At 31.1% G+C, this 72089-nt stretch overlaps 4 protein-coding genes across 9 annotated transcripts in view; 2 read left to right on the forward strand and 2 right to left on the reverse strand.

The window, feature by feature from the left end:
• Positions 1 to 13538: 13538 nt before the first annotated feature.
• LOC107442448 (QRFP-like peptide receptor) lies at positions 13539 to 45986 on the forward strand. 3 transcript variants are annotated; one of them, XM_016056022.3, is made up of 8 exons: positions 13539 to 13689; positions 24483 to 24727; positions 25817 to 25977; positions 30529 to 30739; positions 33752 to 33950; positions 37259 to 37390; positions 42947 to 43144; positions 45695 to 45986. In XM_016056022.3, exons 2-8 carry the CDS (start codon positions 24489 to 24491, stop codon positions 45845 to 45847), a joined length of 1293 nt encoding a protein of 430 aa, XP_015911508.2. In that variant the 5' UTR covers positions 13539 to 13689; positions 24483 to 24488; the 3' UTR covers positions 45848 to 45986. The 3 variants fall into 3 exon arrangements, with proteins under 3 accessions (XP_015911508.2, XP_042909809.1, XP_071035476.1); XM_043053875.2 differs by lacking the exon at positions 37259 to 37390; XM_071179375.1 differs by lacking the exon at positions 24483 to 24727 and having other exon boundaries at positions 13616 to 13689.
• A 3254-nt stretch (positions 45987 to 49240) lies between these two features.
• On the reverse strand, positions 49241 to 61785 carry LOC107442431 (coiled-coil-helix-coiled-coil-helix domain-containing protein 7). Of its 3 annotated transcripts, XM_071179377.1 has the most exons (4): positions 61613 to 61758; positions 56644 to 56800; positions 53314 to 53412; positions 49241 to 49434 (listed from the first exon to the last, which is right to left on the reverse strand). In XM_071179377.1, the coding sequence occupies exons 2-4, from the start codon at positions 56701 to 56703 to the stop codon at positions 49327 to 49329; spliced, it is 267 nt and encodes an 88-aa protein (XP_071035478.1). In that variant the 5' UTR covers positions 56704 to 56800; positions 61613 to 61758; the 3' UTR covers positions 49241 to 49326. The 3 variants fall into 3 exon arrangements, with proteins under 3 accessions (XP_071035478.1, XP_015911486.1, XP_042909808.1); XM_016056000.2 differs by lacking the exon at positions 56644 to 56800 and having other exon boundaries at positions 61613 to 61785; XM_043053874.2 differs by lacking the exons at positions 56644 to 56800; positions 61613 to 61758 and adding an exon at positions 60844 to 61128.
• A 112-nt stretch (positions 61786 to 61897) lies between these two features.
• Positions 61898 to 67056, forward strand: LOC107442444 (uncharacterized protein KIAA1143 homolog). The gene is made up of 3 exons (XM_016056016.3): positions 61898 to 62163; positions 65313 to 65430; positions 66779 to 67056. Exons 1-3 carry the CDS (start codon positions 62056 to 62058, stop codon positions 66955 to 66957), a joined length of 405 nt encoding a protein of 134 aa, XP_015911502.1. The 5' UTR covers positions 61898 to 62055; the 3' UTR covers positions 66958 to 67056.
• A 3288-nt stretch (positions 67057 to 70344) lies between these two features.
• The window catches only part of LOC107442443 (derlin 1), a 15147-nt gene continuing 13402 nt past the window's right edge, over positions 70345 to 72089 (reverse strand). For both annotated transcript variants that reach the window (XM_016056015.2, XM_071179376.1), the window contains one exon: positions 70345 to 70775. In XM_016056015.2, coding sequence (XP_015911501.1) covers positions 70661 to 70775 — 115 coding nt within the window. In that variant the 3' untranslated portion in view covers positions 70345 to 70660. The remainder of the gene's footprint in view (positions 70776 to 72089) is intronic.

Raw genomic sequence — 72089 nt, forward strand, 5'->3', positions numbered from 1 at the left:
TTACAGAAAATTAGTTTTACAAAGCAAAGGAAATTCAACGAACAGTTCTGTTAATCAACTCTAAAAAATTTGGACTCAAAATTAAAGTACAATATGCAAAGTTTAAGTGAGGTAAAATTTTTTATTGGAGGCAAATTTATTCATTTAAATGGAAGTGTAAATTCAATTCTCAGTTAACTGGCAATAATTCTAAGTTTACTTTTAATAAAAGCTTGACAATAATTTAAAAACTTATTTTACGTTAAAAGAAAAGTATTAAGTATTAAAACAATTTTCGAAGTATATTAATAGAAAAATAATATACGTGGTAGCGTAAAGAATAAGAGTTTGAGAAATGCTAAAATTTAATTAAATAGTNTGTTTATCACTAAGAAATGTAGCGTTCTTTAAATATATTTCCGACTTATTGTCCTTTGCGTATAGTGATTGCTAGATGTTACCGTCCTACTTTAATATTTTCAGAGTGAACGTGAAATTTTAGCCTTTAACCTTACTTGAGTGAATTTAAGTGCATTTCTCTTAAGCTACATTGATATTTTGACATAAGAGGAGAAATAAATGTATTTTAATTTGTAGACCTAGTCAAATAATCAGAAGTAAGTTGTATAGGGTTAAGATAGTGACATGACTTCTTCAATCTCCAAAGCATAGCATATAAAAGATTTAAAGAAAATTAGTTTTAGAAAGCAAAGGAAATTCAATGAACAGTTCTGTTAATCAACTCTAAAAAATTTTGATTCAAAATTAAAATACAACTTGTAAAGTTTATTTTAAGCAAAATTTTTGAAAAAATATTGAAGGCAAATTTATTCATTTAAAAGAAAGTGTGTTAATTCATAGTTAAACCAAGTTACTTAAATTACCAAGAAAAGAAACTTATAGTTCATAATCTCATATCAAATTTTATTTTTCGGAATTGTGCGGGTAACATTCTGGAACTTGAAAATTTCAGAAAGTAAAGAAATAGGGAAGACCATGGTTAGTCAAAAACCGCTTTATTTACAGGTTAATTATTCCGGTGAGTCTTGTGATTGATCTCTTTTAATTCAGCTTATAAGATTCATCGGAAAATATATTTTAATTGCTAAGATGGTTCCTTGAGAGGTGTGTAAAGCATAAGTATGCGTCGGAAGTAGTACTTTAGTACATAAAATTCCTGCACTCTTCGAACTACAATCGGACTTCTATTTAACGAATTTTTATTTTGCGAATTTCTCTATTTTGCGATTTTTTTTGAGTATTGATTATTGATTGAACCAAGATTATTTTGAAAATTTCTTCATGAAATAATTTCCAAATTATCGAAGTGAATTTTTTATATAACTAACTCTTTTTTGAGATCCCCTTTCCCTGTTTCCCAAAATATTTCCAAACATTTCAAACTTTTTAATGCATTTCATTGATAATTCGTTCACTAAACTTTTAGAGAAAGCAGTAAAATCCTTTTTTCCATTTCAAACGAGAAACTCAGACAAAATTAACGGATTTTATCAGTTGCAATTAAACTTAAGAACGCATGTGGCAATGTATGTTTAAAATTACTTTTATATTAAATGCAGCTATAATTTATTTAGATAAATTTAGCTTTTTTTTTAGTTGAAAGTGTAGCACTGGATAACGATCTATTCTTTCTTTCCACGCAGATTTCTTTTATGGTTAAGATTTATAAATAGTTGGTACTAGTTTACAAGATAGCGGTGTATCAATTGCTATTTTTAATTATGTCTAGGGTTAATGAATTTAAAACCTGTTTTGTGTTTAAGTATCTTAAAAGTTGATTTTCTATTTAACGAATTTTCCATACAACGAACTTATTATCGGGATTTAGCGACTTCGTTAAATCGAGGTCAGACAGTATTTGGTCCATTGACGCTGGTAGTCTCATTCAATCCATCATAAGAAATTGTACAGAAACAGTGCGTCACTTGTTTAGGCAGGGACCGATAAAGGCAAATTCAAGCCACTCCAGATTTTCCGGGCCCTTTACAGAATGTTTAAAATTAAATTAATGAAAAAGAATCTATTGAGCTGCATGATTCAAAAGAAACATATTAAGAAATTTTGAAAGCTAACAGCTGAAGATTATTTTTCCAACATAAAATTTGCGTATCTATACTTTAAAGTAAAATACAAGACAATAAAACAATTTTATGCCAAAAAAAAAAATAGTTTGGTGACCACAAACAATTGAAATCAGTGATTTTTGCTAAAAGTCACTGATTAGCTGAATTATTTTTATTGTAAGCTGTAATTATTTTTTATTTAATACTTAAACCAACACAAAGCCTGCCTACCTAACATTAGACTTTTTAAAAAAATTTGAGGCTTCTCAGAAATTGTGTGCCCTAGGTCCATGCCTATCGGGCCAAGGCGATGATTAGGCCCTGTATTTAAAAATATTGTATGATTCTTTTTAAATATTGTCTTATTCTACCAAATATGTGAGTTACGTGAGCTTTCTTTAGATGAAGATAATTTGCAAATAGCATCCTGATGTTATTATGCATACGGAAACGGATTTTCGTAAATTCACCATAAAATGTCGCTCAACATGTTCAACTGTTACGATCACCAAATATTGCTACGATAATGTCTTTTATTACGAACTTATTTTACGATTCTCATCTTCATCACATATATCTGATACGATAGTCTCCTTTTAAGCATGATTCGTAATAATTTTTCTAACTTTTTCAAGCAATTAAATGTTACGTCCAAACATATTTCAATTCTGGAGTTAATTAAATCATTGACACGTTTCAATTGAGCATAAAAAAACATTAATATTCTTGTCTTTTTACTGCAAAACGAAAGAACAATTTACATCTATAATTTCTAAAAAAAGTATATTAAAACTACTTGCACGGACAGGAAATTAAAAAAATTATTTCATGCTTAAGACGAAATCTAAGATGGTGAGAAATTTTAAGATACTTAAAAAGTTTGACTACGTATTCGAATTAATAATATAAAATATGTATTGAAGAAATTGATAAATATATTTTTCTAAATCTATTCATATGTTTGTATATTATTGAAATTGTGAATCGATTATTGAAGGAACAAACTAAAAAATAAAATTAAAAAAAAGCTGATGTATAATCAGATTCTATCAGAAACATGCTTTTATGAAACTCGACATTCGTTGAATCAAATATTTTCTATTCAATAAAATGTTTTAGTTAAATCCTCGTTATTAAATTACGAATAAATTTTTAGACTACTAAAAAAGAAATATCGTATTTTACAATGTAAAAAAGAAAAAAAGATTACTTCGCGCGTAGCTAATAACGGATTGCTAAAGTTTCTCGTAAGTTATCGACATTTAAATATTAATCGCTCAATTTAAATATTTCTTCGTTGTTGTCAAAATTATTATTTTCAAAAATAATTAATTGTTAATTTTTCTTGGCTTTTACCAAATAAAAACTGTTCAAACTTTAGATTTTGCAATAGAAAAATATGTAGATTAATATGGTATAAAAAATTTATGCGACACAATTCAAATTTTTTTTCATCTACAATTAAATAAAATAATAAATAATTATTAAAAATTATTTTTTTGAATGAAATTATCTTTGGGTAAGCGAGTTTTATGAGTGGGTGCCTTTTTTAATTGCTTAATTAGTTTTAAAATTCAAAAAATGAAATTAAAATTAAGGTGTCTGAACTTTGGATTGCTCTCCTATGGGTACCATATATCCGCTTACATGAGGTAGTATTGGCATATCTTTTATAATATCTATTTGCTACCTTATAGCTCTATTAAACCAAATCTGAGTTTCATTGAGAGCACGTTTGTTTAATTGGGTATACTATAGCCTACGTCACAGGTTGTGTTATTCCTACTAAATTTAACCCATGAACGGCATTTTCTGCGAGCCTAACTTCAAGCCACAAATAAACAAACGAAGTGTTTGATCGTTTAAATAGCTGCTCGCCAGATTTTATTGCATTATAAAGAAAAGTAATTGATATTCGATTTTTGATTAATAATTGATTTATGTGGATAGTGGCATTTATGTGGATAGTGGCATAGAATTTAGCATTGCGTCATGGTAAATGTTATTCCTACTAAGTGGAAGTAGTTGTGTTTTTTTTATATTATACCCAATTAAAGAAGGAATGGGCAACTAGTCATATTTCAATTTCGTAATATTGCTAAATTAAATGTCAAACGAGCTAAAAGCCAAACCGCAAATTCCCATTCAAACATGCCCAAATCTGAGTTCGTTACGTATTAGAACAGATTGAACCTATTTCCTTCCTTCGGAGATCACCTTATTTATAAGGCAAACAAAAACATTCGAGCCTATACAGTTAAGAAGCTCTGCCCCGTTCCCGTTATAAAACTAATAAAACTTCCCATAATAAAACTTCCTAGAATAGTAAGCCTGTTCACACATCGCCTCGTAAGCATAACATATGCGGAGGGATACACCGGAAGTTTTCTAAATTTCTTCCAGTTTTAGGAAGTTTTCTAAATTTCTTCCAGTTACATTCAGTCAAACATTCATAGGGCCACTGGCACTGGAAACAAAATATTGTTCCCAGCTGTTAACTTCTGAGGGTGCAATATTTCTTGCAAGTTGAGTGTTTTCGAGGGCAGTATGGTCTAAAAAATGTGGTCACTTTTAGGGCTCATTCAGAAAAAAAAGACTTCATAATCCTCTCGGTTAACAGAAACCTCGGTTAATCGAGGCTCTACTGTACGTCCATTCTCTTATCAAGCAAGTTGAGCTATGTCCATTTTCTTAAATATTCATTTTGAGCTATCTCAAGAATGAAAAGCTAACCGCCGAATGTAGTTAAACTTTTTTTTATGGCTGGCAAAACCTAGAAATCAAATATTTAATTATAAGATGATTTAACGTGGCCACCATATTTATCTAAGCAATGGAAGAAAAGTAAAAATATTGATTTTTGGAGTCTACTCTGCTTGAATTTAGATTAGAATAAACACCAAAGGATGAAAATAAAAAATAATTTAAATGAACTGAAAATGGAATTTTGATTAAATTAAAACATGAAGGAAGAGCGGGAATTAATATTTGCTAGACCAGAAAAAAAATATATAAAGTCATGAATACTTTTTTTTATATATAAGTTCTTCATTCCAATTGTAATGAGTTTGCATTAACATTTTTTTCGCTCATTCAAATCAAGTATCAAATTTCTACAAATTTAGCATCACGCTACCTCTTTTTGCAGAAACGTAGGTTAAAATTGAATGCTGTATTTTTACCTTTTAGGATCAAATTTAATTTTTCTGATCACAAGTTATAGGCATTTTAATGGCATATCTTGATAAGGCAAACAATTAATTTTAGGTTATTAACAATTAATAGGTTTAATTTTCGGATTCAGTCAAAGTTTTTTCTTTCTCATTTTTTGTTATTTAAAAAAGCAAACAAACCAACAAAGGGCTCCACTTGCTCGCAATCGCTCACTAACTCCTGGTACTACTCGCTCTGATCGCTTAATATCATAAAGTCTCCCACGAAGCCCAGTTTGAGCCAATACTCGATCCAGAAGTTTTCTTGTCTTCTGTGTTGGGTTCAAAATTAGATGGCTATGGAGTAGGATGTTAACACGCTGAATGCCACGATAATTTTACATGGCTTGCCAGTCTGGCGAAAATGATTTTCTCAGTATGCGTTGAGTATTTTGATGAAATATTTCCTCAAACCATTTTAGTAACGATAATAATATTAAAAAAAATTAAAAGCATTAAAAATTTACTCGAATTATGTGTTTCTAAAAATCTTGTCTTCGCCAGTCACCGGTGACCCCAGTGACGCTACGAACAAATTCAGTGCCGGTCACCGGTGACCCCCATGGCATTCAACGTGTTGATAATAGTCTTAAACCTAAAAAGGAGTTGGTTTTTCAATGCAGTTATAAAAAATAAAAAAAAATCAGTAGTACCTATTAACCGCATTGCTGGTGTCAATAATAGATTCGATTTCTTTACAGTTCTGAAAAGGAAATAGTTTAATGAATGTATATATGCTAATGACGTTTAAAATCCGCCTTAAAATATTGAATATGGGGACAAATAACAGAAATAAATGCGTTTCAGTCTCATTGTTTATCGAGTTCCTTTTCCGAGATACTCTTTTCAAGTGCTTTTTGCAGGATTCACCTGATTGCTGCATTTCAGTTTTTGTTTAATGAGTATGGTTTGGCATCATTATCCTCTCGCTAGAGACCCCCGACTTAATAGTTACTTTATTTATAAGCTATATATATCCTTTCATTTTAAGAAAAAATTGTAAGCCTTTCTTTTAATCTTTTTAAATATCATGCAATGGAAGAGAAAAGGAGCCTATACAATAGCTCAATTGCAATTACAATAATAATATTAATAATAAATAATAGCTTTATCAATGATAACAAGAAGGGGAAAAAAACCACTCGGTTTGAAAGAAAAAAAAGGGGAATGTTTTCCATCGTTTATTATTAAAATTCACAAATGCAGCCATTGAAGCCAAACAATGAAATTTCAGCTTTTCATAGAATTCGAAAACACTCTGTGCTTTCCATAGAAATTCAGAATTTGAAACAGCTGCTTTTGAACAAGTTTATTCGATAAGAGACATGGGGAGCTGTTGTCGACAAAACATTAATATTCTGTATATGCGCGCTGCTATAGGATTTGTCAAATAAAATAGAAATTAATAATGGTGCAAAATTGAAACATTTCATTAACTGTTTTTAGGTCATTTCCAAAGAACAAAAATATATACGTTCAAGTTTAATTGATAAGTCACTACATAGATGTGCAAAATTTGAGTTATGACAATTTATTAGCAATGCAATGACTAGTTTTTTTTTATATAGTTTATATTGATTTTAAATAGGGTAACCATTTTTTTTCCAATCACATAAGGATTCTTCATAAATGGAAAACATAGTTATTGAACATATTTTGTAAAGGGGAGAAATTAAATTATTTCTAAATAAATAAGTGATATATTATGTCTGATGTTTATTTTTAGGCTGAGTTGAATGATATCCAACATAGTAATTTAGAAGTTATTTTTCTTCAAAACTTATAAAAGTGGGAAAATCTACATCCTACGATCGCTCAAAAGTAGGCGCCCATTCACTGGGCATGATAAAAAACAAAACAGAGTTTAATTGGCCAAAAAACGCAAAGATGCCGAATAAAACATGGGAAATAATTTCATGTTGAAAAATTGAACCTGCTCTGATTTGTCTCCCTCGGTTACCACAGTTTTTCTTGCTACGAAATTCGAAATATTTAGTTTGCGGTAAAAAGGATAGAATTTTTTTTTTTACTATTTCCCTAACAATCATCAGTTGGAAATCTATAAAAATCAGTTATTGGTTGCTGAATAAATTTTGTAACCACTGGCTTTTGTTATTAATAAAGTATAACCGGCAACCTGAATAACAGTTGGTCAGAATTTCATGCAATCTGCATGATTACACAACTTAACATTTCAGCACTTAAGGGACCCTCAAAATCATTCGAAACAGAAATAAAATAATTTTGGTTCCATACTCTTAACACTTTAATTCACTTTGTTTTTTATGCACGCGTACAGAAATTGCTAATAGTACCATTTTTTTGTACATTTTCCTTTTTTTTTTTCTTTCTCAATGATAGCAAAGTTTTTTGTTCATCAGTCAGAGCATTTATTTGCTTATGTATAAATTAAGGCATTTGCTTAAGTGCAAAATGAAAAAAAAAGAAACTTCAAAAAATATATATATATATATACTGGTTACACAACTATAAAACGGTATAAAAAGTGCAATAAATTTAAAATGCTTATTAAATGCAAATTTTTATGAAATGATTTTATGCTGATTTTAAAAAAAATCCCATCAAAGCTTTATCTTCAACAAAGAATTCTAAGGGATTGAAATGACACGTGAAACAAATTATTCGTGTGAAAAAAACATTTTAGCGTTTTGTTTTTCGGTGAAGAGAAAAAAATGCTAAAAACAAGGCTCATAATTCTTTAAATGAAGAAGTTAAAAGAATAAAATATTTATCACTGTGCTAGGAATAGTTTCAAGTTCAGCAAAAAAAAATAATTCTCGACACTTACGTAAGTTTTTTGCTTACTGCGACCTATTGGGAAAAATTAACACTTGCCACCGGCCACAGAGCGACTAAATATAAAACTTACATAACATAAGTTGAATCAAAACAGGGGCTTACATAACGAAGAAAATTTTAACTCATTAAAAGGGAACTAATTCTGTACCATATTTTGATAATTGCTTCATAAGATGAACTTTACATAATTGATAAACATCTTTAATAGTTAAGATTTTTTAATTTTTTGAAGTGGCCACTATTAAAAATACTACTACAAGCCTGCAACGAATTTTCCTAATTTTGCCCTATGTCCCTAAATTTTATTTCATTTAATCATCGTCGTTGAACAACTCACTTCCGACTACCAATGTTCCGAGTTTCCGACTACCAATGTTCAATCCAGTAGCCTTGTAATTTTGAACCTAATCCAGAAGACAAGGGAGCTCCTGGATAAAGCATGGGAAGAAATTTGCTTTCGTGGAAGACTTTTTGATGGAACTATCCCGCATTTGCGTTACGCGGAGGGGAAAACCAAGAGAAACTCACGCAGATAGTTTGACGACAAAGGGTATCAAACACATGATCCGTCAACCACTGAGGATATATTTTTGCATCAGCACTGTGGTCAGTGCGAGCCGGGTGCGAAATTCGAATCAACCAGCCACTGCTAGAATTTGAACCCGGTTCACCTCATTGGGAAGCGGGTGCTCTATTTCCTGAATCACCACGGTTTTATTTCCCTTAATTATCATTATTTGCACTGATAGGGTTGGCCTGTGATCAAGAGATGTGAATTCGATCCCCGTCTGCCGAACATTCCCCGTGTAGTGAATGGTGACTGGTGCCCGTTAAATTTTCAGGGGTTACAAAGTCCCCTAAGTTACCATAACAAATCAATACCTCCTGGCGTACTAAATTGGAGATTGATCGTTCTCTGGCTCAGGCCAAAATTACTATCTGTTGATGAATAAATGGATGTTAGGATCTAAACTGCCCTCTAAACCGGGGTGTGACACGTGTGGCGTATACTCTTCCATAGATGGTGTCACTGAAAAAAAAACAAGAGACGCACCCTCTCGCTTGGTTATACCAAGCAGGCTTGCTGATATTGACAAATGACATTTGAAACAATCAATGAGGTTACAAAATCAAACAGCAGGTTTAGAACTCTAAATAAATATCGATTTTAAATCTGATATCAAAATAGCTGCTATTTGAAAAATATGATCTCAATAATTATAACCACAGCCTTTAATGTTATTTTTTTCATTTTTGAAATTTTCTGCAGTACTGATTGCTTGAATAAGACCTTTATTTGTTTTTTTATTTCACGCATTGTATTTACTGAACTACACCAATACTTTATGTTTTATAGCCTTTTTCTTAATTAATTTTTTTAAATTGTTTTTAATGATCGATATTAAGCCACTGTTTTGAAATTATTTTTTTAAGTAAGTGTCCGGTTCGTTTACGATTTAGTGAGTATTTATAATTGTTCGATTAATGTTTTTGATCTTTCCCGATAAGATAATCAAAATTCTGATTAAAAACAGTATGTTATTAACAACGGGTCATTAAATATAATATAATAATGCCATTAAATAAATCGAATTGGACTGAAACTGCCTGTTTCGGAAACATAATTTTCACAACATAATAATAAAATATATATTTAAGAAAGAAAAAAAAGGCATTTCAAAAATAATGAAAGAATACTGTATAAAACTGCACCCTGTAAAAGTGTTTCTCCTTTATGCAACCTTCCTAGTAGAAAAACTATAGAATGATTTAAAAGTTGAATGTTTCTTTATTCCCTTTCATTTTATTTCGTTCTGTTTCTCTCAATTTCTTTCTTTCTATTACTTTCCTTCTATCTCTTTTTTTTGTTGAAGGAAAACTACAATAATTTGTATCATGAATGAAGTTTAATTAATGTTTCTTTGTCTTTTCGTTTCTTCCTCTCTATTTTTTTTAGGAGAAAAATACCATTATTTTCATTTTTAATGAACTTGAATGTTTCTTTATTTCTGTTCGTTTCTTTCTTTCTATTTCAATTTTTCTGATCATTTCTTTTCTTTGAGGGAAAACAACGATTATCTGCCTCTTTAGTGAAGTCGAATGTTTCTTTCTTCGTATTTCTATTTCTTTAATTCCATTTCTTCCCTTCTGCTTCCCTCCTTTTTCACTCTTACAATTATTTTTAATAAAATTAACTGATTAAAATAGCCGACATCTTAATTCTTCAATTCAGATAATGGCGGTTCTTCAGTGTGTATGATTATTTAATTTGAAGAAGATCTGCACATAATTCATTCATTCGGTAATTCTTAGAAATAAATATGGAGTGAGGCAATGACAATCGTCTGTTTCAGAGAAACATTCCATTTAACTCGATTTCTTAACCACTTAATGTCGATTGCTTTTAACAACTGAAAAGGTGGTATCACTTTTCAATTTACGTATTTATTATAAGTCTGCGGAATTGTGATTGGAAGAGACTGTGAGCTCTTGTTTCATAACGACAATTATTTTCAATCAGGTCATGTTTTGTAATTATCCGGAGTTTTGAATTCGGTCCACAGCAAGCAAACATTTCTGCTTTTATAGTGGAGATAATTTCCAAAAATAAATATGTAATGATAACTTTTTGTATATCAGAATGCTTCGCACGCTAATCACCATTGTCGGGACGATGTTGGTAAGGTGCATTCTATTAATTTGTTTAGAGTAAGAATCCTTTTTTATGGAGAAATTTGATAAATCTTTCACACTAAACAATAAATGCTATTGAGATTACAAGAAAAAGTCTGAAATCTAATCTTAGAACTTAAAAAAGAGCAAATTTCAAATAATAACTTCATAATTATTCAATACTTCAAAAAAAATTTTACATATAGGGCCGGGATAGCCTGGTCGGTAGGGCGCTGGGCCCCTGTCCGAGAGTTCGTGGGATCGAACCCGGCCGGCCGAAGACTCCCCTGTAGTAAAGTGACTGATGCAGGTTAAATCTGACGAGTCTCAAAAGTCCTCCAAAACATGTTCCCATAACCAATCAAAACCTCTGGGGGTACTGGATTGGAGATCGATCGTTGTCTGATTCAGGTCAAAAGTACGATCTGTGGATGAATGAATGGATGTATGAATGGGTCCGCCTTATAACTGGGTGTGACGAATGGTGTGGAAGAAGTCAAATTCTTGGCCATAGATGGCGCCACTGGAAAATAAGAACAATAACACGCCCCTCTGCCTAGCATACGTCGACAACAACAACAATTTTACATATTAAATAAACATTTATTTCTTGTACTGTAACTTGTCATAAAAAGAATTTGAAATCGGTGAGAAATGATTATTCTAACTCTTAAGGAAGTAGAGAGATTGAAAAAAATTGAAAGCGAGGAAATTTGTAGCAGGAAGTGAAATTGTCTCGGATTGGCTACCTGAAACTGAAAAAAAAAATTACTGTTTCTTTTTTAAAATTCTTTACATATTTCAGCTGACAAACCTTTCTTTAAACACCACCAAATACAGTTTACTCTCTTTATTACGACCCCCATCACAGCGATCGTTTCATTACAACAACTCCACAGAGTCCCGTTTGCTATTGAATCGATGCAATGCTATTTTAGAGACCATTATAATGACTTCACTGAACTGTTTATTTCAATATAGTGACCCTATAAAACTGTAGTAATCTGATTCAGAAAAAAAAATCATTGAAACCATAATTATGTTACCCCACAATGAATTTAAAACTACCTTAAATCACTTTTGAATGAAGGAATAAAAATTCATATCTTAAGTCCTAGATGGTAGTAATTTATGATCATTATGATCTGTGTAACTTTCTATTAATAAAAAAAAATTGATAAACTTTTCTTTTTTTTGTTTGAAATTCTTTTTGGGGAATGTCAGTCCCCTAGTGTGGTCAAGTTGAAGCACATTAAGATGTATGTTATTTATAGAAAATGGCAACTTCAAGCCAGCATATTTTACCTATTATTTTAAAGGAAACTTTTACATATATATTAATATATGCGTTATAACCAATCTTTCTGTCAGTTATTAAATTCTTATTAGTTAACAATGCATTGTTAAAATTGGTCAAAAATATAGATATATATTTTTACTATGGGTTATTAATCGATATTTTTGCGTACTATACATTAAAACGATTATACGTTATAATGCCCGATTTTGCCCAGATGACAGTTGTTATACTAAGTATCAACTATAGTATAAATATGTAGATCAGGATTTTATGTCTTATTGACTTTGCCCACCTACCCACGACGAATTTTGTTTTTCCCTGTTGCGGGCTTTTCTTTTGTTTGAGACGAATATGCACTTTTTCTATTTTATTCCTCCCAGGAAAGATTTTTTTCCCTTTAGAATCTGCCAATTACAAAAAAATGCAATATTTTTCTGATCAAAATTAATGAAAAATATTTTTTCCGGATGCTGAAATAATTCGAGGTTAATTATTCGTTAATTAGGGGTTTTTAACTCTGTTTTTGCTGGGGTTAAAAAAAAATTCGTTAAATCGCAAAATTCGTTAAATAGGGGTTCGTTAAATCGGGGTCCGACTGTATATATAAAATAAAGATTGCTAAATTTAGTCAAAGGAAATAATTTGATTATATAAGTATATAAGTTCATAAGAGCTCTGACTCTGACCTAAGCAAAACAATTTCTACAAACGTTGATAAAAATAGGAAAGCAATTACTTTATAAACATCAAAAAATGTCATTCATTTCCCAAATTTATAGCTATAAACAAACAAAAATATGAGTCTAAAACTCTATTTTATCCTACATTTACATATAATTGTATTAAAATTTGTGTACTAATAGAAATCGAGATTTATATTTCATTAAAGTTCGAAATAAATCTTAAATAGTAAAGTAACATGTGAAAAAAAACTAGGTTATAGGAAATATTGCAAGTTGGTGTAATTAACAAAAGTATAAAAAAAATTATCAAAAATGTCTCAATGCTGTGATAAATCCTTTATTGAAAAACAAATGCCAAGAAACCCTTAAAATTCTAGCGCAATCTCAAGAAACTGCCTTAAAGGAGAAAAAGATTACGAAGTTTGATAAAATTTGCAAAAGAAGCAAATGTTATCAAAGTCTTGTTCTTATTCTTAACAAACAGACTTTAAAATTGAAACTGATTTTCTAAAATTGATAAATGATATTTATGTTCATTATTTAGCGGTTAATTTTTTTATATCATTGTATCAAGTAAAGTTAGAAAATAAAACGAGGGATATTTTTGATGGAGCTTAACATTTTTATCCATTTTTCTTATTCTGTCCATGTCCAAGAGAAGAAAAAAAGTTTCGGACAGTTGGAACGTGAAAACTCAGAACTCTTAGATGATAAAGCTAATATTCTCTCTGATATCGTCTGCAAAGAAAAGGTCCAATGACAACGGCCATCTGGAGTTTACGTCAGTGATAAACTAGCTGTTTGATTGGCGGATCGTGCGCCGAGTAGGAGAATTAATTTTTACAACAAAATGTTCTTCGCATTTTTGAATTGTGACAATTATTGGAGCTCATCACTTGATCAGTGGATTCAGTAAGGGAAGGAAGCCATAAGTAAAGGTAGCTATTGTTTATTATTATTATAAATGAAACTGTTCTTTGTTAAATATCTAAGTTTTGTTTATTTGAAAATAAGGTAATACTTTTCCTTAAATAAATGGTTAAAGTGAAGAAATTTCATATTATCTAGCGAATGGGTATATTAACTTGGGTAATCTGTTAAAGTGCCAAAAAATTGGTTAATTTCTCAAATTACAAACTTATTAATTAATTTGCATACTATCACAGGCACTTGTTAAAGTGGTTTTTGCATGAACAACAGATACATTTCTGTACACTTAAATTTACGATATTTTTCTTTAATTCAATAGAGAAAATTTCGTTATACGTAATTTAAAGATGTTTGCAGCTATTAACGTAAATATTACGAATGTTTTAGTAAGTGTAGTAATTTTTAAAGTACCTTCTGAGTTTGATGCAAAAATGAAGTTGGTATATATAAGTTTGTTTTAATTTTTATTATATTAATTAAATGATCAAAAGTGAAGGTAATGTAATTTATTCATTTAGAGAATATATTTTAATATGCTTAGTTTACTTGAAAAATTCTGTGATTTTTTTTTCCTCGCATTTTGTGATTTTCTTTAAAGTTTTAAGAGGGAGTTTTGGTACATACTGCAAGAATTTTTATAAAAATGACAATAGATTTGAAAAAGTTCTAAAAATGACAAAAATAGGTAGTAAAACTATTTCGTAGTATGAAGAATGCTGAGTAAGTTTCGGATGTAAAATTTAGTTGTAGGGAGAAACTCGCATTAGGATTGTAAAAAGAAATCCAACTATTTTGTATCCATCATTCATGGACCTCACTTTACTGTACATGTAAACACTATTGTACTTAAATCATAACCGTTCCTGCAGGCAGTAAGCCAGCTTTAGGACGCGAGTTCATACCGCAGCACGGAATAATGTACAGATACTGTACAGATTAATAATGTACAGAAATCATAGAAGTATTTTTATTTCGTATCTATCATGCATCATTTAAAGGCACCTTATATTTACCGTAACAAAGTTTTCAAAAATTAAGAAATATTTTTTATTATTACCATCATTAATATACTGGACAGTATTCATGTGAGAAAACAATTTCCTATGAGAGTGCGGGCAAACAATATACAAGATGTTTCGTATTGTACGCCCTTAACGTATATTTAAAAAAAGTCATGTTAAAAAGAGTAGTCATATTAGGGGACGTTAATAAACTTTAAACAAGGGGAAAAATAGTAGCAAAACCTAACAAATCACTGTTGAAGAAGGCATCAAAACCTATTTAATAGCTTGTCAAAACAGAGATGAGTTAAAGGGTGATTGTTGGAAAAGCCAGAGTGACCACACTTCTTGCAATCAAACTGGTTTTGGTGCTTTGTATCCTGTCTTTCTGACTCAACAGATTAGAAAAGCAATGCTTCCTCTACTCTAAAATAATTATTTGCGTTTCGTACTTCATTTTTTGATAATTATTCTAAAGATTCATAATTTCCCAACCTCTTTATTTGTGTAACAAATAACGGCCACATCTCAATACGAGTAGTCCAAACACTAGACCGACTAGTATACTAGACCAAATAAATGGCATTAGACACCAAGATTTAAAATCTTGGCGTAAGCCACCGTCAAGTGTCATTGTGTCCATGGCCCATTTGAGGGCCAATGAGTTGGGAACCACTGTACTAACTGACACAGGGTCTTTGTGAAAACCAGCTAAAGTGTCCATTTGAAACGCTTTCAGTCTAGTTTATAGGTAGGAAGGTTAAAAAAGAAAAAAAAACTGATCACTCTGAATAACTTTTAATCTAATGATCAGATTTTAACGTTCTGGAACTCAAATTTAATGGTTCGTGGGAGTGACTTCAAATATGCTAATGAATAAGTGCAGAGCATATTTTAAGTTACGAAATCAAATACAAAAACGTACTTTTTTTGAATAAATATACCTTTTTTTCCCCCGACGCAATTCGGATTTACTACCCCCAAAATATCGAGGAAAGCCGCAATCTGGGAAATATGATCCCAATAGTTTGGTCAGGAGAGCATTCCAAAGTTTGGACCCCTTAATGTAAATTTAACGTCTAAACTTAACCTTCTGCGTATTTCGCTAGTTCTCGACAATTTTTTAAGCGAATTAAAAAAAATTTACACTCAATTACAAAATCGTTTATCCAAAGATAATTCCGTTCAAAAATTAACTTTTAGTAAATATTTATTACTTATATTATTTTATTTAAGAATGGACGAAAAGTTTTTGAATCGTAAGGTGTAAAATTTTTTTACATCATTTCAAAGAATGTAATTTTACATGGCAAAATACAACACTTCAGCGAAATCGGTCGAATAGTTCCTGAGAAATCGGAATTTAAAAATATAATTCTTTCAAAATTCAATTTCTCGGGAACTATTGGACCGATTTCACTCGAATTTTGTATTTCAACGTGTAAAAACATTATGTTCATTAAAATGAGGCAAAAAAATTTTATGCCTTACAATTCAAAATTTTTTCGACAATTTCTAAATAAATTAATGAAAAAGAATAAATATTTACTGAAAGTAAATTTTTATATGGATATACGAATTTTACAATTGGGTGTAATAATTTTTTAACTCGCTTCAAAAGTTTTCGAATATGGCGAAATATGTAAAAGGTAAAATTTACATTAAGGGATCCAAACTTCGGAGTGCTCTTCTGACCATATTTTCCATATTGCTGCTATATTTCAAAGTCAAGTATGTTTATTCAGAGAATGTACGTTTTTGCGTCTCATTTCGCTTATTTGAGGTTTTACTTAGCATATTTGAGGTCACCTCCTCAAGCCATTAAGATTGAGTTCTAGAAAGTGAAAATCTGATCATTAGAATTAAAAGTTATTAAGGGCTTTATTTTTTCTTTTTTTTTTCTTCTTCGCCCACTGTTATTTGCGAAATGCGATTTCAGTTTCGTATATATCGAATTACTTACTTTAAGAGCACATGCATAACTGCTTCCTCTGCACCTTTTACATTTTTATTGTGCTTAGTTTTCAATTTATTAAGTATTAATTCCTTAAATTTGAGTCTTTTTTTTTCCTTTTGTTTAATATGTCATTAAAATGTTAATGTCCATTTTGATAACAATACAATTTGGTTGGCTGTGTGCACATATTATTATAGATGTACTACGTCATAATTACGATTCAAGTTAAAATGCATATTTAAAAAAAATAATAATTTGAGTAATCTTGAAAAAATGAATGATCAAAACGATCTACCTTTTTTGGTTTATCAAGATACAAACAGTTGAAGTTTAAGTGGGGGGAAAAAAGATATCTGAAATTTATTTGGTTGTTATAACTAATTCATACCCTCCAACTGCTACGGAATTTCCGTAGTTTCAGAAATCTTCTTTTCAGACGGTAGCAAAATTAATGTCTTAATATTTAAAAAAAATTAATTTTAGTGTAACTTGTCCAGTATTACTTATAAAAGTGCAGGCCATATGGCTTATGGTTCTGATAAAAGTTTTATGAGAGATCCATTTGCTTTAAAAATTTCTACTTTGGTTCGCTACCACTAGAAAGAATTATTTTCAAAATCCTCATAAGTTGGAGGGTATGCTAATTTATTTGGGAATGAATAATAAATTATTTTTCATGTTTGTAGAAATTCGGATCAGCTTAATGAACCTCTCACAAATTATAAATAGACTCTTCATAATAATTTTTATTTTAAAAAACAGGTCCTTCTCAAATTTCTTCTCAACTCGCCTTCCCTCGGAGCTGTTTTCTTTTCATTGCAATTCGAGTTGGCTTCACTCTCGCCAGTGGCGTACACAGACTTAGTTGTGCCCCCCCCCTGCAAGAATTATAAATACGCCCTATCTTAGACTTAACATAATTTTTTAAAATTATAATATGAGACAAGAACGCTATGAAAAGACATTTTGGAATTATTTTTGATTACTCAACCCTGTCCCGCTAGGGGGCATCCAGAGAGTACTGGTTGATTACAAACATTATTATAACATGATGAATTGAAAACATTTGAGAACATAAAATTGAAAAAATTGTGGGTGGTGAATATTTACAGATGGAAAGATGAGTTCAATCGAAACATTTAATTTAAAAGTGTACTGTAAATGTACTGTAATGTCAGGGTATGCTCAATCGTCTGCCAGTTCATGAAGATAGTTTTCAAAATGTTTTTTTAATTACTTGTTCTATTCCCTTACTTATCCTCGGGACATTTTGGAATTTATAATCATCCCTTTTATTTTAATTTGAATTAATTTATAGATTAAAATTTAAATTATTTTAATATGAGTTAATAAAGAATTAATAATCGCAATGAAAAAGCAGAATTTAGAAAAAAAGTATTAAATTGGAACACCATATACACTTACAGAATAACAACATTAAAATTATATTTATCTTAATAATACAAGGAAGTAACTCACGATCTTACTATAATTAAATTCAGAGTTTAGTTAAGGGTTATTTATAATGTGAATTTTAGCATAAAAAATTATAATAGTTTTTTTGTTTTAATACGCTCAGGTGCTACCGCGGGTCGCAGGTTGTGCACCCCTACTTGTAGTGTAGTATTTTTGGATCGTGCTTCCTCAAACCTTATGCGCCCCCCCCCTCACCGCAATTGTTACTGAGGTGTTATTTCACTCACTACAAATTTCTATATTTTGGTCACGGTTTGTGGTTTGTATGCAATCTTTTTAAAAATTACTCCGTGAAATCTTTGATTTATTAATATTTCTTTCGACTTATTTTCTCGTACATTACGATTTGATTAACCGCACCTTCCTATAAATTTCCCCTTTAATAATTTTTTTTCAATTAGGTACAGTAGCTAAAAGTAAAACAACACACACTCTTTTACCACGTTAGATTGCAAAGCGTAATGTTAAAAACAAGCAAATTATTTAAAATAACAAAATCTGCTTGCTTAGCTTTACAGTAATAATTATAAATTAAAACCTTTTTGAACTTTTGTTCATTGCCTTTATTGCAACTATCACCATTTATTACGAAACATGTAATAGAAATGAAAGGCAAAATAATGTGAAGACTCACTTTTCACATGGGTAGTTATTTTAGATCAAACTGTTTCTTCGTATTTTTTCCAAATAGGTGATTTATTAGCTTATGAAATTTCCGCTATATAATTACGCAGAATTATCTGATTGTCTAAGTGAAAATCATGGTGTTTCTAGCCAAAAACGCTCTCCTGGAGGGTTTAAAAATGTGGCAAATAATTTTATTGCTCCAAAACTTTCATGGACATATTTTTGACAACATAAAATGTGACATTTTTTGCTAAATGATTTTACGTTAAAGTATTTATACAAAAAAAAAAAAGAACTGCTTAAATAGTAATAATAATCTACTTATAAAGAACGCTCCTTTATTAACAAAACTCACTCTCCAATAGTATTCCCCTCTCATATTCCCAAAACACTCTTCTAATGAAAATATACTCTTTTGTTGTCTCCGGCATAAGGCTACTCAATTTACATTTTACGGCTTTCCATATTTCTAGAACTAGATAACTTACAAGGTTGCTTGTATTAAACAACTCACTATTCAATAAATATGGACCTGATTATCATGGATAACGGGCTTCAAACGTTTTAAGAGCTTGCTGATGCAAATGAAGGGATTTATTTTAGATGGAGATATACAAGGTTATTTCAACCTTTACCTGTAACTCTTTTTGTTTGCAATTTTGATAGGTATAAATAAAATTTTGGTTTGGAGAGAAGCAGGTCTCTATTTCATCAATTGTTTAGTGTCTTCAGAATATTCACGAAATATTCACACAAGGGGTTGTCTATAATATTTTTGATCCACCTTCATAGCCACAAAGTGTCTCGCATGTAAGTCTTAGTTGGATTCATGCGTTTGGTCAGTTAAGTAGGAATTAGACAGCCTTGATGGCTGTGGAAATAGAGCGTTCTCCTTCCAATGAGGTGAACCGAGTTCGAATCCCAGCGATGGCTGGTCGATACGAATTCCGCATCCGACTAGCACCGACCACAGTGCTGACGTGAAATATCCTCACTGGTAAATGGATCATGGGTTAGAGTCCCCTTGTCATCAGGCTAACCGTAAGAGGGTTTCGTGGTCTTTCTCTTCATGTAACTCAAATGCGGATAAGTTCCATTAAAAAAGTTCTCCACGAAAGGCAAATTTCTCCCAATACTTGGAGTTGTCTTGGAATCCAGGAGTTGTCTTGTGGATTGGATTTAAAATTACAAGACTGCGTAGTTGAACATTAGCAATCATAAACCCGAAAATTGGCTCGGCTGTTCAACGACTGTTATAAAATAAAAAATTACTAATTAGGGTGTATGTCACATGAGTTTCTGGTACTCGACACCAACGAGAAGACTTTCAGTTCAAGACAGATTGCTGCCAGTAGTTTTGTCCAGGATCGAGAGCTCCATCAGCTATACCACCGAAGCGCTATATTACATATATTACCTGCAGTTCAGAAACAAAGCACAATCCAGGCATGCATGCATTTAAATTTTCACGGAAAAATAAGATTTGCGATTGTAAACGATATTTAATAGTAGTAATAAAATTATATAAAAGAGCAATTGAAAGCAGAGGCATTTTGGGACGTTAAATGAAATTTGAATTTAATAATTTTTAGATTGTATTAATTTAGTGAAATGGTGCTTCCTTTTCTACTAAAAAGGTTTTTTTTTTTTAAACGGACTACTTTAATCGTCTCATTTTCTTTCGATAAAAAACTAAATCAACGTGAATACAAAATAAAATCATCAGAAATGAAAAGTATTTAATTTCCTGATTTTAAATGCCTTTAACTTAACCAAAATATGTGAACTGAAGTCACACTCATTGTTAATCTCTATATTTCGATATTCAAAAAATCCAAATCTGTCATAAAAAAATACATTTATTCAGAAAAAGTGCGTTTTCTTAGCCGATTCTATAACTTAATGTGTACCACTAATTAATTAGCATATTTGAGGTCACCCCTTTGAACCAATATGATCGACACTTAGTTTGCGAAAATCCGTTGCGAAATCATTAGAACAAAAGTTTCTCAGGGTGTTATCATTTTTATTTTAGTTTTATTAAGTTTCTTATAGCAACTTCAATTATAAAGATTCTTCCCATTTTCACAATTACCAGATGAATAGACTAATTATACTTTTATACTATAATTAAATGATGGTTTAACTGTGTAGAAAAAATAATGTTTTGTTAGAACTTTGGTCTTTTATCATTCATCACTCAAATACTGTGACACCCGCATTAAATAACAATAAAGAATGTTCTTTTATAGGGAATAAAATACGGATAGGGATAAAATACGGATAGAAAAAATAGGAATAGATTGCTCTATACGCCCATAAAAGAAGATTCGGGAAGTTTTCGATTAGAACCTTCGAGTATCCAATAACAGATTTTTTCAGGTGGCACTACTGTTACAGTTATGTATAAAATGCTTGGAGAGATTTATGAGAATTGTTCGATACTTTACACTAGGAATTGCATGCGTTAGTGCTGAGAGGTAGAACAGCAGACTATTTTGCTAATGTGCAGATTAATTAAGGTGATCCGTGTCAAAAAAAGGGTTTCATTTCTCAAATTATCAAGGTAACCTGCAAACCACCTAGATAATCTGCACTTCTCCAACTAGTCTCTTGTTCTCTAGGCTGGAACAACAACAACAACTTTCTTTAGGCTTAAATTAACAAAATGTTACTTATTTTTTGATCTCTAAAAATCAATTAACTACATTCAACACATTGGTTGATAGAATCAATCAGAACCAACTAAAACTAAACTCAGTGGCACGACAGCCCATCGAGGGCCAAGGCCTACTGTGCCCATCTGAGATGTTCCGGTTAGATGGTCAACCGAACGCGAAACTCCCAGTGTTTAGTTCCCAAGCATGCTTGAATCAGAACCAATCTAAAGTCAATTAATACAGTTAACAAATTAGTTGACACAATGAGAAAAACTTTAACCATACTGTTTATGCGCAGATTATCTAGGTAAATTGGGAAAAACCTTTGCTTCTGCACGGATTATCCTATGGTTAATTTGCAGGTTAGTGCATATTAATGGTTTTCGAACTAGAGCGGCAATTCATACAAGGGCAAATGCTCTCTAAGCAAAGCATGATATAATTTGACAAACATAACTCACAGAAAACACAAAACCATTCTTTTTCCCTCTATTCTTTGCTTTTTTATTTTAAAACTGTATTTTACTGAGTTGACAAACAGAGAAAAATAACATTTTCTTCAACCAATAAATAAAATTTTTATGACACAAATTTTATTTTAATTTATTTATTACTACAGGGCATTCTTATATCCGATTAGGCAAAAAACAGTGTAGAGAATACCAGGTAAGGATTTTCACCTTAAAAAACATCAGTGTAGGGAATACCGGACAATGCTTCACGCATCTCCTCTAGGTTATTATAATGGTTATTTTAATATTACACGATGCTAGCTAAAATTTCTTTTTTTAAAAGAAAAAAAAATTCAAAATTATTAAGTATAAGTATGAACCTATTTGTTGCACGAAGAAATTACTTTCATCTAATACCAACAAATCATAACCATACTAACTAAAAGTACGAACTTATCACATTTCATATTTTGCAGGTTCGTCATTTGGTTTTGTATATACAATGCTGCGGTAATGGGGTAAATGTTGATTCATTTCACGCTTAACTGGTCAATATTTGACAATATTGATTGATAGCGTGCGTATGTACTAAAATAAATGTGCGTGTATTTTTTTAAATTCGTATACCGTAAGTAAAGCAACATCTGAACATAATATCTTTTATTACAGGGATTTTTAAAAATGTACTTCTTACATAAGCATTATTTAATTAATAGTTTGAATCTATTCTTACTAAAATAATTTATAAACTGTTATTTAAGTGTTTAATATAATGTTCAGTTTTAATTAACTGAGGCTAAAATAAAAAGAATAGGTATGAAATAATTAAAGATTATAAAGTGACCTAAGAAATAATTTGACCTTTTTCTTTTACGCCTAAGCAATTATGCTTTTAACAGGCAATGGAATCGATTTCACTCACGCCTATCGCTCTCTCTCTCGTTCTATTTTTTGTAAATTTTTTCATTTGTAAACAGTTTTGAATTTTCGAGAATATTAAAGGCTCAGAAAGCAATTAATTTTTTTTTTAATTATTATAATTTCTCATTAAGTTTAAGGAATTCCCGAAGGGGGAGTATAACACAAACATTCATTTTTTTTAATAAAATCAAATGCAATAAGAAGGATTCATTTTTTAAAAAAAAAACAATTTTAATTAAATTATTAAAATATGAAGCTAATTTTAATCACGATACGTTTTAAGAATCAACAATTCTTCTTATAATGCTTTAAAAAAAACACTTTTCTCGCATGTTTTATTTATTTATTTTTTTTTTAAAACATATTATCGTTTCCAGATGTTAAGAGTAGTCTATGTATATTTTTCATTTTATTTCCTTAAACTAAGTAAGAAATCTATTATCTTTATTCCATTATTTCTCAATTTCGTTACTAAAATAAGTTAATGGGGTTTTTAATAGAGATTTACCGAGTCCGTATACCCGACGAATACTGGAACTTCTACCTGGCCGGATTTAAGAACTCGGTAAAAATTGGATTTTTTACCAGGCTGGTTCCAGGTACCCAGACGGGTATTCAAAACTATAAAAAAATTTCATAGATTTTATCGGACAAATATTTTAACAAAATATAGCTCTAAGTAAATTTATTATGCTCATATATAAATGAAACATACATCTTCATTTTTCTACGTAACCTAACTTTCAAAAATTTCGGAATTTTAAATAAATTTAAGAATTTCGGAAAAACTGATCATAGTTAAAGCGTTTACAACTTTTTATGCACTTTGAAATAATGAGATAATTGAAATTGAAAATATTAAATAAGTTCCTATACAGTCAATATAAATAAACGACTAGAGTTTTGGAAAACTTAAGGAATTCATTTTTTAAATTTCCTCATCTCTCAAATTCTCTATTTTTCAAAATTAAAGTTAATAAAAGAATTTCAATTGGAATTTGTGAAAGTGATAACTTTTCCCTTTATATCTGCAAATTCTCTAACACATTTTGCTAAGGATCTGAAACTAGCGACTGAGTAAGTTTCAAAACGAATTATTATTCTTATGTTGGACTATCAAAAATCAGTTCGAATTCCTACATCAGAGTGATGGTTACTTATATTGGTGACCATCAAAAATATAATGGTTCATTAGGGAGTTATTGATGGTTACCATAGAGATTATGTTGGTCCATCAATGGAAAACCATCAGAAATTTTGACTTGGGGAAAATAAGATTTGAAGGCAACAAAATGCTCATCAAAATCCAACTGAAAAAAAAAGATTTATTCTACATACAGAACGGAAAAGTCTTAAATATGTAGGTACGAATGAAACTTTCTAAACAGTATGGCTGTGCTTTGGTTCGTTTTAAAATCTGTTTTCTTAATTAAAAAAAAAACGCGCGTATATATAGGTATAGCGCGAAGAGCAAGGGCAGGATTAAAATCAGCTCATATTAATAATTTGTAGTTAAAAAAGCTATGCCAATTAATGATAGTTAATTAATATTGACGGAAAAAAAGAAACGTTTTCAAAGTGTCATAGATTGTTGTTGAAAAGAACAAAGAAAGCATTAAAATTATCTGATATTGGTTGTAAAAAAAGCCATTAAGAGTCTGGTAGCGCAAATGAAGGATTAAAATCATCTCACGCAATTGTTTTCAGGAGGCAATGGAGCAGCAGCAGCCGAGAGAATTTGTTCACGTGACTCTGAATCTGAGCCAACAGAACAGCACATTCGCTCCTAATTTATCAGACGTGTGGGATGACTTTGATCTAGTGGTACACGATTTTCACAAGGACAAACTGACAGTGTACAATGTACAAAACCTTGTACTCATCATTCTCTACGTCATCACTTTCATCGTCGCAACATCTGCCAATTCCATAGCACTTATCGTCTTCTGGAGGTAATTAACTATTTATAAACTATTCCAAAAAAAAAACAATTATTTGCGAAATAATTTCTTTTGAACAACTAGAAAGATTATGAAAAATGATAACTAATAATTTGCTTTATAATTAAAATGAATCCAACTGTTGTTGCGGTACATTTTTAAAACTGTAACAGAACTATTTTTATCGATGGTCATCTAGCGGAAGCAAGAACTATATAACGCTAGTCAGCAACCAGATTCAAAAAAGTGAGGTTTCCCCAAAATCTCTGTGAGGCAAAAATTTACTTCCTGTCATGTGTTCTTTTTGTACAAGTTCTGTTTTTTTTTTTTTCTTTTCTTTTGTTGTTGGTGTTTTTGGACGAGTTCTCTTTCCTTGCGTTTGTATTAATAAATAATTTGGATCTAGTCACGTAAGTACCAATAGCAAGATTGTAAGTAGCAATAATAGAGCGATAAGCCGGCGCGCTTTTTTAAGGGTTTGTATGAACCTGTTCCTTAACCTTGATTTCAGATAGACAATTTTTACTAAATAACAGTATAATACACAATTAATTCCTACTGAGCAGGGGATAGAGCGTTCACCTTCTAATAAGGTGAGCCGAGTTCGAATCACAGCGATGGCTGGTCGATACGATTACGCCACCAGGCTTGCACCGACCACAGTGCTGACGTAGAATATCCTCAGTGGTAGAAGGATCATGAGTTAGATTCCCCTTGCCGCCAACCGTGGAAGGTTTTCCTGGTTCCATGCTACACAAATAAGGGTTAGTTTCATCAAAAAGTCCTCCACGAAGGCACATTTCTCCCACTACTTGATCCAGGAGTTCCGTTGTCTTCTAGACTGGGTTCAAAATTATAAGGCTACTGAGTTGAGCATTAGTAGTCGTAAACGCAAAAAATTGGGTATGCTGTTCAACGACGGTTATAAAATAAAATTAATTCCAACATGAGAACCCATCACAAAGCAACTGTGGAAGAGATGAACGCCTTATACTTTATCTAAACTTTTATAAACGTCAATTAGTTGCTCACTAGCGTTTTTTTAAAAAGTTGTATCATAACAGATTGAGCTTCATTTACCCAGATAAGTTTCTTTTCTAGGTTTCAGCACATGCGTTGCCTTTCTAATTCTCTGTTAATCACACTTGCTGTTTCTGATCTGCTCGTCTCCATTGTGTGTATGCCGATGTCCATAGGTCAGTATGCCTACAAATTATGGGTATTCGGAGAAGGAATGTGTAAATTCACGCATTATTTGCAAGGTAATACTTACTAATAAAAATTATAAAACATGCATTTTTCATATTGACATCTCTGCTACTTTTTTATTAAATTTTCTTCAGATAATATGATAATTTTTTTATAAAATAATGATTTTTTTCTTTACTAAAAATATTCTATGAAGTTACAGTGTTACTTGATAGCATTATACACATTTACTAGATATCGTAATTAATTCTGAAAACACTGCTTCAAGAAAAATGCTTTTAAAATTTCAAACAATTATTCCTTCCTTGTTGGGAAAACTAAGTTTATTATTATTATTATTATTTTAGTAACATTTTTATTGAACCATTTTCTCATTTCATAAAGGAAATTTTCCCGTTTACAAAAATGTGAAAGGGTGCTATAAGCGTCATCAAAAACAAAGGCTAGCTTAAGCGATAACAAAGTGCAGTACACCGAGATAGATGANAGATGAAAAAAAAAAAAAAAAAAAGCTGACGACATTTTTAAAACTGCTCTCGATCGATTCAGGCCGAGTTTTTGCGAAGAAATGTGGTAAAATTGCTAATGGGAAATGGAAAAATTAAGACAGTTTTTGAAAAGAAATGCGTTTTACCCATTACGGGATTTAAAAAAAAAGTAAAGAATTTGGAATTAATAACATCTAAAGAATTTTCTGCAGTTTGATAGCTTTGATGACATTGTATGAAGCATTGTCTGAACTGATGAAATTATTAGTGGCGTGACTTAGATAAAAACGATGAAAAACTTCAGATATTTAAATGAATTACACTTTTTATGTTACATGTATCTTTAATAAAATACTCTATACAGTTCTGCAAAAACAAACAGTTAACTCTATACTTATATCCTACTTACCATATTTCATCTTGTGTCAGAAAAAATACTCTCCTTCGTTTAATCTTCAAAAGAATGTACTTAGGTCGGACAAAAAGCACAAACTAACAATAAAGAGCCTCACTTTTAAAGTTCCAAGTTTTCATTTTAGAGATTCAAAGCACGAGAAGAGGCAACGACGTTTTCATTACGACAGTATAAATTGCCTCCCTACGTGAATTGATTATTTAAATCGGATTCTTTTATCATTTTTGATTGAATTTGTTGAAAGGATTTATTTTTGCTTAAGTTCTTCAAAAAAAGAAGAAACGATACAAAATACTAAAAACATAAAAGAACATTTCTTTTTCAAGGACTAAAAGCAGATTATGCCCTAACTTAGATATTTTAACTCTTGATTTTTCTTGTTTCTTTAAATTTATTTTTATGTTGAATGTAGTGTGTACTTATGTGATCAATTTAACCCATTATAAGGCCACATTCTCACCAAATTCATTAATTTTTAAATGTCGGTGTGAAGTTATTTTTCCTCTTATGATTTGTGCGCCATCTAATTATAACTTTAGAAAAATACCAATGAAGGGATTTGTTTTAACTAATGTGACTAACAACAAAGGTTAGAGTGGGTTCAGGAAGAGAAGCTAACACTTACGTATTTGCTCTTATTTTATTCGTTTGTTAATTTTATCATTTTTCATCAATTTTATTTGTGATTCTAAACACTTAATTAATAAATTCAGTAAATTATAAGCATAGAATTTCAAGTTAATAGTTATTTCTTTAGAGTAGATAAAGCTTTGAAAATATCCCCATCAAAAAAATGGTCTCCATGAAATTAATTTTATGTATAATAAACTAAATAAATTTCTTTCTGTAAATCTATTAATCCCTAAAATATTTCAACACAACATTACGATTAGTATTTAAAAAAACCTTATCCCGAAACCCCATATAGGGCAAACCAACCAGTGAAGGAACATTTCATATATATTGATTAAAAATAAGAATTTGAAAGTTTTTCTTTAGATTGATTGGTAACAATAGCTTACTGCCAAACAATAGGAAGTCATCTAGCAATGTTTTGGATTACCTGGTCAAATAGACTTCTCTGGAAAAATTTTTGAATTTGTTATTATCTCTGCAACACCTTGTTTCTTTGAAAAAATTATAAGGTGAGTGTTTGTATTTATATGTTTGAAGTGGAATTAATTGCATGTAATAGTTTTATTTTTCTCACTGTGAAAAAGAGAATTCAAAATATAGTTATTGAAGTTACGTTTTTTTTTTTTAAGCATCATAGCATAATAAAGTACTGAGATAAGGGGGTGTTTATTCGCTGGATCACCAATCGATGAAAAACCAGTGAAGGAACTAGTGTTCCTTTACTGGGTTTTTTTCTAAGTTAATGAGAATAAAAGATAAACTTAAATTTTCTTGTACCTTTAGTGATGTTCCGCATCAAAAGTATGTTAAAAATACGAAAAACAACCTCTAACCAGTGACGGAACAGGCATGTTCCTTTACTGGGCATAGATTTCCCAGTGAATGAACAGTATGTGTTAATATGTTGACACTTTAATTTTCAATTCATGATTACAAAAAAAAGTTAACATTTTCCAAGTATTTATATGTTATAATTTCAAGAATAGGCTTGTTTTTAAATATTTGTATGGCTTATAAATTCATAAAGAGCATTAAAAAATAACCAAAATTAAGTGTTCCTTTACTGGGTGTTCATTCACTGGTAAGAGCTGTTCCTTCACTTGGTCTTCTTACTACTTGTTATTTGAACCTCCAAAACTTTAAAACAATATTATGTAAGTTCTCTACAATTTTTTTACATAATTTGCAATTAGTAACAAATATGTTGACACTGTCATTTAACTAAAATTACGAATTTTGAAATTAATATGATTTTTTAAAAGGCAAGCGAAGCTTTAGTGTTCCTTCACTGGTTAGTTTACCCTATAGATGTGTAAGTCGACCCGTTATATAAGCCTGATTACGAAATAGCAAAGTTCTGGTATGTCGAGTGCATAAATCGGCTGCTGAAAAAAAACCCAAATTAATACAGAGTTATTCATATATTCATTGACTATAATGCTTCTATATTTCATGATCAATGAATGCCCGACTTTATTACTGGTTGTAAGTCGATTTCCTGATTTTCGGAAATTTTGGCGGGTTTGTGAAGCAAACTTATACACAAAGATACATGGTAAACTAATGGAAAAATAACTACGAATGAGTTTTTTCTTACTGTTACTACGTAAATATTTATATAGGTCGATATTTTTTTTCTCAATTCACATATCAATTATATAATGATACTGATAATTGCTAAATCCGAAGTGATAATCGAAAATCTGATGTTCTAAAGCAGTGGTTGCCAATATTTTGGTCCTCAAGGACCATGAAGCAGAATATGTTTCATCTTACGAACCCCATTTATTGGAGGAAGTACCCCAACTGATTAGAGTGAGTTTTTAAATGTATCCCATCAAAACAAAATTGACAATCTTCGAAAATTTTTAAACATTTAACAATTTGAAAAGTTATTCAAGCCGGAGAGTTTTCAAATGAGTACACTATTTTCAAGGAAATTTTTAGTTAACATGGCAACTGAAATGAAAAAGAAAAGTTATTCAAGTTTACTTAATAATTACAATAAACAAGATCGTGTTTAATCAGTGTTATGAAACATATTGCATTTTCTTAAAAATAAAAAAAAAAATCATCGAATCATTGTTCTAACAAGGCCAGATTGCAGCTCATGTCAACAATATTTATTTTTAAATGCTTTGATTCTTTAAAAGAAGTGATTGTTGAAATATTAAATAATTAAATTTGTTATAACCTTCAAAGAAAAGCCACCAGACTTAACAGTTGTGTAGCATTGTTGCAAACAGAACAAAATTCCCGATAAGAAATGCTTATCAAATTCTCGATATTAGGAATTCAAATTTAGAAATTTTCAAAATTAGAAATTTTCAAAATTTTCACTTCTCTTTAGCTTATGCTTATATTTATTTATTTTCTTATGTATTAAGATTTGAAAAAAAAATTGCATCGGAATTAAAGCAAAATATTAATTCTGAAAAGTTAAGGAATTAAAAAAAGATTTTTTTTCCTTCTCGCCATTTTTTTTTAAAAATCTGAGATAAATAAACTGCAAATGCTGTGGTATTCGTGCTGAAAAGTTCCTGCTACCAGGAATACAAATGTAGCAGACTTTTTTCTTATTTAAATTCATAAAATTTTCATTTTAAAGCTATGCATGCAGATTTGTTTCCTCTAAAGAGCACCACTCAGTTTATGACCAACCCTCGTATTTCAGAGAGTTCAGAGTCGTATTCAAGAGATAAAATTCATAGTTTCACTAACAGTTTACAGAAACCTGAAGCTATTTTTGTTACGAAGTTATTAATTGTAAAAATATCAAATTGAAATTTTTAGACGCAAAAAAAAAAAATTGGTCCTCAAGTACAAACTATACAAAAATTAAATATCTTATCTTTTCTTATATATCTTATCTTTCTCAATATCTTATCTTTTGGCAAAAATTATACTTTTCCTCATTTTTTTTTTTCAGGTCATAAAACAGTTTAATTTAATTGATTTTTATGTTACTCTAAATTTAAAAAGAATAATGTTCTTTCATAAATATATTTAACTTCTTTTCTCATTTACCTGATTTCTAATTTTAAAACAAGCGCATTCTTTTTTAGGCGTTGCTGTTGCGGCGAGTGTTTTTACAATGACCGTCATGAGCCTAGATCGATACATGGTCATCTGTCACCCCATAGCATTTCGCAAGCATCTCTACAGGCGTCATGTGGGGTGGAGCATACTCTCGGTGTGGTTACTCTCTTTACTTCTTTTCGTTCCTGTCCTCATAGTGAGAAAGGCTAAAGGAATCATTCTTCACCCCGGCTCGAGGTTCTTTTATCTCTATCTCTCCTCTTCTGTGTTCATAGTCTTTCTTAGTAATTTTTTTATTATTATTCAAAATTAATATTCTTTAAACATAGCTCTAAATTGATTAATTAACTCTACTAGATAAAAAAAATGAAAATGTTTTTTTAAAAGGCTACTTTTAATATTTATTTTTTAAAAAGATTAAGATTTCCACAACATTATTGCAATTTATATTGTATATTAATTTAAATAAACATATTTCATAGAGAAAATTTAAATATACAGGAAATTTTTTGTTTGGAGAGTATTTTTTAGATAATTTTAATGAAAATAACTCATTAACGGAAAACACTTTACACAAAAAAACTATTGTACATACAGCTATCATACTTTTTGAGCCGTTTCGTATAACCCTCTGAAGTGTTATGAACCTCAACTTAAATGATATCATGAAATTAAAAAAATTTATGTAGTGTTAAGCATCTTTTTCCATTTTTTTCACATTTTCTTCATATTATCTACTGCAAAATATCTCATAAAACAAAAAATAATACAGTTATCTGAATTCTGGAGGTCTGTTATATAACCACCAATACCAGAAACAATCTCTGAAAGTTTTAAGACAAATTTATTATAATTAGTTGAGTTATCTTGTTTTCCGTAGACAAAAAAAAAGCAAAATTTCATTTTGAGAAAAACACAATTAAAGTTTATAATTACATTTTTTCTAAAAACTATGAATGTTTGCCTGTAGGAAGTAATTATATTTTATAGGGGGCACATTCCTTCACACATTTTCTTAGTTTTATTTAACGTATTTAGCGATATTTAACGTAGCGATATTTTAACGTATTATTTAGCGATATTTTAAAGTATTTAGTGAATAACATCAAAAGTCTACTACTTATAAAGCATTTAACACAGGAACAATTTTTTATTAAACAACCATCTTACTGTATTTTCCCACTTTAATAAATATAGTTTTTATTAAGAATTAGAAGTAAAAAATATTTTTTATAATATTTATAATAGCCCAAATCTAGAATTTTCCTCTAAATGCAATTTGTTATCATAGCAAACCGGACAACATAATGAAGCTAATATCATCATCAGTATCTCAATATCAATTATTCGATTGCCACACAGATTGTTTTTATCCAAAAGGATCAGTTCTTTATTGACATCCATAGAAATCGATAATTTTGAAGAGCTTGAAGTAATAGATTCATCTGCTTTACAAAATTTTGAAGAAATGGTATAATCAACTTTACTCAAATCATCGCTTTTGTTGGCATGTTGATTACCGTAATATTTACGTTTCTTAGATCGAGAAGTACGTCCTTTACCCATCTCAATAAATTTATCAAAATAGATGACAAATTTTTTTGAAAGAAATCAATAAATTTCTTCAAAACAAACTAAAATCAAGATATGGAAAGTACGCTTCAAATGTAAACAAACTATCAGAAAATATGCTAACTTTTCCTGTTACCCACAAACAGTAACCACGAAATGTAAAATATAATTAAAATATAATTAAAAATAAACACACAAATAGAAATAGAACCGAAACTATTAACTACTACCGGTTTCATTTTTGTAATTTCCGGTAAGTTAGACAGCTGTCATCTGTTACTAAAATAGCTGTAACTAAAGTTCTGCTTGACGTGCATTCAAAAACAAAACAGTTTTGAAAACTAGAAAAATTGGGCATTATTATAAAGCAATAAAATAAAAAAGTGATTTTTTGTGAAAATCCTCGTTTTTAAGGTACTTTAATGGTAGTTAAAAAAAATTAAACTTTTGGGTCACAAACTAATATTTATATTTAAAAAATTAAAATAAAACATTTAAAAAAAAAAATTTACACCCTACTAATAAAATAAAATCAGATGAAATAATGAAAAATTCGTTACACTTACAACCACTTGTAGTTTTAAGTGTAATAATAAAAGTGTATATAATAGAAGACGTTAGGGGGTTAAGATTATGAACTTAAAAAAATACATTATCTACCAATATAGACACTATAATAAAAAAAATATTCATATTTAATTGTACCTACAGAAGAATCTGTAATAAAAAGAAAAGAAATTAGTCATATTTATTGTAGCTGGATCCTTCGCGGATAGCAGTTGTAGTCATCAGAAGTGTACTTTCCATTGAAACAACAACTCATTTTAAAATTTAATACATAATAGTAAAAAAGTATCAATCCTACAGAACTGTAAAGGTAGATGAAGAAATGGGCAGATACTTATGTCAGAAAATGATGAGCGTTGCAGATACTTGAAGTATGGAATTCTAAAGAAGTATAAAAAGAGAGAAAAAGTAAGAAATATTGAAAGAGGCACGTTTTTCGTCTCGAGTTCTGTAGAAATTAAAATCTTAACGTTAGCATTGTCATAAATTTTCTCTTAGTCTTATCGTTTATGGAAAACTTTCAATATCGCATTCGAAATAATGTCGCTTTTAATTATCAATGAAAGCAAATGAATGATTAAAATAAGAAAGTTGGTTTCTGATGAAAGAACATTGCATTCCACAACTTTAGTTGGAGCCTGTTAACCATTTTATCTTTTATATTTGATAAAACATTAATATGATGCTAATTACTATGCTTTTTAAATTGTTATAAGATACTATGGTTTAACTTAAAGGAGTTCATAGTTCTTCCTCAAATAGAAGTCATAGCATTGAAGGTTTCGTATCATCGACTTTCACTTGGAAATAACCTCCGGATAAGACAAAATATAGTTTTTTAAAAAATTTATTCCAAGTTAAAGAACTGGGCAGTGTCACTTAAGCGATGCAAACACGCACCGATATGGAAACATTCCCTAAATATTTATTTGTGATTCCGAGAGTGCATAGTTTATTTCAACTCTTTATTTTTTTTTACAATAAAATATATTAAATATATAATAAAATATATATTTTTTTATTCAATAAAATATATTTGAAGGGTAATCATTATGAAAAACCTCGTGATAAGATCCGAATTGAGTGTTTCTTTTTTTTTTTTTTTGGCAGCCGAGAGATGTCGTTTGTGTATTGCGTAGAAGATTGGTCCTCAGATTCCTCCAGGGAAGGTTTTGCATTCGCCACTTTTACCTTAGTCTTTGTATTGCCAGGGGCCACCATGGCTGCTGCCTACTGCCGCATAGGAGTGAGACTCTGTGGAGGTGGAAGCGGACTCAATCGCTCCGAAGGACGCTCCACAGGAAAACAGGTACAATAACTGTAGTTTGTCTACGGTAAGAACTCCCCCCGCCATAAAGTCTGAGGCCGCCTGCTGCTATGGAAACAAGATTAGGAGGTTATAAGTTTAAGAGAAGCTACTTCTCTTCACTCTAGGGCTAACACTATAGACCGGAGCTAAAGATGACCTTTCTCTCGCCGAGCCAAAACTTGTCCTAAACAGTGACCCTGCACCCCTACTTGAAATAGTTATACCTCGTTACCATAGTTACCACCACGGGTCCAGAGGAATGGCTAGGGGAGTTCTTACTTTAGACAAACTATATTACTGCAAGCAAGGCACTTAAAAAGCTTTATTCTATTCTTTTATTTTCTTACATACCCGGCATTGATTTGCAATATATTATATTATATTATATTACATTACATTACATTACATTACATTATATTATATATTATATAATTTAACATATGTAATATAATATTATATAATATAATGTAGGGGTGCACAATCTTTTTGAGTGAAGGGCCACTTGCACAGCAGGTTGGCTAACGAAGGGCCGCACATGTATTTAGACATGTTAATGACAAATATAGTAATGTTTATTTAAACATTAGCGTTCCATTTTTTTTATCAATAAACTTAGTAATATCAATAACTTAGTAGTGTTCCATTATTACAATTCATTCAAAAATAAAAAAACTTATTCTTTTTTTCTTTTTTACGAAAAAAACTTGCTATTTTTATCATATGTACAATAGATTTATCAAAATAAATAGACATTGAAGAAAAGAAATATTTTTTTTTTATCATATCAAACAATACAAAAATTCATTTTAGAATTAAATTCGAATAAATAAAAAAAACTGCAATGCCCACAGAATGAAAGTAGGAAAAAGTTTAGACATAATTAAGCAATAAAAATTCAAATTAAATATTTTAATTGAAGAAAATTTATAGGTTTTAAACAAAAGCCAAAAATAAAAACAAAACTGATAATTCAAAATAAAATTCAATGCTTATTTTGTAATGTGCTTTATTATTTTATTTTATTAATTATTAGATTTTTTTATACCGTAAACATTTTCCTTTTTTTATCGAAAAATATCACTTAAGCAACAAAAAATTGAAATCTAAACTACAAACAGTGAGCAGTTTAAAAATTCACGTTTTCTGCCATTTTATGAATTTCTCAAGTTGTAATAGCATTGCATTTAAATTAGGGAGGGATGTAACGAGTATTTGACCCTTCTGTGAAAAATTCAGTTGGTTGAATGATCAGTCAAATATTCGGCAAAATATGTTTTAGAAATGTATTTTTCTAAGTTTTTTTAATTTTTGAATTTTTATAGATATTACTTTTTTTTAAAAAATTATAATCAGACAAGTCAATTTTGTCATTTTTTCGATACTTTGAGAATTGAGAAGGATCCATTTTTTGCTGTTTTTATTATAACCCAGCATTTTAACAGAACGTCTCATACTATTAATTTATTATCACTCTTTCCCTGTACTGTAATATAAATAACCAGTAACATAGAAAAGTGTGATTTTCAGTATTAAAGTTTTGTTTCAGGAACTGAGAAAAATTTGTTTTTTCTGTTTTTCTTTTTTTAGGCATTCTTATTATGACTGAGCTTTTTTTAAAAAATAAAGTTACAAATAAAATTTATTTTATAGCAATTTTTTTTCTTCTAAAATTATGGCAATGAGAAAAATTTAAAGTGAGATTTTCAGCATAAGTTTTTCATTTAAAAAATTAAGAACGTTTTTTCTATCTTTTTATTTTCTTTAAATAAAAACAAAATTTTTTTAGACGTTTTCATTATAACGCAGTAATTTTTAATAGCATTTCTGTTGACTTAATTCTTTTTTCTTGGCTTTTTCTGGTAATTGAAAAACTGAGATGTTCAGCTTTAAAAAAATTTTTTCAAAAATTAAGATTGATTTTTATGTCCTCTGTTTTACTTTTCGACATTTTCAAAAACGTTCTTGATTGGCCTTATTTTTGAGAGTTAATTTATGAATACGTTTTTCCAGGAAATATTATTCTGAGCATTGAAATTTTAGTTTCAGTATTGCTATGCTGGTAAAAGATTTTGCTATTTGGCCCCAAGTGTACGGCGTTCAGTCGATTTTTTCTTCTTTTTTTTGCCGAATATTTGGTTTTTGATCAAATCACAATTCATTACCACATTCGACCAAATCATATTCGTTTTGAAATAAAAACGTACGAAAAATAACTAGGATTTACGATAAAACTGTACTGAAATACCATATCAAAAAGTGATTATTTAAAAGCGCGATTAACAATCACGTGTCGTAATAACATCATAGTTAAATAACGGGATCGTCAAAATCATGTGGTGAAGTATAGAAATAATTGGGAAAAAATATATTTATGCTGAACTCAGCACGAATAAAGCGTGTCAAATGCATGATTTGAAATTTGCACGTCGTAATAGAATAATTGGAATTTTTTATAATACGTGGGAACGCATAGCAATAATTGCTGAAAAAATTTTTGAAAAAAAAAAAGACGCAAAAAAGAATTGCAAAAAAAAGATAAAAAATCACTTAGATTTAAGATGAAATCGTCAGAAATAAAGTGCACAAAAAGTGATTATTTATATATGTGATCTGAAACTCGCGTCGTAATAAAAATTCGGGATTTTCGAAATCACGAAGAAAAGCGGAAATAACTGTATAAAAAAAAATCATTTATATTTACGATAAAATCGGCTTAAAGAAAGCTCGTTAAACGTAAATTTACTAAAGAATCTGTTAAAATTGATAATGTCAAAACGTGATGACTTGAAATTGCGATTAAAAATTGCCATTTTTTAAAATTTTTTATTGTGTTTAGAAGCTCTCGCGGGCCGCAGGTTGTGCTCCCCTAATGTAATGCAATGTAATGTAATGTAAGTTTTATTCTAGTCCATTTAGATATAACGAGACTATTGCAGAACAACTGAAAATATTAAAGCTAAATTGAATTTTTCTAATTATTAGAATACTATAGTTATTTTTTAATTACCTTTATTGATTACAAGATCCTCATAATTCACTATGTGAAGGGATATTTTATACGTCACTCAACTATTTATTAAAAGGAAAATAGTTCTGTTCCGCCCCCCCCCCCACTTACCCAATGGTTCAACTTCCATTAATTTTCTTAATGCAACATAGTTTTTTAATGAAATGTACGTAAAATGTTTTCCATTTCAGTACAAAAAAATATTACAACTATTTCGCAATGGCAAGAGTACTTAACTCGAGAGTTAACTTGGCTTTTGAGTTAGGTTTATAAAATAATGGTAATGTTTTTGTTTTTTAAGTCCTTGTCTTTTCGCATTCACAATATAATGGAGCGTAGAAAGCTGGTGGCCAAGCGTTTTCTGATCCTGACAACTGTCTTCGCTATCTGCTGGATTCCATACAACATAGCCACTCTGCTACTAGACCTGCAGGTAGGTCTATTTCAGATAGGTAACAAAAATTTAAATTTTATGAATTTATTCCTCAAAATAATGCAGTTAACATTAAGCTGATTAAACAACTATTAAACACTTTTAGAAAAAATAATTTTGAACAGAAATACTTAAACAAAAGCTTTCAGGGGTTGTTGGAATGAAAGATGCAAAAATATTTAAAAAAATGTTGTTATTGTCGTCTGCCATTAAAGAAGAGAGGGTGCGATTGTTCGTGTTTTCCAGTGATGCCATGTATGGCCAAGAATTTAACTTCTGCCACACGTCGCAATCGTCTATAGGGCAAACCCATTCATTCATCTACAGATCGTAATTTTGACCTGAACCAGAGAATAATCAATTTCTTATTCCGCACCCCCCGTTATAATTCTTCGCTCAAAATACGCTCATATCCATAAATTAGAGATAATGCCAGCTCCGGGAAATAAGGTTCAGAAATAAAACAATCGTGACTTATTCATGAAGCTCATTTATTAAACAAAAAATATAAAGAATCAAAAAGATGATGTGCGTATTATAATATATAAAAACACATATCATATATATATATATATCAAATTATCGAGCTGATCTTACAATTACTCCAATCATCAAGCAACGCTCTCCAAAGCTCCGGTACACATGTTGGAGGTGATTGAAAGGTTGCAAGTGGTCAGCCAAGCATGTCCCACACATACTCTATCGGATTCAAGTCAGGTGAGAATGCTGGCCATTCCATACGGATGATATCTCAGATTGAAGGCATTTGTTTACGATGTTTGCTCGGTGAGAACGGAATTGTCATCTATGACACTAATTCAGTACCAATGGCACCTCTAAACAAGAGTACACAATACTCCAGAATGATTTCGCGATAAATTTGCCATGTCATGATTCTGATTTGAACATGCAGATCCATTCTGGAGCGCAGTATAATTATATCTCGAACGAGCAACCCTACGTTATCGTTTAATGATGCAGTTGGTAATGGCTACCCGGTGTTCTCCATATGAAATTATAACGTGATTAGACTGTTAGAGCTAAACCTGGACTTGTCCGAAAACATCATACAAACTCACTGTGATGATGTTTACATTGCATGTTCTCTACCCTGGGCTAATCACTGGCGACAGTGAGCGGAACATACCTGACAGGCCTGCTAGTACATAGATCAATATTTTCAAACGCCTGTACACGGTTGGCGTTGAAACTCTGGTACACGTGGCTGCAGACAGCTGGCAAGACTGGTCGGATGCTGTGCTCCGACTCTTTCTTGACACCGGTTTTCATTCGGCGTTGTAACTCGTGAGCGTTCTGTAACGTCCTTCCAATATTTTGCAATCGTTGTGAAAACTTATGAGCGGCGAAGGCTCAGGAGACAGAGCGTTCGCCTTCCTATGAGGTGAGCCGGATTCGAATCCCAACGATGCCTGGTTGATACGAATCCGCATTCGGCTTGCACCGACCACAGTGCTGACGTAAAATATCCTCAGTGGTAGGCGGATTATGGGTTAGAGTCCCTTAGCAGTCAATCTAACCGTGGGAGGTACTCGAGGTCTTCCTCACCATGTAACGCAAATGCGGTTAGTTCTATCAAAAAGTCCTCCACGAAGACAAATTTCCCCCGATACTTGATCCAGGAGTTATCTTGCCTTCTGCATTGGGTTCACAATTACAAGGCTACGTAGTTGAACATTAGTAGCCTGTTAAAATCCAAAAAATTGGGTCTGCCGTTCAACGATGGAAAAAAATAAAATAAAATTACAAGTTCCTCGGATACTTCCATCTAAGTACGTCCTGATTCCAGGCGGCTAGTAATTCAATCACGTAAAGTCCCGCAGGGGACTGATCGCTAAGACACGGTTCTCAGCAGATCACCGAAGTCAAGCATCACTGGCTATGGTCAGTGTGATTTATTTTAAGTTCTAAAATNTTGGTCCTCGTTAAACTGTGCTACCGTAAAGTGCTCGACTTCGCGCGCAGGTCGTCGGGCTACCGAAGCGGGGGTGCCATCCCCTCCGCAGAGGATCAAAATTGTGATAGCATGTCTTCGGATCATCCTCCGGGATGCTTCCCAGACCGTCGCCAATAGCCCATTGTCCAGCTCTAGTGCGACGTAAATTAACAACAACAATCAATCACGTAAAAAAATCATCCACGTGCGTCCTCTGTGTCCTTACTATTCATTTATGGCGTTAAGCTGCTTACAAAACGCTTACGAACAATTTTACTTCTTTGACACCATTACTTAGATACTCGTTTCTTACACTCACCTCGTTGCGATGTACGATCAGCTTCATCTGGTGGTTTCTTGATGATTATTCTTGATGATGTGCGAGATAATTTTACAGATGAAATTTTCACTTTAGAATTCCGTGTGATTCTGAGTTATCTTAAATGCATGGACATGAGTGTCTTTTACGCTTTTTCTCTCATATACTCACTGATCCAGCTACCCAGATAGCAAAATAAGATTTATTTTCACTCAGCAAAAACCTCTTACTGTATGCCTAAAAAGGTTTTTATGCGGTTTACGTGTGAACCTTCTAATCTTAAAGCAAAATCTGTGACAATCTGATCTATTCTACGCACATTACCCTAATCCAAAACCTTGAAAACAATCTTTTGTACAAAAACCTTAAATCGAGGTTGATTTAGGGTTTTCAAGCGTGAAAAAAATCCATTAGTAAAGCTAGTCTCAAGGTGAAAATAAATTTAAATCTAGGTAATTGTAAGGTTTCTTTTCGCAACGTCTTGAATGCTCAGCTAAACTCCACCTTGTCATGAAATTTTAATTGACAGTGTAATTTGATCCTATCGCAAGTGTGACGTCAGATAAAACGTCATTATGGACCTAAGTGACCATTTTACCTAAGTGACAATACTTTTAAAAAAAAAATAATTTTTAATACTTTTGGGATGAAAAGTTTGAAACTGCAATAATTTTGCTTTATTGAAAAAAAGTTTTTAGTTCAATCATTTTCGTGACAATTAAATGAACAAGGTTGCCATAAGGTCACAAGCTTTCTGGATACCCTGTAACTCATTTGCCACCATACATTTATTATGGTGAAGCTTGTGTCACTTGTTACAGTGTACGAGGGTTGCTATTTATATTTCTGGCCTTGGCAACAGTAAGTGTTGCTAGGCGACCGCAGACGATTTTAATCGAAAGTTTGATATTTTTAAACATAAATTCAGCAGACGATTTACCATTATAGCTTCATTTGTGTTGTTGACAGTAAATTGAAAAGTTCTTCTCTTTCAAAAAATGGAATTGAATCGTGAACATTTTCGTGCCATTATTTTTCATAACTTTCGACGTGGATTGTCAAGACAAGAGTGCTTCGATGAACTTAATTCTTTATTCAGCGATAAAGCGCCATCCTACAGCACTGTAAAAAATTGGTATAACGAATTTAATCGTGGTCGATGTTCGATCCAGGACGAATCCCGTGCAGGTCGTCCAAAATCCGTTGTTGTGCCAGAAAAGATCGATGCTGTGCGTGAACTGATAAAGCAAGATCGTCATGTGACATACCGTGAGATAGAGGCGTCTTTGGACATTAGTATGACTAGCATCAATAAAATATTGCATGAACATTTGAGCGTAAAAAAAATTTGTTCGCGTTGGATCCCGCATAATCTGACAAACGCTCAAAAAAAGGCTCGTGTCGATTGGTGCAAGGAAATGTTGGAAAAATACGTTCAAGGTACATCAAAGGCTGTGTATAACATCTACACAGGTGACGAATCATGGATCTATGCATATGAGCCGGAAACAAAACAGCAATCAACTGTATGGGTCTTCCAAGACGAGGCAAAACCAACAAAAGTTGTTCGAGGAAGAAGCACATCGAAACAAATGATTGCCTGTTTCTTCGGCATTAACGGTCATGTGGCAACAGTGGCGTTAGAGCAACGCAGGACGGTCAATTCTGAATGGTACACGACCATTTGTTTGCCAGAAGTCATCGGAGAAATTCGAAAAAAGCAGAAGAACAGGCGAATCATTCTTCATCATGACAATGCGAGCTCTCACACATCGACTCAAACAAAGGCATTTCTGACGGAGCGAAAGATCGAACTGATGGGTCATCCGCCGTACAGCCCTGATTTGGCACCCAATGACTTCTTCTTATTCCCACACATCAAAAATAAATTACGTGGACAACGATTTTCGACCCCCGAAGAAGCGGTTGATGCATTCAAAACGCATGTTTTGGAGTTACCTCAATCGGACTGGAAAAAGTGCTTTGAAAATTGGTTCAAACGCATGCAAAAGTGTATTGATCATCATGGAGAATATTTTGAAAAACAATAAAACCAATTTCGATCCTACATATTTATTTTTTCATTATTAGGCCAGAAATATAAATAGCAACCCTCGTAACACTATGATGGCCAACTATTAAAATTAATAAAAAACTTAAACTGCAATAAATCATTTACCATTAGTTCGCCAGCAATCTATGAAAACAGAGAGCATTTAATTAATTATTCTCAAGCTGATTTGTCAACATACTAAATCAGTATATTGAAACCTGTGTTATTTTCCCATTTGCTACAGGACTTTGATGGTCTATGATTAGAAACAAAAAGAAAGGCTTAAATTCCAAATAGATCGATTGATATTAAATAGCAGATATAAATGGAATTAGATCGCATTACACTCAAGCTTATTTGTCAACATACGGAATAAATCTAGTGAAGCCTCGCTATTTTGTTACAGAATTTCACTGTAACAAATGAATTTATTCGGATTATAAAAATAAAAGACATCGGCCAAAATCAAATATTATATCATTCCGAAATAAATCTCGATAGAATTATATTATCTGATATAACGAATACGGTCAGTCTTTCCTGTTCTGTGATATAAATGACATTTTTAGAGTAATGGAAGCTACAATAGAAACTTAAATTACGCCATTTCAAACATAATATTTTCTTGTTTTATTTATTTAATCTTTTTTACAAAATTTATTTAATTTCGTGAAAAATGACTGTTTTACAGTAGGTTTCAAAAAAAATTTAGCATAGAAAAACAAAATTATTTTTTTGTTGTTTGAAGGTCATAAAAATTTCGAGCAAATTCAGAGTAAAAAACGCCAACCTGTGATAAACTTAAGAAAAAAATGGATGAAAGCAATCACACTACAAATAATTATTTGATAATCTTTCAAGCATTTTACCTTAAAACTCATTTTTTAAGATGAATAAATAAATAACTGATGATGAGTAAACAAATACCAAAAAAGAGGAGATTTCCGTATCGTGATCTGTGGCAAAATAATCGCCCAAGTCTTGGCCACTTCCGGGTAGCAGACAGCTAGAAGCTTTTAAAAAAACATCACAGAAACTGATCAACTCGTAGCCACCCCCGGGCAAACATCCACATGTATATATATATTTTTTTTAAATTGCAAGTTTAAAATTTATTTGGCACATTGGCGATTGTAGTTGGCGTGACAGATCACGATACGCAAATATCCCCAAAAAAGATAGAGGAACCGTCCTGAAATACTATTGTTGACAGAGAATAAATAATTACAGGTGAGTGCTGGCGATGTGTATAGTCATCTGGAAGCATTCCAGCCTTTCGGATTGTTGCTGGGACACATTAACAGCGCCATCAATCCGTTGTTGTACTGTTGGGTGAATAAGAGATTCAGAAAATGCGTCGCCCTCACTTTTAGGTGTACAAAGACAAGAGACGCCGTTTGGGACAGAAGAGACATTTTCCAATGCCAAGTAAGTTCCATTCACCCAAGTCCCATATACTCTTTGTTTAGTCCAAGTCAAAATTCTTGATGGTCCCATTGAAGCATTTTGATGGTTTATGTTGGTTTCAATGCGATTCAAGATGGTCCAACATCATTCGATGGCCACCATCATCCAACATTTTCCATTCTGCGTTCATGGTATTTGATATGCGAACAAACTTCCAACATCCCATGATGGAAAATGCTACTTTAATACTATGATGGTTAATCCACAAGAGAAGTTTGATTTTCATGAACCAATAATCCGTGATGGTCCATGGTGGTTCCAACTATACATTTTTACTATGGTTTAAGGAGAATTCTTGTTGGTTCTCAGGAATATACCATCAAAACAATTTTTTTTGTAGGACCATCAGTCCGGATTCTTACATTGGGGTGATGGTAGTTCACGTTGATTTCGAAGAAATTTTGATGGAAATTTCTGATGGTTTAACTTGAACAAACCATCAAAGCAAACAGCTATTCTTATGTTGGATCATCATAAATCAGTCCGAATTCCTACATTTGGGTGATGGTTACTTATGTTGGATACCATCAAAAATTTAATGATTCATGATGGAATTATTGATGGTCACCATCAAGATTATGTTAGTCCATCAGTGGAAAACCATCAAAAATTTTGACTTGGGAGGCGTGTCAAGGTTACGTTTTCCCCTTCTCTCCGTTACCATGGTAATAGCTAATCTTGCTTTTTTCCTTCACATATTTATTCCAAGTTCTTACTGCAACTTAGAGTCGTGGGAAAAAGGAAGATTTTCCGGAATCAAGGAAGTGGTGAGGGTGAAAAATATGGAGAGTGGGGAAATCGTGCAACCTTGAGACGCCTAATCTGCGTTACAATTGAAAGAACAAACACACTGTTTCACGATCGATTTTGAGAGAATTGGCTTGGCAACTATTTTCCTCTCACAACATTAAAATAGAATTTCAAAAAACTAGTGAAAGCACCTTAAAAGCGTAACTGGCACACTAGACACCTGACTATAATAAATCGTAATTTTATAGGCACACTAAACACCAGAATATAATAAGACAGTCTTAACCCTGTCCCGCCCCCGTGGGGGGCATTCAGGGGCTACTAGTGACTCTGTGCGCATTCGTGACTGCTTCAGTAGAGAGATGGACACTTAAAGGTGTGGCTTAGCAACGACGAATGGCAACACTGGCGAAGATGGGCAGCCAGTGATTTGGGCGGCACTCAAGTCAAGTGAAGCACGGGAAATAATCAAAACAAAGGATACTTATAATGAGAGTTTTTAGTCTGATACCAAGTCTGGTTGCTGCACGCGCAAAGCAGCTTCGCAACCCATTGAAGCCCTGCCCCCGTCCTAGAAGGCGTAAAGATTTATTAAAGAAGCAATAAAAATTTACCAAGTTTACAAAAATACAATAAGAACAAAAAACCAATACAAGAACTAGGTAGCAAAAAAAATAAAAATCTAGAAACAGATGAAAAGATGATCGTTACATAAGGAAAAAGCACTCCCCATATTGAAAGAATGGTTGGTGGTGCGGCTCATAGTAGTAAAGTGGAAATTCACCAGAATATAAGCAAGACTTGACCCTGTCCCGCCCTCGTAGATGGCATCCAGGAATTACTGGAGATTATCGTTGGTGCAATCCTCGAATCAGTCGGAGGACCCAGTGGTGCATAGACACGAGGATCCATGGCCCTGAGTCACACACGACATAGAGCAACACAATCTTCGATGAGCAGAAGAGGCCGAATGGGACGAACCCGAGTCGGTTCCATACTCAGCTGCAGACGACTCACTAGCAGTGTGGCACCGAGAGACAACCGCCACGCCACGACCCCTCAAGGCATCCTCTGACTGGAAAGTTCCCAAAACCACTTTGAACTTTATTAAAATACAAACAGAAAAGGGGCCACCAGCTCGGTGGCCTAACAAAATTCGATATAACAATTATTACAATGTAAGCACCTAGGAAAGAGGTGGAGGACGCCATTTGTCGGCTTACAAAAACGTGGGGCTAGTATTTAATCTTCCTTTGAAGACTGGAGATTGCTCGCTGGTAAGAAGGGCTATTTCTTTTAAAAGCTGGATGGTTTGAGCTTAGTTTAGAACCAAATTTTTGGTTTACCGCTTCGCAGTTTACACACTTGCTCTTGTTTTTACAGGTGCTCGTTTTGTGCCCTTCCTCCCCGCAGTTGACACAACATTCTTTATTTGTGCAGTCCCGTGCCGTGTGTCCAAAGACGTTGCATCTATAGCACCGTAATGGTCGTAGGTACTCTTTCAGTCGAATGACCGACCATCCAGAATATAATAAATCGTAATTTAACTGGCACACTAGACACCAGAATATAATAAATCGTAATTTAACTGGCACACTAGACACCTGCATATAATAAATCGTAATTTTACAGGCACACTAGACACCTGAATATAATAAATCGTAATTTAACTGGCACACTAATCGGAAAAGCTTCGCCATTTCTGTTCTTAAGGATTTCAGAGAATTGCTATTGAAACGTTCTTGACCATTTCTATTTCAGGAGTATCCGATGACCATGGCCGCTAGTCTTCGCTCCTCCTCCCTTACCTGGAAGAAGTCTTTCAGGAAGACAGATTCGAGTGAGAAATCTCGAAGGAACAATACACCCACGAGTGCCACTCTGGATTCAGGAGTATCGATCATCAGAGACTAAATAACATTTAATGAATTTTATAGGACGACTCATGAGTCAATCTACCTGTTGCATACTCATGGTATTTGAGTGATTTTCAAATTTAAGGCATTTTTGAAACTGAAATGACTTGAAAAATAAAATTAATCATTCTTGCTGATTGATTCTTGTATATTTCCTGGCACATGTTTCAACAGTCAGCAACAAGAATGAATAAAAATTTAGATCAGTGGGAATTTTATAAATCATCACTACACTAAAAGTACATTAACAAGTAGCATACCGGCCAATTTTGTAAAATTGAATTCTTTTTTACTACCACGAGTAGACTTTTTAAACTTCGGACATTATGAATCAAATATAGTACACAGCCTTATTTTGTATATGATATATAGTAAGAGTCTCATTAATTAACTTTAAAAAGTTGGTAACAGACTGGACAATATTAAAAAAAAATACTCACCTTTAGAAAATCCAAAAATCTTGAAAAGTAATCTTTCATCTCAAGATCGCTTTTGAAAATGATTATTCTCACATACTACATCATGAATGCAATCTTAAAAAGTGTACTGAGTAATTTTAAAAAGAATTATCTTTGGTAACAAACCGGACACTTTTCTTGGACAGCACAAAACAATTAATGTGTACCAGGAATAATTAAATTGAAGATATTTACTAGATCTAAAAAAATTTATAACTACTAATAGAAAAATAAACGTTAGGCAACTTCTAATACTGTATATAATAACTCTTATTCGTTTGTATTTTTGGGAACCACAAACATCTAAGACAAAAAGCTATTACATTCTAGAATAAAAAATATTTTTTTGTCGGACATCAAAAATGCCTCAATCTTGAAACCCACCCAACTATAACAAACAACATTGTGATGATTGATGTTTGTAAATCTTGAGAGAAGACAAATTCGAATTGAGTGAAAGATCTCGAAGAAATAATAAAATCTAGATTCAAGAATATCGACCAACAAAGACTAAATGAGATCAGTGAATTTTATAAAGGCGATTCTCAGTATTTGTCTATCTACGACTTACTTTTGAAAATGTTGTTCGCAAAATTGGATGAGAAACTATTTTACCCTTGTTAATCTTTCGTTACGAGAGATTTGAATAACTCCATAATTCGCTGGCAGAAGTTTGTTCCAAACTCAATTCATGTCTAGAGAAAAACAAGGACTAAATAAGATTAGTGAACTTCCTAAAAGCAACTTATAAGTCTTTGTTAAAATTTTATCTAAAATAAACAGCATTGAAATGAAGTTTTTAAAGCTTGTTAGTCGTCAAATAACTCGAGAGAGAGAGAAATCGCTGGAACAATACACCAAAGAAGGATTGAAAGTCGATTACTATTAACATCTACAACGATCATAAATTTGACATCAAACTGGTGTTTTCCCTCCCTTCTTTCTCATTAGTTATTCAACAGATTTCGATGGCGTGTTTGTTTCTTCATTAGCAACCTCACATGCGAACACCTCTTGACTTGATTTTTTTTTTTTTTTTATAAAGAATGTAAAAACACATATAAGAGAAGAACGTTACAGAACAACCCTGCATAATACATATATTCAACATTTGTGTGCTTAAAGAACCAACTCAAATTATTAATGGTGATAAAATTTGGGAAGCTTAATTGAGCGCATGAACATTAATTTTCTTTCAACCGAGGACAGATCTCGACCAGCTTCTTCTTTCATCAAGTCATCTCAACTCTATGGTAAACATTATTATGGTATCTCACCACAGCACATCGACATTTGTAAACATTTTTCATTACTGTAGAACTGAGTGTAATATGATAATATTCTGAAATGGAATAATAAAAACTACCGGAGTTTCCCTCTGCTTATGAGACATGTGAACGGGCTTGATATTCTATGCTATGTTGCAAGCTTAAAAAAAAAATTGTGGTGTAGGATTTAAGTAATCATTCACAACTGCATATAATTCCTTTATCAAATTATACAAAAATGCTTTCAAAATAGTAAAAGCTTTTAAAAGTTAAACACATCAGACAGAAATTTAACTCGCACTGTCTTATACGATATATATCATAGAATTATTAAAAAAAAGTTTATGATTTTGTAGCCTTACTGGAATCCAAGATTTGGCGACGTATTTCGATAAACAAGGAAAACGTTCGTTCTTGAAAAAGACACAACTAGATGACGTTGCAAGAGTATTGGATTTGATTGGACCACTAAAAAAGGCGTGCCATCGCTGACATGCTTTGAACAAATCAAATGCAAAATAAATAATTTTCACTTTTGTTTCGTTGTAGGAGAAAATCATATTTATTAAGCAAGAAACAATATTAATTATTCGTTCATCAGTTTCTTTAAATGCGAACAGAAAGCTGTGTATTTGTTACGAATTTTAGATAGCATTTTTATTAATTCTTATTTCTTGCTAATTGTTGTTAATTTACGTCGCACTAGAGCTGCACAATGGGCTATTAGCGACGGTCTGGGAAACATCCCGGAGTATGATCCGAAGACATGCCATCACAATTTTGGTTCTCTGCGGAGGGGATGGCACCCCCGCTTCGGTAGCCCGACGACCTGCGCGAAGTCGAGCACTTTACGGTAGGTTTAACGAGGACCAATACCGCACAACCTCGGTCCCTACGCAGACTGATCCAAGTGGTCACCCACCCGCACACTGACCGTAGTCAGTGATGCTTGACTTCGGTGATCTGCTGGGAACCGTGTCTTAACGATCAGTCCACTGCGGGACTCTTGCTAATTGATTAATGTTGTTAATAAGAAAGAAAGCAAAAAGTAGGCTGTGCAACGTCGTTTCAAGAGTTGGCGATGTTGATATACGGCGCTGGGAGCTTGGTTTGGCGTGCACTTCGATGCAAACAGACTCACTCTACATGGATGTCTATTTTTTTTTTTTTTAACTTACAATATTTTTATTATTGAAATTCGTACTTCAATTTGAACGTAATTTTACTATAAGATTTTTTTGTTCTTTATAAATTCTAAAAGGTGGCGAGCAGTAAATGGAATTAAGGAAATTAATATCACGATACATATAAAAGTGTAGGGGTTGCCATGTTTTGAGTGTTACATTCAGTTTTCATGTCTTCAATGTGTTAACACATTGAATGGTAAATGGCGCAAGCCATAATGTATACAGTACAAGTGCAGTAACAATATAGGATGGCATATTTTTAAGCTAAGGCGTAAAAATAAATAGAAAGTAGAAACCCGGAAGTCTCATTATTAATTTAATAGTTAGTGCCATCTATTCTGAACTTAATATGTTTCTCTATCATTAATTTACAATTATTTGCGAATGTTTTTAATTTACAGCCTTGTTTTATCACATTGATAACCAAGTATGTCAGAAAAGCGGTGAATCATTATTTGAACAAAATCTACACACAATATTCAAATATCATTTTATTTACAATGTATAATACAAGTTAATAACAATATGATAGGAAACTAATATATAACTAACATAACTTAAAGTTTAGTGTCTAAAAGAAGGCATATATTCAGCTTTAATTCTATCTCTGTCAGCTGGTTGAGGGACGTGTGGTTCCAATCCTTTACGCTTTCGATCTTTCCTTACATAAGCCTAGAAATAAAACATTTCTCAAAATGTATTAAACTAGTTGATTTCGAGCAGAATCGTAAATGCATAGTATAGATATTAATTAATGTTGAGCATTCATGTAACAAACTGAACGGCATATACTTAGTCGTTAATGATAATTAAAATTTTTAACATTATTTGTTGTTCCTTCCGGTGCCTTTACATTATTAAATTTGGAATATGTTTTAAGAAGTTAAAGTCAGCAAAAGAGAGATAAACTATACTCAATATTAATCTGTACCAAAAATAATGATATTGATCAATTTAGATTTATATAACCACTTATTAAGATTTTCCACAATCAAACAATTTTAGTTTTAAACTTAACTTATCTTTAACATTTTTGCATTATTTTTCTGTTAAATAGAAACACGTTTCAAAAGCCATTTACGTTAGTTTTTCGTTAATAAAAAATCAAAGATATATTTAAATACAGTTAACATATAAAAGTGCTAATTCCTGGTAAAACTGACCTTAATGCTATTAGTTAGCAGAAATTGATGTCATCTTTTAAATAACTGAAGAAAAAAGAAAGAAAGAAGCCAGCAGATTTAATTGTAACAATGCATAATACTAAACTTAGGCGCAGTGGTCGGAAAAACTACATTTTCTTTGTAGTAAACTATAATTACTTTATTACAATTGTAGTTAACTACAAATACTTTTTTCTAAATGTAGAGACTACAAATTACTTTCAAAATGTAGTCAATACTTCGCTGCTTTTAGACGACAAGCTTAACTGGAGAACTTAACTTTCACCAATATTCAAAATGATTTTGAATAAAAAAATTGGCTCGGTTAAACATGTGGAAATATTAAGAAGTTTTAATTCGTGTTTACATGAAACAGTTTTTAATACTAAAGCACTTTTTACGAATTTGTTCTTTAAACTTTCTAATTCTATACTTTTCTCAATAGTGATTTATGAAATTCTAGGAAAATATTTGTGATTTAAGTGATCAGTGCTTTTTTATATCCTCCAAGAATTTAAGTACAGTGCGAAAAAGAAAAAGCGGATCACCCTGAATAACTTTTGATCTAATGATCGGATCTTCACGTTCTAGGACACAATCTTAATGGTTTCAGTGGGTGGCCGCAAATATGCTAATTAATTAATGCAAACTATATTTTAAGTTACGAAATTAGACACAAAAACGTACTCTATAGTTCCTGTGAAATCGAATTTTAAGAATGTCAGATATTTAAAATTCGACCGATTTTTCCTAGCATCAGATGTAGATTTTATTAACACTCGGCCACAGAGGCATTCTTATTCTTATTTGCACCAATCAGATTCTGAAAAATTTTTGCATTTGAGCTTTGTTTCTTCATTTAAATCGCTGAAAGTAATCGCTACAAACTACTGTTTTTTGTATCGCACTGCTCACTACACTTCTAACTACGAAAAAAAGTAGCGGCTACAGTAGCTTCTCTACTTGCAGTGCGATACTTCCTTCCGCTGCTTATGCGACATTAAACTTTTTGTATGTCCCTCCCAAGCGGACAGATTAAATTTTTAAAACATTTTTTAGGTTTGGAGACTAAAACTTCCCCTGACACCAGCTGTCCAAGCACAAATTGTTCTGGAGTTATAAAAGCCACACGTAAAATTTTCCTTTTAATATCATAGATACAGTTAATTGGAAGCGCGATCGCAGATACTAATACGAAGCTGCGATAATACAAAATCAAGAGATCATGTTTATTCTGCCCTCTTTTTTTAAGGAGTCATTTAGAAAAAAAATTTAATGCTAAAAGAAAGATATCTGTGTGTTATATTTTAAAGAATCATGGTGCAGAAAATTTATTAACCTCTGCCCCAAATACTAAGCTTTATTATAAAAAAAATAAGAAAAAAAAATAGTTTATTTAAAAGATATACTTTTTTCAAAAATAATAGGTGTCCCTCTCTTTCTCTCTCCGTTATCATGGTTTCGGAAAATTTTACTTTTCTTCCACACCAACTTCTTAAGCACAATATGGTGAAAAATTAAGATTTGCCGAACGGGGTGGGGAAAAGTATGGAAATCGCATCCCGTTGACTGACTTAACTAATGATATTGTTTATCATAAAATATTAAAGAAAATTATAAAGCAAATACCGAATATCCCGTTGTACAAGTCTGCTCTCTATTTTCAATTGCGAGATTGCAAAGTTCTGTACTCTGTTGCAATCTAGGAAAAAACCATTCTCCTTATCCAGGGCTAAAGAGAATAGATGGGCTAGTTCACTCCGCTCTTAGAGCTGAAGCTACGATNAAAAGATATACTTTTTTCAAAAATAATAGGTGCCCCTCTCTTTCTCTCTCCGTTATCATGGTTTCGGAAAATTTTACTTTTCTTCCACACCAACTTCTTACGCACAATATGGTAAAAAATTAAGATTTGCCGAACGGGGTGGTGAAAAGTATGGAAATCGCATCCCGTTGACTGACTTAACCAATGATATTGTTTATCATAAAATATTAAAGAAAATTATAAAACAAATACCGAATATCCCGTTGTACAAGTCTGCTCTCTATTTTTAATTGCGAGATTGCAAAGTTCTATACTCTGTTGCAATCTAAGAAAAAACCATTATCCCTATGGAGAGAATCTGTTTGCATTTAAGTGCACGCCAAATGGATGCCAAGCTCCCAGCGGGCACGTATATCAACATTACCAACTCTTAAAATGACGTTGCACTTCCTCTTTTCGTTTGCTTTCTTATTAAGATTCAATTAACAAGTATTAAGAATTAATAATGATAACTAAAAATCGTAACAAATATATGTCTTTCTATTCATATTTAAAGACACTGATGAAAGAATAATAAACATTGTTTCTTGCAGATGATTTTCTTCAACAAATTTCTGCCTGACATGTTTAACTTATAAAAGCTTTTATATTGTTTTGAAAGCCTATTTGTATAATTTGAAAACGAAATGCAGTCGCTGATGCTCACTTACATCCTATATCACGATGGTCTTTTTCTTAACTTGCAACGGAGTATAATACTATGACGGATGTATAATTAGAACGCTAGAAAAAACCAAATAAAAATATTTAAAATTATAAAACATAAACAAAATTATTAAGTTTACAAAATTTTCTAAAATTAGAAATATTTCACATTGTTCCCTCTGGATATGATACATTCGATCTCAAATGAAGACGCATAAACAAATGTTGCGTCTGCGCTGGTCTTATAAACGTCAAGCGTCAAATGATACTGGTCACATGGTTTCAAATGTAAAATCTCTTGAAAAGTGAGGAACTTCAAAGATTGGAGGAGAAGAAGCTTTTTTTTTGTAAGACTTAGGAGATGAGGATGAAGTAGAATACATTTCTAAGTGGGATCCGTATGACGATAGTATTGATTCGGACGCAATTGATGTTTCAAAATCTTGTAATTTGTAGCTCTATGGTATGTTTTAAAAGTTTCCATTGTGTTATAATTTTTGAAATATTTTCAAATAAATTATCTTAAATTTTCGCATTCTTAATTTTTTGTGATGTATTTTTAAGTATTGTCTCTAAAAAAATAACATTTATACGTTAATATAGTTTAGTGTGTGTTTACAAACAAGAAATTAACAGCTTGTAAACAAACTAATCCCATTCATAATTATCTCGATTATTATCCATGTGTATATATATATATATATATATTGGTGAAGTGATCGTGTTGTTAAACGTGGTGATGAACACGATCTGGAGCTTTTGACTTATGGGCATGGCTTAATGACTCCTGCAATTATTATTGATTAAATACTAATTGTTAATTAAAAAGCGTATTTCTCTTGCTAATTTATGGTCTCATTAATTTATTTAAATTATTATTTAAAAATGAACACGATCACTTGGAATAAAAATGCTTACCCAAAATTCTTTGCATGTCTTATAATTCTTAAAAGCTGCTTCACATTTTGATCGATCATAGTAATTATGATCTAAACAAGTTAAGGACATCTTGTGTTCCTAAAAGAGAGCAGTATTTTTATACAGTTTAATAAATCTAAATTTTTTTTTCTTCGAATCATCGGATTTTTATATACTGAACAGCAATCTTAAGAGGACGTTATTACGCGAGGAAAAACTTTTCATGGCAAATAGAACTTCACATTCATAACTAATTTAGAATTTAAAGTAAAAAGAAAAAGTGAGTTGAGTAAGACATGAAGTTCCAATTGCTTAATTTTTTTTTTCTTTCAAGATATCGAAAAGCACACAAATTATTGGAAGAGAACTTCCCCATTGCGTAATTCTATGTTATCCTCTCATTTCATTACGATATTTTGAAAATTTCTCGTCTACTCACTAAGTTTAGCTGAACTCCCTTTTTCCATATTTTAAATTACGTATCAGAATTTGTGATGAAAAGTTTCTCCCGTGTATAGGATCCTCTTAAGTGTACGCTATACCGTGGAATAAATTTATACTATATGGAAAGTAAGTAATATCATTTTATACCGACAGATGTCGGTCGGTAAGATTCAATTATATTCTGTTCATGTTAAGAACTCCTCCAGCCATTCTTCTGGAGCAGTGATGGCGACAATGGATTTGAGGTTTAACTATTCCAAGTAAGGGTTGTTAGAACTATATTTAAAGCAGGTTTTGGCTCAGGTGTGCAAGAAAAAGGGAATCGGAGAGAGAAGCTCCCCTCTTTGAAATGCGCTATTTCTTGTTTCCATAGCAACAGATTGCCTTAAACTTTGTGGCGAGGGGAGTTCTATCTATAGACACACTATAAACAATTTTATAATTCATTAATTTATTTACATACTAAGCGAATATTTATTTCTCATCTTTTACCACTTTAGCTTAGGAAAAAATAAACAATGATTTTTAATTTCAGATCGGAATATAAATATTTATATTGACCTGGCCGTGGGAGAAACGTTGACTCACCTAATAGGGGGCCCCTGAAAGAGTGGCGAACTGCCCTACTGTTAACTGAATGACGAGTGTTAATCGGCTGGGAATTGGGAAGAAAAAAATTATATTATTATCTAATACATAAGGGCAGATAGGAGTATCTTGTTTTTGCTGAATAAATCCTAATAACGACTACTTTTTTTTTACGAAAAGGAACCGTCCTTTTTTAAGTCTAAACCATACTAATTAATTAGTGCTGTAGATAATAATTTAAGTTAAGAAATCGAACATAGAAACATACTCTTTTTTGAATAAACGTGAGAATCAATACAAGGGTACTACTTGCAATTAAATTGATTAATTTTTGAGCATCGATTATCCCGCGATGCTTCTGTAAACTATTAATAAGCGATTTTACAGAAGAAAACAAAAGACAGAAATGCGTAATGCTAGTTGAAGATTAAAGGTACAGATAGATGAGATTAAAAAATCATGATTAAAAGTAAAATTGCCTGTTTCTGATCTAAACTGAGATCTAAATCTTTTTTTTCATTCTCTCAAAATCAGAGCTCAAAATTTAAGTAAAAGCAAATGATAATAACAAAACAATGATTTTTTGTTGTAAAACAAAGCTTAAAATAATTAAATATTACACAAAAACGCTCTAAAAATACACATTTTTTTAAAAAAATTAAAATTTTTCTATACAATTGATATCATTAATAGTATTTGTTTTAAGTTGAAAATGTCTTTTTTAAAAAAAAAATGGATCAAGGATCTTAAAGAGCTTTACGAACTCGATTAACTCAACTGATTAATTTAGTAGTCCGACTTAAAGAGTGTCACTACGTTCTCGGAGTGGTGGTATATACGAAAGATGTCATTGTGTTTGGACTGCTAAAGGATCAAATTTCTTGCTTATGGTAGCCCGTATGGTAGTAAATAATTTAAATTAGTAAAATTTTAAAAAATTCGAGAATTTTTTTTCCTCAAAATTCCCTGATTTTTCCAGGTTTATATCCAAATTCCCCGATTTTTTCAGTCGACCTGAATCACTCTGCTTGAGCCGTGGTAGCTCAGATGATAAAACACTTGTCTCCTAATGAAGCGACCCAGGTTCAAATCCCAACGATGGCTTGCCGATGCGAATTCTACCCCATAGTGCTAATGATAAAAATCGTCAGAGGTAGACGGACTACGTGTTAGAGTTTCCTTGAGGTCAGACTAACCGTGGAAGGTTTTGTGGTTTTCCTTTTCATGTAATGCAAATGCGAGTTAGTTCCACCAAAAAGACTACGCTGAATGCAAATTTCTTCCAATAGTTCCCTTGTCTTCTGGATTGGGTCAAAATTACAAGGTTGCAGAGATGAAAACTGGTAGGTAGTCATTAACTCAAAACTGGGTCGGCTGCTCAACGACGATTATAAAATAAAATCACTCTGCTTCACAACTGTAGTGATGAACTCAAAAACCTTGTGGGGACAACATTAGACTTGGAATTACTTCCCAACGTGCTTATAAGGGTCAATGGTACAGAATAAATATACCATGTGTGATATTTAGTTGCCTATATTAGAAACTGAGAATCAAAAACATAGACCAGTGTTTGCTAAAATTTATATTTTTACTTTCAACTCCACACTACTCTCCCTCCATTTTGCTGTGATATTCTCAGAAAGTAAATGTTTGTAAAGTTTGTCTATTGTGAGAACTCCCCCCGCCACAAACTATGAGGTCGTTTGTTGCTATGGAAACAAGAATAGCGCATTTCAGGAAGTGTAGCTTCTCTTCACTCTAGGGTTAACATAATAGACCGAAAAAAAGATTCCCTTTCTCTCGACGACCGGAGCTTACAACCTGTCCTAAACAATGACCCCACACACCTACTTGAAATAATTATACCTCGTTACCATAGTCACAGCCACGGGTCCAGACGAATGGCTAGAGGAGTTCTTACTTTAGACAAACTATAATTCATTTACTAAGAAAGGAAGAAAATAGTAAAATGAGAATAATGAAATTTAAAAAAATAATAAAGATAGAAAATATTAAAGTGTTTTGTGAAATTATAAAAACTTAACATTACTATTAGATTTCATCAAGAGTATATGCAATCAAAAAATGTAATTTCATTAAAAAAAAAAATTACAGTATGGTGTTTTGGTTACCACAAAAGTGAAGAAATCGCTTATTCTGCAGATGCAGTTGGCTTATTCTACAGATTCTAGTGTACAGATCAACTAAAGTAATCTGTTAAAGTTCCCAAAAAATAGTTCCATTTCTCAAATTAAGTAATCTGCAAACTACCTAGATAAACCGCATATTACGTACCAAGCACTCGTTAAAATTCAAAATAAGATTTTTGCTGTTATAACAGCAACGTTTCTTCATGCTTAAACTATCAATCCTATTTAATTTTTGCTGTCCATGAAATCAAGTGAGTACAGTCAATCAACATATTAGTTGATATAATCAATCACTTTAAAAACTGTAATACAAAGAAACAAATGGTTCAAATGTTATTACAATTAAGAAATATTAACTTGTGTCATTTTTCGACAAATAAAAAAAAATAATTTAAAATTGCCAACAAATTAGTTGATAGAATAAGAGAAATAAACTTTAATGATACTGTAGTCGTCAATGTGCACATTCAGGGTGCGTAACTAAATCTTTCAACAACTTTTAAGTACTTTTCAAGCACTCTAAAAATATCTTTAAGTACTATATACATTAACAAAATGCAAAATAATTTTCAAAGACTTTACATGAGCATGATAAAATAACTAGTTTCTGACAAAGAACGCTTCTTGATTATATTAGCCATTATAAAATGATCAAGAGATTTTTCGGTTCGATATCAGAGGATGGAAAATGTAGTCTGAAATTGAGAATATCTTCAAAAAGTGCAAGTTAGACGGAAATGAAGTTTGACTCGAGTAAATATATTACTAATTTTCACTTTATGATCTTAACTTTTCCTTTTTAGAAAGAGGTTTTAGTTTAATTTGCTCCTAATTATAACGAATTGAAGGTTAAGTATCAAAGCAATTGAGAGAGGTTAAGCCAATTAGCTCGTTGCAAAACTAGCCATCTATAAGACCCTAAATTTCTATTTTTTAACTGTGATTATATTTTGTTGCCATATAATATTACCCAAACTATAAAGAAATCTTTATAGTTCTTTCTAGATAGCAGGTATTAGATGTAGCATAGTTCTGAAAGTATTGAATCATACTTAAAAATTACACTCTTAAAATTTTAACAAAGACTCATCCAAAAAAAATAAATTTAATTTTTCACCTCATTTAAAATATGTTTGCCACATGACCTTCTAATTGTTGCACCTTACAACCTCACCACTGTAAATCATGGATTAATATACAGGATGCAGGAAGAAAGAGGATACACATAAAAGAGCACAGTTTTTTTAAGAGCCCATAATATTCAAGGCTCCTAAATTTTTTAACAATAAAAATATAACAAAAAAAATTTTTTAAACAAAATGTTATAAGCATTCTAAAAATTTTCCGTGTTCTAATTTAATATTGTAATAATAAGGTACTGTAACGATTAAGCACTCCAATAAGTGAAAACTGAAATTAAAATTTAAATGTCATAATAATATTTAAAAAAAGAAAAAGAATGGAATTTTAAAAATCATACGAAAAGAATCCTAAAGGAGAAAAATAGCTGTCAATCCGAAAGTCCCAGCGTCCAAAAATATTTAAAACAGTAGCAAATAATAACCTAATAACAATTTAAATCATAATTAATTTATTTAATTTTACCCACTGTCTTCTTTGCACAATTAGGTTTATATATATATAGGATTCACGCCAGTATGGCTACAATTGATGCAAAATGTTCCACAAATGTCGCTAAAATCACACACATAGGCGACAAATTTGGTGTTTTGAAGTATGTTCTGAATTTGCAAAATAGTATAAAAATTATTTTTTTCATTGAATTACATTTAAAAAAATTTTTTATTGTTCTATCATATTTGTTCAATGCAAGGTTGTAATTCAAATGCACGGTATTTAAAAGAAATAACAGAGAGTGTCTCAACAAAAATTTTTAAACTTAAATGGTGAAATTTCAAATTTAGATGTTGTGCAGCACTTCGGAATCGCTTACTGACATTATAATTGTTCATTAATAAAATACCCTTTCAAAATTAACTTTATTTAAAATTTAACAATGTTTAGATAATTAATTTTCAATGTAATATTTTGTCTGTTCTTACTTTCTAGTGGACCACTTACCTTATGGACCACACTAAATTTGCATTGCTGGTGTGAATACTATATATGTTTAAGTTAAGCAGAAAAATCCTTTTAATTTTAAATTATTAAATCAATAACAAAATATTAAATTAAAAGCCATTCAAAATAATCAATTATTAATGTTCCAATAATTCAGAACAAGATAGGTATGTAAAACGATGGAAAAGAAAAGACACAGATTTGGGATGGAATTGTCTTGAACCGCGTGCTCTAAGAAGGGATAACTATCATTTAAGACTCGTGAAGATTTTCATCTTGCAAAAAACATTAGAGTTTAGAACACTATGAGAAAATAAATAAATAAAATAATTTAAAAACCAAACCATAAGAATTTGCAAACAATTTTTGCTACAGGTTTTTTTTTCTGTTACTGGCATTTGATTTTTCAGATAGCAATTCGCTAGTCGATGAAATTGTGCCCTGCACATATCAATACATCACTGAGGTGACAAAAGTAATCGGATGACAATAGGCAAATATACAGATGGCAGCAGTATTGCATACAAAATGTATACATGAGTAGCGCATTNACTGAAATTAAAGTTTAAATGTCATAATAATATTTAAAAAAAGAAAAAGAATGGAATTTTAAAAATCATACGAAAAGAATCCTAAAGGAGAAAAATAGCTGTCAATCCGAAAGTCCCAGAGTCCAAAAATATTTAAAACAGTAGCAAATAATAACCTAATAACAATTTAAATCATAATTAATTTATTTAATTTTACCCACTGTCTTCTTTGCACAATTAGGTTTATATATATATAGGATTCACGCCAGTATGGCTACAATTGATGCAAAATGTTCCACAAATGTCGCTAAAATCACACACATAGGCGAAAAATTTGGTGTTTTGAAGTATGTTCTGAATTTGCAAAATAGTATAAAAATTATTTTTTTCATTGAATTACATTTAAAAAAATTTTTTATTGTTCTATCATATTTGTTCAATGCAAGGTTGTAATTCAAATGCACGGTATTTAAAAGAAATAACAGAGAGTGTCTCAACAAAAATTTTTAAACTTAAATGGTGAAATTTCAAATTTAGATGTTGTGCAGCACTTCGGAATCGCTTACTGACATTATAATTGTTCATTAATAAAATACCCTTTCAAAATTAACTTTATTTAAAATTTAACAATGTTTAGATAATTAATTTTCAATGTAATATTTTGTCTGTTCTTACTTTCTAGTGGACCACTTACCTTATGGACCACACTAAATTTGCATTGCTGGTGTGAATACTATATATGTTTAAGTTAAGCAGAAAAATCCTTTTAATTTTAAATTATTAAATCAATAACAAAATATTAAATTTAAAGCCATTCAAAATAATCAATTATTAATGTTCCAATAATTCAAAACAAGATAGGTATGTAAAACGATAGAAAAGAAAAGACACAGATTTGGGATGAAATTATCTTGAACGGCATGCTCCAAGAAGGGATAACTATCATTCAAGACTCGTGAATATTTTCATCTTGAAAGAAACATTAGAGTTTAGAACACTATGAGAAAGTAAATAAATAAAATAATTTAAAAACCAAACTATAAGAATTTGCAAACAATTTTTGCTACAGGTTCTTTTTTCTTTTGTTACTGGCATCTGATTTTTCAGATAGCAATTTGCTAGCCGATGAAATTGTGCCCTGTATATATCAATACATCACTGAGGTGACAAAAGTAATCGGATGACAATAGGCAAATATACAGATTGCAGCAGTATTGCATAAAAAATGTATACACGAGTAGCGCATTCGCAGAATTTTTGCGTTCAAGTTATTTATCTGAGAATGTTTCTGATATAATTAAGACTACAAGACGAGAATTAACAGACTTTGAACACCTGTACTTAATGACTGACACCGTCAGTACATGTAGAAGTGTCATTGCTAACAGACAAGTAATATTGCATGAAATAACCAAAAGCATCAATGCGGGTCAGCAAATAAAATGAGATTTGGCAGTGGTAGACCAATTCGGGTGCCTTTAAAAACATCTTGATCAACAATTTTATTGTGATAGTACTATTAAAGCATAACATAAATATATCATTTTACAGTATTTTATTACTCGATTTACTAATTTTTATTACTTCTCTAATTATTTTTCTATGTACCGAAATATTTTATGTTCTTGAATATTTTTAAAGAATTCACTATATTCTCCAGAATCGCTTTGTCAACCTCATCATCAGTCGTATTTTATTTATTTCGCACTAGAGTTGCACAATGGGCTATTTACCACAGTCTGGGAAATGTCCCGGAGGATTCTCCGAAGACATGCTATCACAATTTTCATCCTCTGCAGAGGGGATGGTTCCTCCGCTTTAGTAGTCTGACGACCTGCAATTGAAGTCCAGCACTTAACGATAGAACATTTTAATGAAAACCGATACTGCACACCGTTGGTCTCCATGTAGGCTGATCAAAGTAGTCACCCACCCGTTTACTGACCACAGGCAGTGATGATTAATTTCGGTGTTCTACTGGGTCTTTACAATCAGTCCACTGCAGGACTACTTATTAGTGATTAATTCTTTTATTTATTATGATTACAATGAATTTTTTATATTATGTATTTCATGAAATTCTTCCCAATTACTTCTCAAATCTAGTTATTAATGATTAATTCTCTTACTTATTATCATTAAAATTAATTTTTTTAGTTATGGCTTTGAATTGATAGCCTATTTTCACCTAATCACTACATATTATATACATATTATAAAAGACTGAAACTGATTAACAAATTTAGAAAAAGACAAAATATAGGGCACTGTCAGTGCTGGCAGGCAGTGTGTCCCCTGATGAAATGTTGAATCTTATAAAAAATTTTCGTTCTCTGCTAGAATAGTATTTCTGATTTTATACATATATATTTCATATAAATATTTATAGGCTTTTATATAATATTTCATGAATTCAATAGGAAAAAAAAACGTCTATCAGCGAATGTTATTTGCATTTACATCATTGTATTTTATTGAATGATATTTAATATAATTGTTCACCTTATAACAAGGATTTGTCACTTCTGCTCTGTTTGAAGAATGTTTTTTGATTTCATTACTTGTCATAATTAAAAGCTTAAAAAATTATAAATATTTTAAATTTTTATTAAGTTATTTTTACTTGCAACTGGAAAGGCATTGTTTACCAACAAATAACCAGCTCAGCTTAATAAAGTTACAGTTATGTAAGTGGCACCTGAAATTGGTGTCTTCAATATTAAAGCAATGTAAGCTAAAAGCTAAAAAAAATATTAAACAGCGATTTGAAAATGTTCCTCGATTCAATTCTTGTTTGTTTTGCTTTCACTACTTCATGGGTTTTCTATAGTAATCATAACGCACATAATTTGTGTGCAAGTGTAACAATAAATATATAACTATCGTTATTCAAAGATTTTAAATGTACTGTTAACCTCTACTGAATAAATATTACAACTTAAAATATGCCTCCTAAGCGAAATATTTCATTTACCAAACCTCCTGAACCAGCTTTTATCAAGAGAATGAAAGATTCAATTGGTTATCAAGAACCTCCCACTATTGAAACAAAAGTAAGTTTTATGATCAAAGTTCTGTTTGTGTCTAATTCCTTCACAAAGGCATCAAAAGGTTTTTAACTTGCAAAATGTAAAAGAAAAAAATGTGTGGTTTTTTATTTATTTCTCGGCTGCGTAGTGAACTGATAGCAAAGACACGGGTCCCAATAGAACACTGAAGTTAAGCATCACTGGGTGTGGGTGGTTGACCACTTTAATCAGCCTGCGTAGGAACCAAGGGTGTGCGGTATCGGTCCTCGTCAATCTGTTCTACCGTGAAATGCTGGCAGGTTGTGGGGCTACCAAAGCAAGGGAGCCATTCCCTCTGCAGAGGATCCAAATAGCGATGGCATGTCATTGGATCATCCTCAGGGATGTTACCCAGACCATCACCAATATCCCATTGTGTAGCTCTAGTGTGACGTAAATAAAGAACCTACCTCCCTTTATTTCTCACCAGCCACAGCCCGAAACTCGCCATAACTTGACGATTATGTTGTTGCAGACGCCGATTTGAAAATCTTTCTTCAAAATGTTAAATTAAATACTTTTGTATTTTTTGTGTAGATTTATGTATTTTTATCAGTGCCACAATAGTCGCCAAGTAGTGGTTACAACGGTGCAGTGGTATGCAAGACGGGATGTTTCCATATTGCGATCTGTTATGCCAACTACAATCTCCATGACTCAAAAGTGATTTTAAACAGAAATTTTTTTAAAAAACATGCCACAGTGATGGTAACGAGTAATACCCAATGAGTTGGTCACTTGTTTTTTGTTTATAATTATTTATAAATTCAAAAAGCTTACATTAGTGATATTTTGCATTACCAAGTTCAGGTACAGGAAGTTTGTTAAACTTTATGGGTGCATAATTTTTTTCTTCTCAATTTTGAGAAAATTATTTTGAGTGATAACTTCTTTTGTATTTATTTTTAGCATAAAAATTGAATTTAAATTATTTTTATCCACTATAAGCAAAAATAATTTCAACATATATCTATAAAATTTTTATTTTTTTAATTAATTTTATTCTAGCAATTAAAAACAACAGTACTTCAAATGTTATTTTATTTAATTTACAATTGTTTAATTCAAAAATTCTTATTTTTTACAGATATGGGGAAAAAAAATGGTTGTTCCATAATGTTAATACTACACTAAACAAACAAAGAAGCCACTGAAAATTTGTTTCCTACTGGTTTTAACTTGTGCTCAGTTTATAAATTCCCACAGGTTTGCATTAGCATGGGCTTGTGATAGTCCAAACTTTAGAAAATTCTGTGCCTCTCAGCCCTGCACTGTCCAACAAGTTTTAGCTTACTTGTAAGAAAGTAGCTCAGCAAATAGTTTTGAATAATTTGTACCAGATCTATTAATTAATTTATTTTTTTTCCCTAGACAGTAGTAAAAAGTGGTTGTAATCATAAAAACTAGATAAGTGAAATAATATGTAAAAAAAAAATTATGCAATACCCATCTATTGCTGGATTAAATATATTAATCTAAATAAATAAGTTTAGTGTCATCTATGTTAATTAAATTCAAAACATTATAGGTGAATATTAAATAATGTATGATAGCTTAAAAAATTTGATTTGATAAACATTTTTTCAAAATTCTTGTTGGATTCCCAGACTCTGTTACAATATTTTTGTATCATGCTTAATAATGATACAATAATAATTAACTCTTTCATTAGTGCTATACTTCGTTGCAAGTTTAGAAAAGACTATTGCGGTATAGAATGTAAGCAATCATCAACTGCATATAGTTCCATTTTATTTTGCTATCAAATTAAAGAAATATGCTTTCAAAACAATATAAAAGCATTTAAAAGTTATACAGGTTAGGTAGAAATTTAATTCGTGCTTCCTTTTACAATATATATCATTGAATTGTTAAAAAATTATTATAGTTTTGTTGCCTTATTGAAATCCTTGACTTAACGACATATTTTGATAAATAAGGAGAATATTTGTTCTTGACTACTATTTGCAAGAACATTGGATTTGATTGGACTACTAAACTGGCGCATCTGATGTTGCTATGCCTTTAACAAATCAAATGCGAGATAAAGAATTTTTACTTTTGTTTTGCTGTAGAAGAAAATCGTCAATATTTTTTTTATTTTATATATTTGTTACGATTTTTAGATAATTTTATTAATTCTTATTGTTTGTTAATTGATTACCGCTGTTAAAATAAGTTATTTGTTATTAATAAGAAGGCTGTGCAACCTCGTTTAGCGGTATTGATGTATGCTCATGTTCGTGCTGGGCGCTTGGCATCCATTTAGTGTGCACTTTGACAGAAACAGTCTCTCGCCATAGGGATGTTTTTTTTCTCAACTTGCAACAGAGAATAGAACAAATTATCTCCTTTTCGGCTTGTGATTCAAGGACACTGAATATTCATAAAAAAAGTAAAGAAACTGGTGGTGTGCACTTTTTTTTTCTCTTTATACAGCTACTCCAAAATGTAGTTTAAATTATTATCAAAAGTGACAACAGTAAATATTTTTAATTTTTGGTGAACTTTAAATTATCAGTTTTTTTTTCTGGCTTTTGTTTTATAAACTATCCACTCATCCCACTTTGAAATATACTAAATTATAATACTTAGTATATTGGTCAAAAAGATAAATTCAAGAGATTGATGAAATAGAACAGAGCAGGAGTTTATCTTCAATTTTTCTTGGGAAATGCAGACATTTTCTAATAAGTTTTTTTTGGTCAGTGAACTTCTATTTATGTTTTCAATTTATTTATGCCATTTTCTTCTGAACTCCTTATTTTCATACATATGTAATGTTGAAAAAATAAATAAAAAGTATATTATAATCATTAAATGCAAATTTCGTTGATGGTGTGTAATTTTTTACTCAAAATAAAAATTTAAAAGACTGATAATTAAATTGCAGCTTAATTAGTTGCTTTAACATTTTTTTAAAAAAATTAATGCACTTTGTTGATAGCTTTTAGCTTAAAGGATATCTGAAGACTTTGTATTACTGCTTGTTCATAACAGCATGAATACCACTAATTATCAATTTTTGTCAAGTATACACTTTATTTTTTTACAAAAATTGGCACAAACTATCCTTTTTTGATCTTAAAAAGTTTTCGGATTTTTATTTGCATATATTTTTTATTTTATTTCAGAAACAAAAATTGGCTCATGAGGATGATGATATTGAGTTAGAAGATGACAAACCTGTTGTGGTAGTTCTTAATTCTGAAAACATTACTAAAGATGAATTGGAAGCATTTACTGAAAATAGTAAGTTATAGTAATATTTTTTTGTTAGAACTGTCTATTCTGTTTTCTCTACATACATAGTTTGACGTATTCAAAATATTCTTATTTGACTTTGAATTTATTTATAAGACCATTATTTTTATTCAGAAAATATATATTTATGAACCTACATTGCATGTAAATCGTTAGATATCTTTATAGTGTCAGACGCTCTTAATTTTTGCTATATCTTTGAATTTTCATTTGTCTTAATTGAATAATTTCATTTATTCACAATGGGAATCAATATATTTTTCATTTATAATGAACCAAGTAATATTTATTAATTATTAAGAAATATATTTTACAAGATTTATTTAAATTATTCTTAATTAATTTAATTTTAAAAAAAAGAATCCACTCTCCTAGAAAAGCTTATCCTGATAAAGCTTGGTATTTTGTTTGAAAGAAGCCTATTTTATCTAGGACACTGCAAAAAACAGGAGAAACTGGACAAAATGGAAGAAACTAAAAAAGACCAACACTATTATTTAGCAACAATTGTTATAAGAATAACTAAAATTTGAGCAAATCAAATTTAATATAGTATAAAAAAACAAAGTTTTTTGTAAGTACTTTTTTCAAAGTATTTAGATTTGGTTTAAGTTTTTGTACTTATTAGCATTTGATTATGAAATTGCTATTTGTAATTATGAATTCGATATGTGATTGGTAGTTGGTGTATTTATTTAATATGTAACTTGTTTATTGAGAGGGATTTGATTATGATATTTTAACAGTTCTTTATATAATTAAAAATTTTACTCTTTTTTTTTTCAAAGTAAAATATGAAAGAACTGCAATTTTTTTTTTTCAGTTCAATTTTTCTTTTTAATTGTTACTTTTATTTAAACTAAATTATGTGCTGTGATGGCCTGATTGCTAAGATGTTGAGCTAAGTTTGTGAAAATAGAAGTTTGATTCCAGTTGTCTGTGACTGGTGCACTTTAATCTGTTGGGGTTACAAAGTTGTCTAAGTTCCCATAACAAATCAATACCTCTGGGGGTACTGAATTGGAGGTTGATCGTTCTCTGGTTCAGGTAAAAATTACAAGGTTTGTCTTCTGGATTGAATTGAAATTACAAGGCTTTGGAGTTGAACATTAGTAGTCGTAAACCCAAAAATTAGGTCGGCTGTTAATTGATGGTTATAAAATAAAATGTGGATAGCATTTAAAAAGTCTTTTAAATGGTCAAGTATAAGGTTTTATAAAAAAAATAATAGTGGTTAATCTTTTTTTTTTATATATTATCCTGAAAACAGATACATTTAGATATTTGTACAAAATGTTACATTGCTCTTAATGTTACAAATTATTTTTTCCTGTAGGTAAAAACGAAAAAGTGGTATTTTCTAAACCAGCGAAGAAAAATTTGGAAGAAAAAAGCTCCTTAAACTGTTCTTCTAAAAAACAGTTACTACAAAAAAAAGTTGATGCATTAAAAGATTCCAAAAAAGCTGTTAAAAATTCAAGCCTTTTGTCATTTGATGAGGATGAAGACTATTAATTTACTCAAAATAATTTTTTTTATATCATTCATGTGTTTGTACATTTTCATTTCATAAAATATTTAAGTGGACATTAAACTCATAAGTACTGTATCAAAGTAATTATTTTATTCATGTTGTAGCACTGTATCAAATTACATAACAAGGATGTGAAACATCTATTGGGAGTACAAATAAGTTATCCCCTTTTCTATCAAAAATTAGCAGTTTATTGTGCAGAAACGGTACATTATCTTTTATTCAAAGTATTCTCCATTACAAGTCACTACTTTTCCCCATCTTTCACTCTTTATCTTTTGAGGATATCCACAAATCGACCCATTCTTTGGTTTCTTCAAATGATGTGAATTTCTGCTCAGAAAGACCTTGTGCCATTAATCGGAATAAGTGATAATTTGAAGGGGCAAGGGTCTGGCCAATACGGCAGGTGGGGTAGGAGTGTTGAGTGTTTTCAAATAGGTTTTGATCAGCTTTGCAACATGTGGACGAGCATTCTCGTGCAGGAAAATAATTTTGTCATGTCTGGAGTAGTACTGGGCACATTTTTCTTTGAGTGCTTGGCTCAATCTCAGAAATTGTGTTCGGTAGAGAGCTCCAGAAATGGTTTTATTTCGTTTAAGCAACTCATAAAAGACTACGCCAATTTGATCCNAGGATATCCACGAATCGACCCATTCTTTGGTTTCTTCAAATGATGTGAATTTCTGCTCAGAAAGACCTTGTGCCATTAATCGGAATAAGTGATAATTTGAAGGGGCAAGGGTCTGGCCAATACGGCAGGTGGGGTAGGAGTGTTGAGTGTTTTCAAATAGGTTTTGACCAGCTCTGCAACATGTGGACGAGCATTATCATGCATCTGGAGTTGTACTGGGCACATTTTTCTTTGAGTGCTTGGCTCAATCTCATAAATTGTGTTTGGTAGAGAGCTCCAGTAATGGTTTTGTTTGGTTTAAGCAACTCATAATAGACGCCGTCAATCTGATCCCACCAAATACGCAGCACCAGTTTTTTTCATGAATATTTGGCTTGGGTGTCGATGTTGTAGTATGGTCATGTGCTTCCCATGATCTACTCTTTGGATTATCGTAGTGAATCTATTTTTCGTCACCAGTGACTATAGGATGCAGAAAACCCTTTTCCTTATGCCTGGCAAGCAGCATTTCACTCATGCAAAATTGACGTTTAATGTCTCTTGCCTTCAGGTCTTATAGAACCCAACTTCTTTGTTTTTGGATCATTCCCAACGATTTTTTTAAACGGTGTGAAATTACTTGCTCTTGCTGAGCAACTTGTAATGTAAGAGCAAGTTCTTTTTGCATTTGGGGCGAATCTTCTTAAACTCACCGTTTTTAAACTTCTGAAACCACTTACGACAACTTCTCTCACTAAAAGCAGCCTCAACATATACTTCTCAAGCAATCTATGCACCTTAGCAGCAGATTTGTCAAATTAAAGAAGTAAATCGAAAGTCCCGGCAAATCAGGCTTATTGGGCAAAAAAAAACTTGACATTTTTACTCGAAAACAATTACAGAATGCTAATACAGAAGCACTAACACTTTAAGATTATGTTGTTACATGATGAACAAACTTACAATAAGATATTTAACACCAGTCAATTTCCACATAACCTTCTGGTAGTGCCATCTTGTGACCAACGGTGGAAACTTATTTGTACACCCAATATATAGATTCTTTAATCTGAGTGGCCAACATATAAGGAGCGACCTTTATTGACCAAAACGTTATCCTTTTGGAAACACTTCAGTTGTATAAGTAGCTTTTCCTTCCTCATTAGGTAGTATTATATACTTAAAAAACTTTAATAGAATCTTGATTATGTGAGCTGAAAACTTTTGTTAACAAAGGCCGATTCTAAAATGTTATTTATTTTTGTAAGTAACAAACATTAATTTAGTTAGAAGTTATTTGCTTGGTTTTGGGGAAAAAATCTAGATGTTGTAACTTTCATTCTTTGTTGCTGGTACATTGTAGTCAGGGGTCAAAGAATCCTGAAAATGTTCATAACCAACAAATATTTTTGTTAGCCGGAAGATAAATTAGCACCTCCCCCTTTTTCTAGTATTTTTTCCTGCCAACTTAGAAATCTTGTTGAATACATTCATGCATAAAAATCAAATACTTACATTTGGAATGTTTATTACAAATGAATGAAATATATGTTTTTATAATTAAATATGTATATTTTCTGAGAATTTGCAATTAATCACTTATTTGCAGTTAATCAAGTCTATTATTGAGATTTTTTAACACAAATTTATAAATTAGAATGAAACGTCCCCAAAACTTAAAAATTTGCAGAAAGCACGAACCTTGCTCACATTTTATGTAATTGCTATGAATGTGTGTACATATGTTTCTTATTATTTTAATTAAATAAAATTTAATTAAATGTCTTTTTTCTTGACAAATATGCCCAAAAATTCAAACCAACTTTACCTCCTGGGGTTAACAGCTTAAATTCTCGGTCCATCATTACTACCACAGCTGAGATGCTCATAAGGGGTAACTAGATTGTGGGAAGTAGCATGCCTTGGTGATAATTATTTATTTCCTAACTTAACAACCATGGGAATATTGTTTCAACCATTAAGTATCTATTTTTTGTACATTTTAAGAAATGATATAAAGAAAAAAATTAAGTAAAAATTAATTATAAAAAATTAAAGTTAAAATTTATTCTAATGTATAAAGTAAAAATTAAATAAGATTAAAAACAGATTGTTTTTTAAAAAAACTATAGTTTTTGTATTTTTATTTATTTTTGCAAAGATATTTCTTGTAAGCAAAATTATCCCTTTTTTAAAAAAAAATATTACTAAGAAAAGTGTTTTTTTTTCTTTTTTAATTTCAAATAGTCATATAAAGTAATAAAAATAAATGCTGCATTTGAAATGCTTCAAAAGAAAAGTTTAAATTTGTTAGCAGTAAAATGGTGATATAAAGATTAATATGACATGATTAAATAATAAAATAAGATTAGAAACAAATTGCTTGTCATTAAAAAAAAAATACTTTCCAGAGGCAAAACTTTTCAATTTCTTTTTTTGCTTTCTTTCCATATTTTGAATATTATTGGGAAAGGCATTCATGTTCATCTGCCTTTTTTGAAGAAAAAAAATGTACATATAAAACTATCATGAAAAGCAATAAAATAAATGTTATATTTAAAATGCTTCCCAAAAAAAGTTTTAGTTTAGAGTCGGTTTAAATTTCTGATTCAATGTCCTGCAAAAATATAATCTGAATAAAATAGTAATATTTCCCTGGATATTTCAATGCAGTAGTGCTTTATAATTAGTATTTTACCCCTTAGACTTCTGACAATCAAAATAAATTTTAAATTTAGCGATTTTAACTACACAATAATAAGCAAAGAATGTTTATTTACATGTTCATAAATATGAGATAACATTTTAAATGAGATAATATCTTTTCTCAATGTAAATACTTCATTATAGAAAGCTAGCAACATATACATATTGATTTTTGTTAACCATTTATAAGTACAGTATAGCATTGTAGTTATGACACATAAATTATAATGAAGAATTTAATAGTTGACAGTTAGTCATCTCATTATTTACATGCTTTTTCATATACATATGGTATCTTATTTGGTTACAAAATAATAAATAGAACAATGTGATTCATAAAAAATATAAGTAACAAAAATAAGTGATTAATCGCCAAGTGTGTGGCCTCGGCCCCAATTATAACCCCCAGCTCTAGGGGGTTGTCTGGTAGCAGGTGGTACTCCTCTTCCCGATCTTACATTAGAAGGAAAATAATTATACCTGTAAAGAATTTAAGGTAATATGTATAATTTTCAATAAGATAGATCAATGAATTAATTTATCTTTAAATTCAAATCTTCTTAATGTAAAGGGCTCTACCATTTTTTGTATTTACTGTAATTTATAGATTAAAGTAGATTACAGCAGCAAATATTTTAGGTTTTTTATACTTAGGTTCTCACTTTGTTGGTTTTGTTTTCAAACTATCTTAATATTTTTAAATTTTAAAAAAGTAGTCCCTTCAATTTAGCAGAATTGAGTATATAAATTTGCAATAAAAAAATTAATTTTCTTATTTTGTATGCATAATAGATACATACGTCTGATTGCATACAAACACAAAATTCACTTTCAAGACAAATTAAAGCACTTAAATAGTTTAGGATCCAATTAATTTGAGTGACTAAAAAACTAACTTAAAATAAAGGAATTGTTAAATTAATTAGGTAGTAATTAAGTTTACAGAGAACAAACAATTCCTTTATATCATAATTCTGAGTAACTGGTTTCTCAAGGATTGGATGAGGTTGCAGAAAAAATCTTTGAAAATATATTTTGACTGAAAAGCTTATTGAGTAATAATGGCAAAACATGAACATTAATAAGGTAGATCTAGCGTTACTGACACTTTTATGTTGGATAGTATTTGCCAAAAAAGGAGCGATTTGCATTTAAAGATATTAAAGCAAATTTGAATTTATTAAAAAAATGTAAGGACTTCTTATCAAAGGTGCAAACATTCCAAACTAGCAATTGGTAATCATAAATACAATACAGGGTTTCCACTTAATTTCAGAAAGAAAAATTCCCCAACTTTTCCAGGTAAATTTCAATGGAAATCCATACCATATTTTATCTATATCATGCAATTTCATCAAAAAAAAATTTATTTTTAAAATCAAATATTAGATTTTGTGAGAATACAACATAAATTAAGAATAAAAACATGGGAAAGCAATTTTATAAAATAATTACAGTAGATGTTAGAACTTTTTAACTCTAATCTTAATAACTGATTACAGTTACCGACAATTCTAAGACTTGTAATTTTCCAGGTATGACACAGGAATTTTTGTAAAAAATTGCATATTTCCCTGACTATTCCCCTGATTGGTTAAAATAAAATTCCCTGATCCCAGGTTTTAACTGACCAGTGGGAGTCCTGCAATAACACAGAAATAAAGTTGGTATTCACAAAATTCAAATTCTAAAGTTTATGTATTACTTAATTTAATATAGGTACAGTACAGAACCTTCTATCTGGTATAAAAAAAAGAGGAAAATTTTGTGCAGTTGCCTGCCAAAATGAACTAG

Source organism: Parasteatoda tepidariorum, chromosome 4, assembly GCF_043381705.1.
Source record: "Parasteatoda tepidariorum isolate YZ-2023 chromosome 4, CAS_Ptep_4.0, whole genome shotgun sequence".
Classification (NCBI taxonomy): Eukaryota; Metazoa; Arthropoda; class Arachnida; order Araneae; family Theridiidae; genus Parasteatoda; species Parasteatoda tepidariorum.

Bases quoted from the DNA above. Each gene is read 5' to 3' on its own strand.
- LOC107442444 (XM_016056016.3), top strand. From the start codon at position 62,056: ATGCCTCCTAAGCGAAATATTTCATTTACCAAACCTCCTGAACCAGCT. The intron at 62,164-65,312 runs GTAAGTTTTATG...ATTTTATTTCAG, and splicing joins CTCCCACTATTGAAACAAAA to AAACAAAAATTGGCTCATGA. The intron at 65,431-66,778 runs GTAAGTTATAGT...TTTTTCCTGTAG, and splicing joins GGAAGCATTTACTGAAAATA to GTAAAAACGAAAAAGTGGTA.
- LOC107442448 (XM_016056022.3), top strand. From the start codon at position 24,489: ATGGAGCAGCAGCAGCCGAGAGAATTTGTTCACGTGACTCTGAATCTG. The intron at 25,978-30,528 runs GTAATACTTACT...ATTCTTTTTTAG, and splicing joins ATTCACGCATTATTTGCAAG to GCGTTGCTGTTGCGGCGAGT. The intron at 37,391-42,946 runs GTAGGTCTATTT...AAATAATTACAG, and splicing joins CTCTGCTACTAGACCTGCAG to GTGAGTGCTGGCGATGTGTA.
- LOC107442431 (XM_043053874.2), bottom strand. From the start codon at position 61,017: ATGGAGACCAACGGTGTGCAGTATCGGTTTTCATTAAAATGTTCTATC. The intron at 53,413-60,843 runs GTAAATAGCCCA...GCTCTCTTTTAG, and splicing joins GGGACATTTCCCAGACTGTG to GAACACAAGATGTCCTTAAC. The intron at 49,435-53,313 runs GTAAGCATTTTT...TTTTATTTCTAG, and splicing joins AGACATGCAAAGAATTTTGG to GCTTATGTAAGGAAAGATCG.